This window comes from Glandiceps talaboti, chromosome 23, assembly GCF_964340395.1.
Source record: "Glandiceps talaboti chromosome 23, keGlaTala1.1, whole genome shotgun sequence".
NCBI classification, from domain to species: Eukaryota; Metazoa; Hemichordata; class Enteropneusta; family Spengelidae; genus Glandiceps; species Glandiceps talaboti.
The window spans coordinates 9,157,805-9,229,893 of NC_135571.1; the positions used below are offsets into that span (position 1 = coordinate 9,157,805).

A 72,089-nucleotide genomic window follows, 5' to 3' on the forward strand; every position below is an offset into this window, starting at 1 on the left:
TATTAGAACATGTTTGTTACAAAATTAAACGTGATAGAATTTTCACAATTAAATGTTTGTGTTTTATATATTATATATCATCAGCTTCAAAGGAACGAGAAGAATCAAAGGAACAGCCGGATTTACCAAGGACATTTGACAAGAGTGAGGATCTACTCAAAAGAAAGGTCACAGAAGTTACGGCATATGAGGATTTCGAGAGCATAAAATGAAGCTGCCAGAATATTGGTAAGGATACAGATGTATATGTATCTGATATTGGAAAGGGCTGATTCTTTAAGAAATGTGACAACACATAAACAACTGTCTGTTCCTTAGATGGGAATGATAAAATATTCTGGTGCCAATGTTACTGTCTATACCTTGTCACTTTGATTGACAGACAATTCTTAGGACACCAGTGTTTTTCAGCTGAAAATATTTCAGAAAGTATACAACTATAGGGTGGCCACATCTTTAGTTCAAGTTTGATGTGTACCGAGTAACAGTTGTAGAAACTAACTGTACATACTACACTAACTGGGCAACAATAGAGTTGCCACATGTTAAGTCCGCATTGATGTGTCTCTAGTCAGCCATTGAAACTTGAAGTAGAAACTAACTGTACACTGACTGGTCACTGAAAGGGTAGAAACTAACTGTACACTGACTGGTTAATGATAGGGTTGCCACATCTTAAATTCAAATTGATGTGTCCCTAGTAACAGTTAAGTAAACTTGAAGTAGAAACTAACTGTACACTGACTGGTCAATGATAGGGTTGCCACATCTTAAGTTCAAATTGATATGTCCCAAGTAACAGTTAAGTAAACTTGAAGTAGAAACTAACTGTACACTGACTGGTCATGGATAGGGTTGCCACATCTTAAATTCAAATTGATGTGTCCCTAGTAACAGTTAAGTAAACTTGAAGTAGAAACTAACTGTACAGTAACTGGTCATGGATAGGGTTGCCACATCTTAAATTCAAATTGATGTGTCCCTAGTCACAGTTAAGTAAACTTGAAGTAGAAACTAACTGTACAGTAACTGGTCATGGATAGGGTTGCCACATCTTAAATTCAAATTGATGTGTCCCTAGTCACAGTTAAGTAAACTTGAAGTAGAAACTAACTGTACACAAACTGGTCAATGATAGGGTTGCCATGTCAACAATTCAAATTGGTGTGTCCCTAGTCAGTCATTGAAACTTGAAGTAGAAACTAACTGTACACTCACTGGTCACCGATAGGGTGGCCACACCTTTAGTTAAAGTTTGATGTGTTCTTAGTCAGTCAGTGAAACTTGAAGTAGAAACTAACTCTACACTCACTGGTCACCGATAGGGTGGCCACACCTTTAGTTAAAGTTTGATGTATTCTTAGTCAGTCAGTGAAACTTGAAGTAGAAACTATTGGTAAACTGTACATTGACTGGTCACCAATAGGGTGGCCATACCTTTAGTTCAAGTTTGATGTGTCCGTAGCTAGTCATTGAAACATCATTTAATAATTGGGAAGTGACTGTACACTGGTAAACCCCAGCTTTTAAGGTAACTGGTGTGTGAGGGTGCCCCGTCACAGCATACCTTACAGACTAGGTATATGACTACTTTTTTGGTGTTTAGTTCAAGATATTTTGTCATTTCATACACTGTACAAGATTTTACCCACAACTCTCTCTGATTTGTAGTGTTGGACATCATCTCCTTGAAGTCAGACAAATCTCACCAGTGTATAGGGTTTTGTAAAAACATTTTTTCCATTTGGCAAGCGTAGAATTGCCACGATGAGTTTCTGAATACCCATTTTCATCGGTTCTGGTATCAGTGATTTATTGTAGAAGGAGTATCAATTTTAGGAATTTGTCAGCAGATTTTCTTGAAAGACATGAAGAATATTTTCGACGAAACTAAGGAAAATATATGCACCTGTTATGACTTTGCCAAAGATATAGATTTATTTGAATAGGTATGACAAAAGAAATTTACATACTAAAACTCATCATACACACTGACTACTAAAGTTATTGACACTTTGACAGTGAAAAGTGTTTTATTCACAGCACATGCTTAATTTAGTTGTTAGTTCATTTTTATACAAAATTTAGAACTTTATTTTTTATTCCTAAACGTTCTTTTGCTACATATTAATTAAACTTAATTTCTATGCTTAAAATGTTGAAAAGTATGGATTATTGAAAAAGTTATAAAATAAGGAACCTCCAAGCATACCAATCAGAGAGAGTTGTGGGTAAGATATTGTACAGTGCCATATACTTTAAGGAGAATGTGAATGTGTAATCATTACATAGATATATGTTCAATTCAACCCAGCTGTATAATTCTTGGTACCTGAAATGGTATATTACTGCCTAGGCATGTCATAAATAATGAACATTGGTCAACGCCATAACTTCCACTTCACATGCATTTATGCATAAAATAGAACAAGAACGTTTACTCATTCTGACGTGTGCCTATATTAATTACTATAGTAAACTATAGGTGCACGTCTGAATAAGTTAACCTTCTTGTTCTATTTTGAGACTCTAACATGAGATAAAGTGCTATTGCAGGTACCAAGACTTGGAGACCTTGTAGGACAGTAGAGGTTGCAATGTGGAGGTAATCATACATATTTCCAGAGGATTTCACTTTGCAACCTTAACTCTATCTACCACGTCAGTAATTATACAGCTAGGTTAAATACAACAGGGGCACAATCAGGATTCAAATAGTGTTAAAGGACTCCAGTCTTAAGGTTCAAACCTGCAGATTCCAACCTTACCATTCAATCACCATGACTCCACAACTGCTATAGACTGTATGGACATTGGGGCCTTTACTGTAACTAGTCGTAAGTTGTGTTTATTTTGGGGTATATCAAGGGTTATACATGTAAACCACATAGTATTACATACACACACGCCAGACAAGATAACAATCTTCACTGTATGTCACTCTTTATAAGAAATTAGGCAAAAAATAGAAGCAAGTTTCAGTATTTGAATGTTTATTGTTGCAGAATTGCTGTAAGCTGCCTATCATCTGCTTACATATACATATTTGAACAAACTTGTATTAAAGCCCTTTAAGTGTGCAAATACACACCTAGAGAGGCACCTTAAGTGAGTCAATGGTACCTTAGGTGAATGTACACACACCTTAACTTAGCTGACAAGAACTCCAATGGCACCTTAGGTGATGACTTTTGAAGAGTGTGGAAACCATACATAGGCCTACTGACATTGAAGTGGCCATATGGATGAGGATTGGTATTTATTTTGTTTCTTTAATTTATAAAACAATTTTATCACGGCTTCCTACTTGAAGTGAAATAACATAGACCAAGTCTGTGTTTGTAACTCAACACTTTGCACAAAGCTAAAAGATGTGTAAAAAGTTTGTCACTGTACATACAAGAACAAACATTTTTATACACCATTAATCAATTGCAATGTATTGAGTTACAATCAAGGCCTGGTATATGTTGTTTCACAATGATTTTTCAAGTAGGAAGCCATGATAAAATAGTGTAATAAACTAAAAATCCAAACTAGACACCTTAGGTGAGTGAATACACATCAACCCAGATACCTAGAGTCAACGTCAGTTAACATGCACCTAAAAAGGCACCTTGAGTGAGTGAGATGAAGGTGAAGTTACAATATATTATCTGGTTGGATTGTAGCCGTCTTAGAAATATACATTACAAATGGTTGACATCATCTAGCTTTCCCTGAATCACCCTTTTGTATTTCTGTTTATATGGCTTTCTCTGCAATTTTAAAAAAAGGTAATATTCTTTCAATGGCTTAGTTGTTCACTGTGGTAAAAAAGTGGATGGATGGATTTTTATATACAGGCACTTGATTATTGTAAGTCTCCATTGTTTCTTTAAATTATGTTGTGAAACTAATCTAGGTGGTTTTTTTTTTATCAAAGGGTGCGCAATTTTTAAAAGTACATTCGTCATTGGCAAAAGTGATTAGTTTAGATATGTATTGCTACAAGTCAAGTTAAATAAGAGATCTTAGTTGTTTTTAGCACTAACCTTGTCAAAACTTCATTTGTGTTCATTGAACTTGACTGAAAGATTCATTTGCAGGGAACAAGTAAGGCTGTATCCATGGTAATCAATATCCATGGTAATGTTGTTACACTGGGTAAAATATGTAACATGTTCACATCTTAAACATGTACCAGCTGAACTGGACTGGGTTTTAAAACTGTTTTGTAGAATACTAGATACAATGACTTACTCATAATATCCTATACCGTAAACAATATTGAAATATCAGTTGATAAACATATTTGTGTAGCAGGTCTGTACCCAAAAATCATCACCCCAACAAATCATGATTTCAACTCTAATTGACATATACAATGTCTAATTGTTAGCATTTTAACTATTTTCAGTGAATATTGTTGACTGAAAAATAATACCCAGTTACAGCTAGTGCATGTTTGTATTCTCTGTATTCAGATTTTACCTTGTATCTTCACTTTAGAAATTCAAATTCTCTCTAGAGGGCGCTCTTGAAGTGATGCATCAGGGAAGTGTATCAGCATTATCTTGTTTGGGAAGAATACACCTATTCAAGTATGTGTAACATGTCATATATTCATATCCAGTGTAATAACTTCACATGATTACAACCTATAGGTAGTTTCATAGAAAAGTTTAAATACAAAATTTATGTCTAACATTGCCAAATATTGCACACAGCATGAGTTCTACATCAACTTATTAGAAGGGGTAAAAGTTTGGAACTTGACAGGTTTTCTTAGTTATCCCAGTCGTACATGAAAGAGGCAATGTCAAGCTATTATAAGGTTGCCACTGATTGGAAAACACACAACCAATAGATGCACTTGTTTCCTGAATGTTTTCTAATTCTAACCAATCAGAATGAACCTTATAAAACGCTTCACATCACCTGACATGAATAGCTACTTTTGTTGTTCAACTAAGTGATTCAGTAATGTACCAGAGGAATTAGAAAAATATCAAAATACATTTTGCACTTTAGTGGGGACTAGTTTCATCTAGGACTACTTTTCAAAATACCTTAGTGTTTTCAATTGAAGTATGAATGACAAAGTACTGCAACATATTCATGTAGATTTAGCTATAGTAGTCACAACATTGCCTATTCAAAAAAAAAAAACGTTTTTTGTTGCAAATGAACCGTCTTCTATTGGTAGATATCATCATGTGATGTATTAGTCAACAAACCTTGGATAACTGTAAGTGAGGCAAAATTGTTACTTGTAATGATCAGAACCTACTAAATTCTGTACAAAGACACTTACTTTGGTAATATCTATATGTTGCCGTAGTTCATAATCGGATTGGAAACACTGTCAAGAGTTATTAGGTCATCACTTTCAAAAGCTCATTCACTACAATATACTTTGAGCAAAAGGCTATCATAAGTTTCTAGCTTGCACATCATCTAAAATTGAAACCATGAAAACCTGTTAAGTTCCATGTGACTATTACAACCCTTGATTGGTCAAATTTGAGATTTTAACTTCTGCACCTACAGATTGGTGATCAAAAAAGGAAATCAACTTGTATTGTTTCGGCAAAATTTATCACTTTTTTCATCAAATTTGTGACATCACTTCATTTGAAAGCTACGATTTCACTTCAAAATAAAATTGCATTGAGACAAAAAGTTACACTAAAACTACAACTTTTGTTCAAAACTTTTGGCGGGAAAGTGCTGTTACTGAAGAGAATACGACCAATTATACACCCAAAGAATTACAGTATAAAAATACCAGAATATATATTATACAACGTTTGTGCCCCATAGAATGACCTTTGAAATTTTAAAAGTGATTTTAATTTATGTTTTTTGGTAATTTATGTAAAAAATCTTTTCACTTTTCCTTCCAAAATTTATTTTCAAATTTTCACAGCAATTTCTGCCTGTTTTGACTAAAATTCAGACAAAAGGTCAAAGGTTACTATAGTTAGTGTTTCATTACAAATTAAGGTCAGATGAGATCCAGGTAAATCTGTTCAAATTGAAGCTAGAAATAGCGTCCTCCCTAGCAACTGTGTGTGTTTGATGCAAGTATTGCCAATGTGAAGTAACAAGGCAGCTGGTTGGTGTAAAAGGTAATGTGGAAACACTAATGACTTTAACATCAATAGCCAAGTTCACAGCATTACAAAATAACTTATGTTTGGCACGCCCCAGAGAGATAGGAACAATGTGAAGTCCAAAAAATAACTGCACCTGTTCAATCTTAAGGCATTTATAGCTCTGTTCACATCATCATAAACTGACTTTTACTGTGTACGCAGAACAACTTATTGCTGATGTGTGAACTTGACGGAAGCTCATGTCCTAGTGTTCAAAATTGTATTGTTTCTGTTCCATGCTTTGCCAAAAAAATGTCTAGAGATAGGATTTGTAATGTGAACAAGGCTACTGACTACTGCGATTTGAAAAATGCGGCATTTCAGTCATGAAAACTACATCTATAAATAATCATGACATCAGGTTTTGTTCAATGATTAGCAATAGTTAATGCTGACTGTTTTTTAAGTGTCTTTGCCAAAGCGTTGTTAAAAAATACACAATAAGTAATGCATAAAAAAACCTGACTAAATATGAACACAGTACCCATACTCGTTAGAAAGGGATACAATACCTATCAAATAAAAACAACAAAAAAGGAAAAACCAAATATATCAAACTTGAAAAAAGTACATAATATTTCCATCTATGTGTAAAGTGTTTGTCAAACTCTACCAGTTGTAACAACTGATCTACAATGGTTGTACAAAATTTGATGTCGAATTTTCATGTTTTTATCGTTTAAATTCTACAATTTTCGTCAGCTATTGCTTCCAAAATACACGACTGCTCTGTAGAGAAAATAGATCTGTATGTAGCCGTCCTTGTAATCAGAGACGAGATGATAAGGCATTCTTTGTGTTGGCACATTACTAAATGCTGATTGGTTGAGATCAAGGTGACCTTTCACCTTTTGTTTCCAAAGATTTGATACACTCACTTCCTGTCCCAGAATGCTTTGCACCACTTACTATGATATTAAATGCTAAAGCACCAGACTTTTGAAATTCTTTCAAAACACATGCAATTCCTGAGCCTTTGGATAGACAGTGTTTGTAACAATCTTGTTTATCTTACACAAAATACTTAATACTTTCATCTCACTGACTTCCTATTTTACTACATGTACTTCTAAATTTCATCAAATTTGGAAAGACAGAGTTGTATTATTAGTAGTTACAGACAGGAAGTGAACGGCCAATGGCGCCCCTAACTTAGCCACACTTCTAGTAACTAGGAAAATTTACTGTATTATTAAAGTCGCTTTGCGGCAAATCTAGATTTATCAGTACTCTCAACTTAATCATGATTATATGACAGAAATTTGGCACTCGTTTTACTCATGATCAACATATAAATAACAGAATTGTGTGACAGGAGTATATAATTTTACTTCAGATTACAGTTCAGTGACATGATATATAGGTATCCTTAACTTTATCAATTTCATAAAGTAAGGGAGTCTATTTAGCACACTTAACTTGATGTTTATGTTTAGATCAAATGTGTACTCTGACACGGGATATATCGTCACATCAGTGGAGAAAAGTCTCCTATTCAAATGTATAGGCAGATATGACCTTCCTAAAAAAAACAGCAATGTTTTTTTGGCACTATTGTGGAGAGTGAGATGTGTATCAAATCTTTGAAAACATGGACTTTTAACTAACTTGACAATGTTCTGGTCTACATCGGCGTTTATATTACAAAGTCTTTTATCTACTGTATTAATCTTTCACTAGTCTATAGATGTGGTGTTGAGCCCCGTGTTCACTTGTTGACACTTCAAACACATAGGCTATACATAATAACGTCTCCTGTGTTTCTCTGTTTGTGACGACCTGATAGAGAAAATAAACAACAATAAGTAAGTAGAGAAATGGGTGAATAACATCACACTAACCTGTAGTCATGGTGATGGTGAGAGTCACAATGTGATAACATTTATAGAAAGTCAAACCTCTGGTAAATGTTTAAAGTTGTGTACAAAATGCTAACTAATGTATGAGGTTGCCCCGCCACAGCCTACATGTATGTTTGAAGGAAAATTTCATGACATTCCAAAGAAAAGTGCCTTGCGAGCAATCTATAGGTGTTACTTGAATAAAGTAACCAACCATATTTTTTAAAATGTTAATTGTGGTTTGATAATGTATATTGAGTTTAATTTTTTGTAAATAGAACAGTTGTATAAGGAAATGTGACGAGGGATGTATGAAAGAGAACAAGCTCCAGAGTCTGAAAAAATCTGTTCTTTGTTAGAATTTGTACATATATTGGACGTGTTGAGCTACTGGGACTGATTCTTATTTCTGTATGCTTCTCAGTAATCTATTAGAACTGAGGGACAATTGGTAAATGTCACACAAGCTCAATATATGAACTTCATTTGTTATGCCCAAAACTCCTCCCTCCCCAAAATGAAATCACAAGTGTGGCAATCATACAGTAAAAACCCAGTACTTCTCAGCACCTCAGTAGTAAATACAGAACCTCTTGGTGCTGCACTCATTTATAGCATAAAAATATACTATTTGAATGGGTTTATTTTCAAGCCTAGCATGTGGCCTTTTCTAATGTGGTCAATTAGCAAATGAAACAGTATACTTTTACACACTTGATATGAATGCTATAAATGATTGTAGTACATACACAAAACACTTTACTTTGGTGTTATGGGTTGTAACTTGCCTGTAAAATTGTGAAGTTCTCCAAAACACTGTTCATCATATACTTCTCTGGCAGATGTTTTAACTTGTGTACAAAATTTATCATATATTCACACATGGGTGATCGGTGGATTCGGTAGACAAAACGACCATTCTCAAACCTGGCGTATTCCGTCTGTGAAGGCAAAAATATAACATTAATTTCAATCCAAAATGTGCATGTCTACAGATTTCATGACATTCTAAGGACAAGTGAAGAATATTAGTTACAATATGGGAAATACATTTTTTTAGAAATCAAGTTGAAGATCCTATTTTATATCTATTTTTAAAGATAATTATTAAATATAATAAATTTCTTAAATTGAATGTACAACCTGCTATTGTTTTTACTTCAACTATGTAATGTCATATTAGCCTATGGAAAATAAACTTTTCATGAAATATATTTAAACTATTATCTGGAGTGTTGTTTGTATATTATGATCCTTTGGTGGGAAATGCACTGTAAACCTGAAAATTTTTACTAAACATTTATTTTCACTTTTTTTTTGCTAGAAAACGAGAACGCAAAAATAAGTAGTGAATAAAGTGCTTTCTTTCTTGTACATGAAAACGATGTACCAGTCTGGTAAAATTAAGTAGCAACTAAAATGCATTCTTGAACATGAAAATAATGTACCAGTCTGGTAATTATTAGTAAAATTAAGTCTTTGAGAACCAGCTGCAGACTAAATTATCTAGGTTTAAAGTGTGTTTAGCATTTGAGGACTAATGCCATATTTTCATGCATGGCAACATGAAGTGATAACACAAGCTCCAACTGAATGGCGCCCTCTGGTGTCCATGCTACAATCTCTCCTAGAATGTACTACTTTCATGACCCTCTTACAGTTAAATCCTCAACATCACATTTTTGAAACTAAGTTCTTACTAGTTCGCAACTGGTGAAACGTTTGAAGATGTTCCTGGAATAGCATATCAATTTCATACAGCAAGTTATAGCTAGCACTGAAGCCCACTAAATGGCGCCCTCTAGTGTTCAAAATATTACTATTGGACTGAAGTTATACCTTTTGTGTATAAAATACAATATGGAAGGCCTAAAAAAATGTGTATGGTTCCGATTACATTCAATTTTAGAATAGATGTGGTAGGTTGATTTTTTATTTTAATTTTTAAAAAAATTTTCATGTGCGAGTGTCTAGTTCAGGTAGTTTACGTTTTCCATTGTTTTCCATATGGTCTCTCTGTTAACAGTTTCTTCTCATCAGATGTACAGTCATAGATTGGAAGAAGAGTTTTATATTGTCTTTTTAAGTTGATGTAATTTTTCGCATCCACTCTTTCTGGCGTGAGACTTCACACAATTTTTGTGATTTTATTATTAATGAATACGTACTAAAAATGTTTAGGGCAGTGGGGTCAGGTAACCGGAACCAAACAATTTTTTTAGGTCTTACTCAAAAACACAGGAAAGTGGCTTTCTTACCTCAACTTTTTCTACTACTTGTTTTCCAAATGAACAAACTTTTGTTGAACATGAAATTGTCATGTTCTCTGAACTTTCATACCTACAGAAGACAAAAAGATGGTGTGAGTTGAATAAAACATACTGCTTTGTACCGGAAATATTACTCTTTGTGGTATGTAAGGGGTGCCCTCACAAATCAACAAACCCCTTTTTTCTAGAGCAAGGCCACCAGTGGAGACAGGACATATCTTAAAGTCTACAAAAACATTATAATGAGAGAGGTTCAATAACTCAATGTAGGATAAAACACCTAAATTCTTTTAGTTAGGCTTCAGAATTGAACCGCCCTTTCTAATTTAATTGGCCAAAATTGAAAATTGCATCAAACAGCAGCCAATTTCAAATCAGTATGTAGTAGTACTATGAATACAAAGCCAGTATGTTGTGAGAAAATATAGTTGTTTTGTTGGCACTCTAATGTATTTTCCCACACTGAAAATTCCTCCAAGTTTCAATTTGACTATTCAAAGTAAAATCATTTATGTAAAATGAGAACAAAAATGATTAAATGAAATGCAAAATAACAAATACACACTTTTACAGTACTACTCAATGGTAGTAGTAACCATGGTAACTTACTGACTGTTAACTCCATAAAAGGCACCAGGTTCATCTGAAAGATTTGTGTTTAAGTCAGCCTACAAATAAAAATAATATCAAATTGTCATATCAATTTTACAATTAATATTTGGAAATAAAGACAGTAATATTATTATATTTCATTAGGTGAAAAAAAGGATTGTTTCCGGCCATCGTGTGCATCACTTAAATACCCTCACGTCGGTCTTTTTTTGTGTGTTTGTCCAGCCCATGCAGTCTGCAAAAATAACCCTCCCCACTTCAGTGAAGACAACTGCAGAGCCAATCATGAACAAGCAAATGACATCTGCCCCACATACACACAGAAATAATTCTTTTTTTTTTTGCCTTACATTATAATTTTTAATTTTCTTCTCATGCTTAACTTACCCAAAATTTGACAAGGAAAAAACTATTTTGAGGTCCTTTATCGTAGAGGTCTTTCAAACCGCCTTTCTTTTCTGGAAATTTATCGTAGATTTGTCTGATATCAACTGCTTCTAGGAGTGGGTCTGAAAACGATATGTTGGCACCAATGTGTACAAATAGATGTTTGTTGTTATTGTAGGAATCAGGGTCTCTTTGTTGTTCAAGGTAAGCAGAGAATTCAACCAGTCTCAGTGTAGATGTACCAATAGATCTGCCTTCCCACGCTGCACTAGGACCTCCTGGTGCTGACCCGCCAAACTCTCCGGGTGCTGCTGTGGTAACGGGATATGGTTGGCCTGTTGGGAAAGGTTTGATGCTGGAAGAGAGAAATAAACATTGCAAAATAAGTATTTGATATAACATTTCATTGTGACTACCCGCAGCATTGTATTAGGGTAGTAAGTAGGTAAAAACTACCCAGCGCTCCCTAGTCATTTTACCAGGGTTCTTCCTACCAGTGTTTTTGTTAAGGGTGGTAAGTAGGTAAAATCTACCCAATTAGCAATTATAGAGTTACCATGACAATTTGAGGTGAACAACCCAGGTGAGTTGTTGACGTTGATAATATCCAATAAGTTAATATGTATGTATACTTACTCCTGTGTTGCACCAGGTTGAGCTAGGGCAGTAGGGTTCCAGATCTAGTGGTGAGAAAAATAAACAATATACAACACAGATGTCAAACAATTGACTCATTTCACGCATGGAAGTTACAACAAATTCTTTACCAATACCAATTTTCCATACATATCATTACCATGGTAACTATCTAAATAAAAGTGTATTTATTCAGTTTTTACAACATATTTGACAAGTTAAGTTATTGTACAATCTTCTGCAATAAACATATGTAATATCCTTCAACTTAGACTCTCTCATAATCCTCTGAGCATTGCATCGCTAAAAGGGCTGTGTTGTATGTACCGATATCTACTGCATAATTGTACTGTGGGCCCTCATCGACTGGGCCATCGCAATAACATGGCGCCGTGGTAACATGTCAACAAATCATTAACCCTATGTAGTCGATGAGGGCCCACAGTACAAGGATATTCTGGTACTATTATTCATACAAAACAGCTAGCGATGCACCCAAGGACTGGTGGGAGAGTACCTTCAACAGCATTGTTAAATCTTACATAGATAACTTTCAATTTGGTATAATTCTAACTCCAAGAGACCCTCAAAATGGTAACATTGTAAATTATACCATGCATCAGCCAAAAATATGGAATTTATATCCTATGTCACACCAACATACGTCTACTAGACGTCACTGATTTTGCTATGTTCGAAATAACAGTCAAATCATTCAATTGCCATTACTTTCCCTGATCTGTCTTTGATATTACTGGTGCTGGTATAATTATATTATTCTCCAATATTGTTCTTCATTCAGCCAGAAAGTACTCGTGACCTAAGGGTTTCGTCACGACTCATCGCTGAAGAAAAATATTGGGGAATAACATCTATAAACACACAGCTAACACAACAGTACCATGACACTATTGTACAACTTTTAATATTTGTACAGGTAGACATATATTATAGCTATTATTACAAACTGTCAACATACTGCAAACTATGAGGGTATATTTTCATCTATAATAATGAAAACTGTACAATTTTTCAGTATATTAATACAAGATAAATAATAAAGTAGTTTCTATCGTGTGTATTACTATTATGTCATTTTGATGCCAGTCATAAGTCTGGTTTCATTGATGTGTTGTCTGTGATAACAATGGTTTCAACTGCTGACTGGTTTTCTTCTATGACAGAGCTGAAGGTTGTATTGAATAGTTTTTTTTTGTTACATGACATTGATAGATTGTGAGAAGTAGTGAAATTTTGTATTGTGACAATTTTAAGTCGTGTGAAATTGATATGTATGTATGTATGTATGTATGTATGTATGTATGTATGTATGTATGTATGTATGTATGTATGTATGTATGTATGTATGTATACATATGTGTATATGTATGTGCATGTGCGTATGTATGTATGTATGTATGTGCTTGCGTGCATGCATGCATGTACAGATGTATGTGTGTATTTGTTTGCGGTATATACATTGTGTTAATAATTATTTCAGCTGTGGCGTATTAGTCTTGCTCAAGTCTCAAAAAAAATTTTCACTCTTTATTTGAGAATTTTTTTGTAACACAATGGTATTCTTTTGTGTAAAATAGCGACCTCACATGATTGTTAAGTCACTATGCTTTGGGAGACTACCATTTACTGGGTGAAAAAAATTAACCACATTTCATTTCATAAAATTTGAATTGAGTAACAAATTCAAAACATTTGAAGATTATGAGAAAATATATCTATTTTTTTAAATTTCCCAAGGGACTGTTGCCAGCCAGTCTACCGTGGTAATTATCTGTAGTCTATAAATGAAATGTGTTGTTACACGTTTAACATGGTGTTATGATAAATAACAAAATTTTATATTTTGACAAGAGTGGTGTTGTGTTTGTTTTACTGTACACATGTTGTGTTCATAGTTATTTTAGCTGTGTTGTCAGCTTGTGAATGTAGGTGCCTTTAATTACAATAAGACAACGAAAAAAGTTAAACCTGTTACATTGGTATAATTTAGTTCCAAATTGATTTTAAAAATAAAGAAGTATAAAACCTTGTAGACACATCACTTTAAAGTTTGATTAGTTTGCTATACTTGTCTTGATTAAGTACACTTCCAACATAGGATGGCTGGATTATTATGATGCAAATTAGTGACTCAGATGTGTGGTGTTATACGTTTAAAACTTTCTTATGATGCATATTTTGTATTATCACAATCCAATTGATTTAAACTACACATAGATACCATACTGAACTCAGACCTGTGATTTTAAGCTTCTGACAATTTTTGTTTTAAAGATCTACACTGAATTCAAAGAATACTTTTATTGGAAGACTGTAACTGTGTTTGTGTTACTGTAAATATTTTAGTGTGTATATATATATTATTGTAAGATTGTAACTGTGTTTGTGTTACTGTAATTATTTTAGTGTGTATATGTATTTTATTGGAAGTTTGAAACTGTGTTTGTGTTACTGTAAATATTTTAGTGTGTATATGTATTTTAATGTGCCTTTTATATTTTGGTGAAGCGAAAGGAAAATTTCCGTAAATGGACAATACAGTTATAGTGTTTTATATGTCTTTGTTTTAATGTACATGAAACTAGAAAAAGAAGTTACCAGTGTTATGTAACAGTTTCATTGCCTTTATAGTAGTGCTTTATTGTAATAATTATCTCCTGTATCTTTGGGCAGATGGCTTCTGAATACAGAATAAATAGACCTACTTACCTAATTTTAATGTACATATGTTGTTTTAATAGTTATTTTAGCTGTGGTGATAGTTTGTGATTTAAATGTGTGTTGTTACACCTTTCAATACACTGTTATAATGAACAATATCATTTTGTGTTGAATTAATATAATGGGTTTTGCTTTGATGTACCTATGTTAATGGTTATTTTATCTGTATTCACAATGTATACATGTACTTTGTGAATTGGATGTGTTACATCTCACATTTCATACACTGTTGTGATGAATATTTCAATTCTGTATTTTGATAATACTGGTGTTAAATTAATGTACTGGTATTATATGCCATTGTTTTGATCCACATATGTGAATGTTAGTTTATCTGTGTTGTCAATGTATAGTTTGTTAGTGAATTGAATGTGTTGTGTGACACACACACACACACACTATTCTTCGCCAAAGACAAATATTCACAGTGGTTGAAATGTTTTCTATAGATTAGCACACATCTAGTCAACTGTTACCCTACTTGTATTTAGAACTCCTACACTTACAATAATAAAGAATCATCTTTTTTCTTCATGTAAATTCAGAAATTTTTTGAATTGTTCCCACTGAACAGTGCTCTAGTGCTGAAAAGCACCAGAGTACCCAGAGTACTCCCGCCTGGTTTCGGAAGGGTGAAACTCAAGCATCACCCCTTCTTACATACAGACATGGTTAAATTGTAATCAGACCCAGTCAGCACCGAGTGGGTTCGAACCCAGACTGCAGTGGTCAAGAGGCATACACGCTAACTGCTCGGATACCAACAACCGTACACTTTCCTTTAGATTTACCATGGTAACGGTATGTACGAAAACTTGATCACAGATCTTGATCACGAAAATATCTATGTTCATAGTATATAATAGCAACTCACGGGTGCACCTGGATATGGACCCCTCAATGAGGCACCTGGTAGACCAATTCCTGTAAGTCCAGCAGCGGCAGCTTTGTTGTGTATAGCACTGGCTGAAACTATCTGTGCTGATGACATGGCAGCCATGCTCTGTAGGGCCTTGTCCTTTGTCGCCTGATCCTGAAAGTCATGTAATTCAAAAGCAACATTGAAGTGAATACCTGCTTTTGAAGATCAAAGGCAATATTCAAAGTTAATACGAATTTAGATAGAATATTCCATAGGTAATATTCAATCATTATTGATATTAGAAATGGTCTTCATAACTTGTACAATTCAAGGTAATATAGTTCATATTAGGCCAAGGTTTGATTTCAAGTTACTGGGAGTGCTGACTATTTCACATAATTAATTTGGTCTCGTATTCAAAATCAGATTCATATTCAAAATCAGATTCTGATTGGAGAACAATATGCAAGTAGTCTCTCATTGTGCCTCCGACTTTATGACTGTCGGATTCTGAGACCAACTTTATATACCTAACTATTTCAAAGTATGTGATTCTAAATTGCAAAGTATTGGTCAAGAACTACTAAACTGATGTTACAACTGGCAGCAATAACTCTTGGAATGTCAAAATACTGAAACAGGACTGCTAGATTTATTTCAAAGAAGCCACTGTGCCCAACTAGCTGATTTTGATATCAGACTTTGAAAGACAAGGTCAAATATAATGACACCAGCAAATAGATCATATTTGATAGTATAGAGGTCATGACATGTTATTCTAAGTCTTCACATGTTATTCAATATTATTCTTGAACTCTTGTACAAATAGTTCACTTTGCAAAAAATATGGCTGCCATTCTTTCAGTTTTTACGAAGTAGGAATTATTATGTATTAAATAAAACAGTACACTTTTACACTTGATATGGATGCTGTAAATGACTGTGGTACATACAGAAAAGCTTTACTTTGGTGTTATGGGTTGTAAAGCATGTGCATGTGCACTGAATGGGCATATCACCTTTGTACCAAGTTTGAATGCATTTGGCATGTCAGACATACAGATGGATGTATGTACAGATACAAGGGTGAATGGAACACAAAGTACTATCTTCTTCAGGCTTTCTAAAGTTTTTATCATGATAAACAAAGTGAGATACAAACATATGCAAGTAATGATTCTAAATCTGCTATGAAATGCTAGCAATGGACAGTCATACTGCACTGGTGGGAGATTACTGATCAAAAGCACGCAATGGAGTCAGCCTGTCAGCACATGGTCACTGTAAAGGGGAATGCAACTCCACACATTTTTGAACACTTTTGGTTCCGTAGAATCATGTCATGATTTTACATCACCTACGATTATTTGCAATTTCAAAGAAACATCAAGTTGATCTTGTGCCTTTATATGGTATTTTTGCAGTGAGCCATTGAATAATGGAAGTCCGCGGAAATAATATATTCATGGTTGAGTAATGAATATTAAATATTAATGACTCCCCTAAGTGCTTTTTCAGTTTAAACCTTTCTCACTGATATACAACCAAGTTACCTTTTTTTCGTGTCTATGTTTAGGCAACATGACTGCTACCTTCCTCAGAACAATTTATGATTACTGATCACCACACTGCCCTCTAGTGGTGAACAATCCTCATCAGTTTGTTCCAAGGAAAGTAGCTGTCAGGTTGTCGAAATGTAGACATGAAAATAAAGTACAGCTAAAATGATGTTGCCTTGGTGTTTCACTCTTGTAACATGATATTTTGTACACATACTCAGATAACTTCTAATGCAAAAGAAACAATTACATAGGTGGCATGCACAGCGGGGATGTAGAAGTAGTCAAGTTGATATGTTGATTATCAGTTAGAAAATAAACAATTCAAAATCATCAAGTCCATGTGTAATTAGAAGCCTGTTTTTACTGCACTGTGAATGAATAGCAATGCTTATCAGTGTTCAATGTGATTGGGCAAAAGATACTGCTTGAGTTTGTTGTGTCTCTGTTATTGTTAGTCTAGAGTTGAAATATATCTATCTTTGTGTCAAAAACGTAATGTCCCATGAGTGAAACACCAAGCCTTCATCATTTTAGCTGTAATGTCCCATGAGTGAAACACCAAGCCTACATCATTCTAGCTGTAATGTCCCATGAGTGAAACACCAAGCCTACATCATTTTAGCTGTAATGTTCCATGAGTGAAACACCAAGCCTACATCATTTTAGCTGTAATGTCCCATGAGTGAAACACCAAGCCTACAAAAATGTACATCATTTTAGCTGTAATGTCCCATGAGTGAAACACCAAGCCTACATCATTTCAGCTGTAACTTGGTTGTGTACAATGAAGTCTACTTTGCACTATATGTCTCTACTGCACACATCATAGATATGGGATCTGTCCGTGGATGTTTACATCATATCACATAATAAGCGCAATTTGAGTGAATCCATTTCTAACCACAGTTAATCAGGTTTGCTCTACCCCTGTCTCTTCTGATTAAATTTACATGTCTGAGACAATATTTCAAATTCTAGGGCTTCTATCCTGACATGACAATGGTTGGCAATGCTATGTGCACACTCTAGTTACTTTCAACATAATCTCTGAGAAAGATTTCTTTTGCATTTAATTTCTAAGATTTTGCAACAGGTAATCACGATATGACATGTAATGGTTGGAAATGCTGTATGCATACTGTGGTTACTTTCAGCATCTTGACATTTCCAATCTGAAAACCAAAACCAGTACACGAAACAATATTTTGTATTGTCATTGAGTTTTCAGTTAAAAGAAAGACCGGAAACATGAAACAGAATCTACTGTGAAATGATAGGATTTCACAGTACATATATTTCATAGATCTAATACACAACACATACAGCAAGTTTATCATATCAATAAAATACATAAATTATATTAGAAAACTGATCACAAGACATTACTAATGTAATGGTAAATGTCATAATACTGCTATGATTGACAAATATGCATGTAAATATAATTATAGATTTATATAATGTATATATGGTTTCCATGGTAATAGGCATGCATTACAGGCTGCTATGCTAATTCTACAAGTACAAAACTTGTTGGACTATATTAAAGTTTACCTGAAATGACTTACTAGTTTCTGCATGGCAGTGAAAGTTGCATGACATTACAGCCTGCATGACAGTATGGATAGAATGAAGACTGCACATGACACGCCTGCCTGCATTACACAACTGATCCAGCATGACTGCTTACCCTGCTGCATTACAGCATAGTTTCTATTTGACATTTTAGCCTACGATGTACTGATGTGACAAGCATGACAACCTGCATGACATTAGCCCTACACAACACAATATTAGGCTTGCATGACAGCTAGGCCAAGGTGAAATCTTGCCCTGCATGACAGCTAGCTTATCCTGCATGACACTACAGGCCTATATATATATAATATAACTAGTACTAACTAAGCTTGCATGACAGCTAGGCCATGGTGGAATCTTATCCTGCATGACAGCTAGCTTATCCTGCATGACACTACAGGCCTATATATATAATATAACTAGTACTTAGCTTGCATGACAGCTAAGCCATGGTGGAATCTTATCCCGCATGACAGCTGTGCAAAGGTGAAATTTAGCCTTCATGATAGTGTGGCCATTATAAGTTACAACTGGACTTGTATGACAATTAAAATTGCATGACAGGGTAGCAAAATAATAATTTAGTTTGCATGACAGTTTGCAATGTATGAGAACTAAGATTGCATTTGTTTAACCAGCATAACAGTTTGAACTGAATGACATCAAAGTCCGCATAACAATTTGAACTACATGACAGCTATGACTGCATGACAGTTAAAGTCTGCATAACAGTTTAGCCAGTATGAACTGCATGACATCAGTCTGCATAACAATTTGAACTGCATGACAGCTATGACTGCACGACAGTTAAAGTCTGCATAACAGTTTAGCCAACATGACAGTTTGAACTGCATGACATCGAAGTCTGCATAACAGTTTGAACTGCATGACATCGAAGTCTGCATAACAGTTCATACTGCATGACAGTTAAGACAACATGACATTTTATCACACTACCATAAATTGCCTACATAGCGGTGAATGGATGAAGGTACCCCTTTTTGATCAACCACTTGTTTGGTCTACACTGTATGTATAGCCACTGCCCAACCATCATATATATGTATATATAGTCAATGCCTACCCATCATAATATATGTATATAGCCACTGCCTACCACACACACATAGCCAATACCTGCCTAACATATTTATAGCTACTGCCTACCCATCACATATACAGACACTACCTACCACTCACACATACCAACCACCGCCTACCCATCTTAACCCTTTCACCACCAATTCCCGCTATTGCGGGAACGCTCTAGGGCGCCCACCAATTCCCGCTATTGCGGGAACGCCAAAGTTCATTCACCTACCTCGCCGTTATGCCGTTTAACGGCAGCTATTGCTGCAAAAATTGCTGCCATAACTAGTTCCACACATGCGTATTAGCCTTGTTTATCTACACTGCCATTTTGAAAGCATGACAGTGAACGGTATCTCGAGTACGATCCAAATGACGAGCGATCGTAATTTTTTGTGCGTTTTTCGCTCACGAAATCGAATTTCAACATGGCGGAAGTAATTAACGGCTCTCATAACATGGCCTACGATATAAATTATGTCACTATCTTTGGATATTTCGACAGAATTTGACTTGAAATACATCGTTGAATACAAGTGTTTAGCTATGGGAACACATTGTACTTGTATGTAAGCATCAAATTCCCGCTAAGGCCGTGTGAGCTGCCGACGGCAGTTTACGGTTGAATTTTTGAATGTCGTTCAAATTTACGCAATCTTGTGACCGTGCCGACGCCCATGCTAACGTTCTGGGGGTAATTTTGGGCTATATAGTGGATTATTTTGGTTTTATTTCTTTTTGTTACGGCTCAATAATGACTTGTATTTGTATTAGCTCAGTGTGTAGAGGTCAGTGGAGGGAAACTTACTCGTGATATGGGCGATTTTCCGATCGGATTTTTTACGCGAGTTTTTCAATGTAAAATTCAAATTTCAACATCGCTGAGGCAAAATCTGTCTCCCCTAACATCGTTTGCAATGTAAATAAAGGTGCTGTTCGTAGAAATTTCCACTCAATTTTGACTATGAATACGATGTTTTATACAAAGAGATGGCTGCGTGAACTCGATGCAGTATATGGAAGCATCAGATTATCGCAACGTAACTTCAAAGTCCCGACTGCAGATTTGCTTTTGTGGGTAAACATGTCGGCGAAAAGCGTCACGTTGGCGTCCCGATTCGGACTCGTAAACTACCAACTTGGGGGCATTTTTTACTGATTTTGAGGATAAATTTGGTGATAATTTTTTGTTGTTCTGTCAAATAATGATATATAATTACACAAACTGATTTTTCAGAAGGTATTGGGGCGACGACTTCAGATATTTTTGTCCCTTTGATTGCCGGTGTGGGGCTGACTATTGCGTCGTAATCGGATTAGTGAGCCGTTAATTATTTTCGTTCAAATTTATTACGACTAATAATAACATTTTCTGACAAATTTTCGCCGATTTTGACCATTTAACCAGTATACAGAAGTTTTGTAGGAACATAAATGTTGGTAATTTGAATTTTGTTTGTAATATAAATATTTTGTTTATTTGTGATATGTCAATAAATAAACAACCTATGCTTGTTTTATTAATATTTTATTACATTAATCCATATTTCGGTTATGTGTGTGATATTTGAATTTATGTATTTGCTACTATGATGTAGAAAATTTATTTTCCATTCAAATGATACCTTATTTTTAAAAAATAAGCAACTCTAAGTATTTTTATATCAGTTTGATTACACCACACTCACTCTCACATTATGTTAGTGAGGGGGCTGGTGGACAACACACAATCCCATGAGGCCATTGGTGGTGAAAGGGTTAAGTATAGCCACTGCCTAACAATTATACCAATATCTTATTAACTATAACAGCCATAACTTACTTGAAGACAAAATTTCTGTATAAACTGCATAGTGTGTTTTTGCTAAGGTCTGGGAACCCTGGTAACGGGTGTTAAAAGTTGCATACATTTCTATACCCTGAACTACATATTTTATGGAAACTCTGTAAAATACCTGAGGAGCTCATAAAGATTTTATGTATATGTACTGTCCTTCAAGTTAAACATACAATGGGAGTATACAAAGGGCCTTATGGGTAATCTATACAAAGGGCATTGTGGGTAATCTACACAAATATAGGAAATTCAACCTGCCATGCACGGCATTATCACATGGGTCTTCTTTTCACCCTAACTTCTTTGTTTTTTGTACGAACTGTGTTTGAACACTTAAAGACTGCAAATTTATATTTTAAAAAACTTTGACATTAACCGTATTATTAGTGTTACAGGTAATAAGAACTATTGAAACAGAACTTAAACCTAAAGTTGACCATTTTCTGTTCTGGATGACTCTGTTACAGCTTTCAACACTGTAGCAAAAATACATATTTAAGTACTTGGCAATATTTCAGGTTACGCTCATAAACATACCAGGCTGAATTTCAATCATTACTAATAATGTCTCAATTTTACTAATAGATTATCAATATTACTATTTGTACATACAGTGGTATGCCGACTACATTCCACAGTAGACTGACCTACATTAAATTGGATTATATTATTATTACTCATACAATATTCATAACTAGTACATTATAAAGTAATATTTTTACAATATTATTACTATTTTATGGTCAATATTGAAGTACTAGTTTCCTGTTTTGAAGAAAAGTCAACACTTAGAAAGTGGATGTACGACAAAATTTGTCATGGGGTCTCAATAAGTCTCTACAATTTATATGTGTGTTACCCCTTTTGAAGTTTTGCTACAGCAGGAAGAGGAATACATGAATCAGACAACTACCCTAGTGTTTGGCTATGGGGTAGCTAATGGGGGGAGGGGGAGGGGTATCTATAGGAGGGGGTGGCTATGAAATAAAACGACTTTTCATATTGAGTGTTTCATTCTTTGAAGTGATAATTTACTGCATTTTTGTAACATGGATACTGAAAAGGAATTTTATACTTAACAATCCTGTAGTTTTATTGATATTTTTCGGTGGCAGACCAAAACAAGTTTTTATGTGTATAGGGAAGTTTTGATACTGCTAACTGTACACATGGTATATTATTTGTGGCAGATTTACTACATTATCATGTGGCTGTCTTGAATAAAGGTACACATGATTTACTACATTATCATGTGGCTGTCTTGAATAAAGGTACACATGATTTACTACATTATCATATGGTTGACTAGAACAAAGGTTCACATTGAACAATTTGTTGCAGGTTTTTTTTTATATTGTTTGTGGTTGACCAAAATAAGGGTACATTTTGAACAAAGTGTTTCAACTTTATATTTTCAATGGATACATATTGCCCTATTTGTTGTAGCTTTATGTAGCTAGTCACAATAGAGTACATATTGAACAATTCATTATAAATATATAATACTCATAATATAACAACCTTATGTGTGTGGTTGATCAAAACAGGCCAGTATTGACCAATTATTGCAGGTTTGAAATTTTCATGTCGCTAACAAATTGGAAGACACTGAATCATTTCATGAGTTTATAGAATTCAGAGTGGCTGAAAAATGGATATATATATATGTTAGTTGAACAATCCTGTCGCAAATTTATTGTTTTTAATGTGGCTGACCCAAAATACGATACATATGAATCTATTTGTCACAAATTTATTGATTTTTCATGTGGCTGACTGAAAATACGATACATATGAATCTATTTGTCACAAATTTTTTGATCTTTATGTGGCTGACCAAAAATATGATACATATTAATGTATTTGTCACAAAGATTCATTGATTTTTAATGTGGCTGACTGAAAATATGGTACATATGAATCTCCTTGTTGCAAATTTATTGATTTTTATGTGGCTGACCAAATATAGGGTACACATGAAATCTATTTGTTGCAAAGTTATTGATTTTTAATGTGGCTGATCAAAAATATGGGTACATATTGATCTATTTGTTGCAGGTTTATTGATTTTTTCAGTCCATCAGGTAGTAAACCTACCTTAATCTTACCGGCTAAGTCACGTGTCTTACGTTTGGCCAAAACCTGAATATGGCTGGATACCTGCAGTAACATAAGAAATTAAACTATGATAACAGTGAAGTGTTAGGTGTAGCATGCCTACCTTGCATTTTGACTGAATTTCACGTGCTTTTCTCCTGGCTAGAACCTGAATATGACTGGAGACCTGTGGTAAAATTGACAAAATTATACAGCGTATATTATGGCCCAGGTATTCCCACCGACAGACACCAAAAAGACACATTTACCACATCAAGTTTTAGTTTGGGTTGTAAGTCATATTCACCACACCAGTTTTTTTTGGGTTTTTTTAATGGAATCCACAAAGTAAGACAAAGAAACTGTTAGCAGAAAGACAAAAAAACACCACAAATACAACCAACAAGTACATTCAATGAAATCGTGTCAAATGCTCCTCAAGGCTACCGTTACCGATAATACAAAAATGCTGAATTTTCCACCAGAAATTTCTGAAAAAATCCACAATCAACTTAGAAAATAAGTTTTCACCAAATTCACTTTAGATGGTCACATTTTGGTAATTTTGAGAAAAGTGCAAGTTCTTTATTTTCATGTAAATAACAGAACCAGGTAGGGATTGCGGAGAATTGTTCAGGTATCTTAACACATTGTTGCCGTAAGTACAAATACACCAACCAACATAAATCATAAACTACAATTAGTACGACAACACACTATACAGAGAGAATAGAACACAGCCATTTAGTCAAATTACGTTTTAGAAGGAAAAGAAAAATATCTACCAATAGTTGTTGACAAAACACTAAACAGACACGGACAAAGACTCCATTATGAAATACCATTCCAGTGTTCTCCCATGGATTTGATCCTAAAAGTGATTACGGAATGCTGTCCGAACTTTAATGTTCACTAGTTTTTGAAGGTGAAGGAGAGTGGCTCCTCTCGTAGATGGACCTTTTGTTGTACAGGTACAAAATTGAGCTAAAAATGGTGTCTGATGACACTTTTGACACCATTCTGACATAATGATTTGAATGAAGTGCTTAAAAATTACAAGAATGATCAACGCCCACCATTCCGTAGCTCTGGGAGAACAACGAATAAAAGTAAAGTATTTGGGAAGACAATAACTTTACCTTGTGCAACCTAAGTTGCTGAAATGTGAAAGTGCTTGGACATTCTGAAGCACAATTCCAGCTTCACAAAAGTGATGAAATATATGTGTTTTCTTCACTCCTTCAGCACGAGGCACATGTCATGGTATTTAGACTTTTCTTTAAAATTGTGTAAACAGGACTAATTTTTTTAACCAAAATTTTGACTTCAATGTATTCATGAAGATTGTCCCTATGGTTCCCGTCTAAAATAAAATCAAGATACACTAAAAAATCCAGAAAAACAAGAATTTTTGTTGAAATAATTTTAGTGGGAAAGTGACACAATTTTAGCATCAATTTACAAATAAGCTTCATGTCTATGGATCTGGTCCAAAATAAAATCGAAACGTTTCAAAAAATTAAAATGCTTATAATTTTTTGAAACATTTCAATTTTTTTTTCGAATTTGTAAAATGATTTTGGTAGGATTTGATAGTTGTTCATATTTTGTTTCATAACTTAAATATTGACCCAAAATTTTGATGTCTGGCCATACGTGACCATTCTCACTATAACTACAGTCCAAAATGAAGTGATAAAAATTTATGGAAATACAAGATTTATTAATAACACAAGTTTGGTCCGACAGTGCTTCATACTGAAGAGGTGAATGCACAACACATTTCATGCAACTTAGGACTTTCTGTTTGAAAGCACCAACTTGGCTAAAGCATGTGATTCAAGTACCTTTGCAGAGCCAATACAATCCTGATATGACTCTGTCAATTACCTGTTTCCTTGTTCTTGTTTTGCCTGTACGTAGTTTTATGTATCTTGCTATCAATTCATTCCTACCTGTTGAAAAATTCAAACAAAAAACAATCAAATCAATTCACCATATTGTAGTACCTTTGTCCAAAATTACAAAATAAATTAAAACATTCACCATTCCACCTAATCTATCTAATTAATTTATATAGTGCCAAATATCCACAGAAAAAAAATGTTCAGTGGCGCTTAGAGTTAGAAAGAAGATGAAAATACTCTCTGAAATATCTGAGTTGTTAAGCATCTTTTGAAAATTAATGGCAACATGTCACAATATGCATACACATACTCATAACTGTGATTCAACATTGCCAAGGTGACACTCAAAATAAGGTACACTGCAAATTCTAAATGACCACCTTTTGTAATCATAGATTTTGACAATTCCATGGTGTTATGTAACATTTCTATGAATTACTGTATCCATGTAAAACCCTCTTTATTCATCGTTATCAGTCGTACTTGAAAAGGGTTAAAACTGCACTAGCTATAACTGCAGCATAATTTTTTCGCTCCGACAAACAACAATATATTCATTGAAAATTGATAAAATATAATAATTAGATATCGTACATGTTGAATTGAGGTCTATTTTTTATCAATATGTAGTACAGTAACAGGCTGAAATTGTGATCACGTTGAGGGCGCTGTTTTTAAGGTATGGACCAAAAATCAATTTGATTGCATTTATTGTACTGTATTATGTGTACAGTTATATGTTTACCTATACATGATATCAATACTATTCAGGATGTACAATATTAAGACTCAAATACTTTCTAACAGAGCAGTTACAAAAAAAATATCCCATTTGCAGCCAGGAGAGCTTTAAGCCCTTGCAGAAAAGACAAAAATTTCACGTAGATGAACATCAGCTTTGTACTATAAAGGGATAACTTTAGTTTTGTAACTGTACTTGCCATACGGCCTAAACAAAATAATTGTTTGGTTCTAGTTACTCGACCCCCACCTAGTTTTTCCTTGCCGACCCTAAACTTTTTTTTACATATTCGAGAAAAAAAAATTATGAAGTCTCACAAGAAATGGTGAAAGCGCAAACTGACATCAACTTAAAAAGACAATATAAAACTGTTCTTCCAATCTGTAATGACTGTACATCTGATGGGAAACCAAGAACAACACAGAGACCATATGGAAAACAACGGAAAACATAGCTACCTGAACTAGACACTCACACATGAATTTTTTTTTAATGATTCATAATAAAATATCCTACCCCATCTATTCTAAAATTGAATGTAATCGGAACCACACAATTTTTTATTTGGCCTAATGGTTGTAATATGACACTAACTATGGCAGTTATATGCCACATGGATACAATGTAACAGTAACACTAAACCATTATGTAACAATTTATGCATAATAGCCTGCCTAACTAGCTAACAGTTTGCTAGGACTCTCTAGGCTAATGTATATTTAGAGCACGGTATTTTGAAAGCAATGTGAACTCAAGGCCAATGCCAGTAAAGGGGCAAGGTATGATAAAGACAATAAGATGAATGCAAGGAAAGAGGCAAGATATTATGAAGACAATGCCAACCCCAGGCCAATGCCGATAAACAGGCAAGGGTATTGTGAAATTGTGAAGGCAATGCCAAGTCAAGGCCTGTGCTCATAAAGAGGCAAGGTACTGCAAAGAAATTGCCAATTCAAGGCCAATGTCAGTACACAGGTAAGGTATTGCGAAGACAATACCAAATCAATGTCAAGATCACTACAGACTTGCCGTGTTGTGAAAGCAATACCAAATCAATGTCAAGATCACTACAGACTTGCTGTGTTGTGAAAGCAATACCAAATCAATGTCAAGATCACTACAGACTTGCTGTGTTGTGAAAGCAATACCAAATCAATGTCAAGATCACTACAGACTTGCCATGTTGTGAAAGCAATACCAAATCAATGTCAAGATCAGTACAGACTTGCTGTGTTGTGAAAGCAATGTCAAATCAAGACCAATGCCAGTAATGAGACATGACATACGCCATACCGTACACAATAAATAAAATCATTGTGTATATTTCAGAGTTCATTACAGTGAGGCTTGAGTGTATATAAGTGATTGTCTACATAGTTGTGTGTGCAAGGCAAAGGGCACTTTATTACAAAGGCCTCAAGTACCTCTATGGTTGACTGCATAGTGCTTTGTAAAGGCATAACATGTATAGGAGGAAACCACACCTGTTTTTATACTATCAATACATGCTACAGTATTTCTAAGTAGCTGTATACTTGTGTATGCTTGGCAACACACAGTCTGGGTGTCTTTGTTTTTCACACCATCATGACACATTTAGATTTTGACAGGATGGCGTGGACACCAGGCCATCATTGACTAAGGGTTCGCATGTATTAAACTGTTCTACTACATACAGGTCATTCATGGATGCTTTTGTCTTCTATTAAAATGCAAATGCTAGTTTGGTTGTATAGTACCATGTACATTGTATTAGCTTGTTTACAGACATGATAGCAGGTAATACATAGGTAAAATCTAACACAGTTCAACAGGTTTTTTCACCAGGGTCTGCCTCCTAACCCCCCCCCCCCCCCCCCCTAAAAAAAAATGGTATAAAGTGTGAACTTTACACTGCCTCCCAACATCCAACTTGCCACCTCCAACCTCCCACCCCAGCAGTATCATGTTTGCGAGGTTTTTCCTCTTCAATTACAGGCATCTCCAACTCTGAGCACAAGCACACAGTTCTAGATTTGCCATTCTACATACCTAGTCTGGACGCTAACATGGTATCTAATCATCTCTAACCCAGTAAAGAAAGATCTTAAGATTCTATGAAAGATAGCACTACTACATACCCTACACTAGTACAGAATGAAAAGTATGTACAAGTGCTAAGTCAGGCTAATGCATGAATCTAGTGTACATTAATCTTTTCAAAAATCCCTTTGTTACAATACACAAGATCTGTACACAACAGTTTATCATGACTATATTTGACATCAAGACCTTGCATTTTACAAGCAAAGAAATCCTGTTGACTACACATTTGTAATAAAATTTTCAGTTAATGGAACCCCTAGTGAGTTAGCTACAGCACATGGACGCAATCTCCTGACAAAAGTCCATGCAATATACATCTATAAATGTTGCAAAGGAAGCTAATCTCTCCAGAGGGGAAATATGGAACAAAACTCTGCAGTGACATTCCCTGCTGAGTTTACAAAGAAGGAAAGAAGAAATCCTACTGTTACCTAGAAGCCGCCAGGAATGATAAATTATATACACAGCCTTTGTGCTATATGATACACAACCCTGTATGCATATCATGCAATTAGATATATGTGTGCAGGTATCACAAAGTGTCTTGCTGTGTATAAATAGAACCTAACTTGCAGATTGCCATGGCAATGGCTAAGCTATTGCCATGGCAACTAGTCTACTCTGATTGAATCAAAAAACGGAAATTGTGATAAGTTGAGCTGAAACAATAACTGTCAGTTTTTGCTTTGGACTCTTGTAATCAACCAAAAACAGATGCAAGAATTATTTAGCCTTACAATATAGTTAGGATTGTTAGCAGGAAATCATCGCTTGGATTTTTTTATTAAATATGTGTCACACATAGTGTATGTTGAAGTAGTGTGATAGCTGATTGCATAGTTGTTACATAGAGACTTTGTAACCTGTTGCACCTATCTCCCTGAAATTAGCACAGTTGATAGACTGTTGCCAAGGCAACCTCTCTGACCCTCACACTCCATGAACAAGTATAGTTGTGTTATTTATGCAAACGATCTCGGCCTCTAAAACGGCCAGTACAGTTGCAGTGTGCTGTCCCACTATAAAGAAAGCATGGTGCTTACAAGTTGCATCCTTCTTACCATTTATACGGCCATTATCTCCTATGCTTCAAAAGTGTTCTACCATGACAATTTTACTATAATATGTTCACATCAAGAGAAATAGGTGATCCTAATATCCATGTCTACACTATGTGTTCAATATGAATATGATCAGTGTATGTTTCAATGTTGAAGACAAACATATCATAGGTTGATCATTATGCAAATAATTATGTAAACAATTTTGCAAATTATTCACCACCTTGTAATCTATTCTGGGAGAACACTACATTTGGCGACTTCTAGCCACTAAAACCAGCCTAGAAACTCTTCTAAAATAATCACTTTGAAAGTCTCTGCTAAAACCAGTTTAGTTGATCACCTGTTGCCTATGCAACCAGTCTGATCATTTGCCATGATGCAAAGCATATCTCAGCTCCCAGAATGAAAAGGCGAGAGAGAGAAATAAGCCACCACCACCACCCCCCGCCACCACCACCCCCCACTACCACCACCCCCCACTACCACCACCACCAGCAGCAGCCCTACACCAATGAGATGCCACAGACACACAGCTATGTAGTATCTCACAAGAACACCTAATCTTTCTCACACGGACCCACACAAAACAATGGTGTCTTTAATCAGATGGCATACTGAACTCTACATCTCTTCCAACAACCAGCACAGATGATAACCTGTTGATACATGCAACAAGCTAATCTTCAACACAATCAGTTTTAGCTGCAGTGTATAGTACACAAAAGTCTGTGTTTGTCTCTCTTTCTGTGTCTGTGGTTGTGTCTCTCATAGTGTGTATATGTGTGTGTGTATGTGTGTATGTATGTATGTATGTATGTATGTATGTATGTATGTATGTATGTATGTATATGTATGTATATGTATGTATATGTATGTTTGCATGTATGTATGTATGTATGTATGTATGTATGTATGTATGTATGTATGTATGTATGTATGTATGCATGCATGCATGCATCCTCCCTGTCTGTCTGTCTGTCTGTCTGTCTGTCTGTCTGTCTGTCTGTCTGTCTTAAGAACTCCTACAATATATGTCAACACCCTTTGGATATTAACTCCATTATCAATCTTCTTTTTACTATTTTTTATTCTCCAGGTACTAGGTGTTACCTAGACACCAGGGAGTATAAAAAGTATGATTTATTATGGCATAATAAAATATTTATCTATGGTATATAGAATTTTAATTGTGTCATAGAATCACATTAACTGGATAACAAAGAAGACAGAGCTGGCTGATTATGACCACAGATAGAAGAATTAATAATAGATGATTTCAGATTTATATCTAAGGAAGTTATAACAATAACCAGCCTCAGGTTACGTATATATGTATAGATGGCTCATTTTTTATGATGTGATGAACAAATACACTATTATTAATGTCTGGATAAACCACCTTACAGGGGTTGTACTTTTATGTGCTAGCTACAACCACACAGGTCCTAATGCATATTTTAGATACACATGCATTGTCAGTTTGAAGGCACATGTACTAAATCTGAACAAAATAGGGAACTTGTAATACAGACTGAGCATGCTCAGATGCAAAGGACTGTGGGATTATCTGTAGTTATAATCTGGAGCTAATGAGTTATAAATGTTTAAAATCTTAGTTATTGTATGTACAATAACAAAGTTTTTACACATTGTTTAGCTTTTTGCAATGTATTGAGTTACAAACAATTACTTGGTCAAAGTTGTCTCACATTGATTTTTCAAGTAGGAAGCCATGATAAAAATCCAAAATAAATACCAAATCCTCATCCATATGACCACGTTAACAATTCTTACATGTATCTAATGCTGTGTTATCTTGATATTTAGGTTTGTGAGCAGAACTACAGGTGAACACCAGTTCTTGTATACAGAAACAGGGCTTGAAGGAAATATGGTGAAAGAATTGATTTGGAACATTTTGACTATTTTGAGCACCACAAAACCAGTGATGTAAAATGACCAGGGTATATAAATTATAATCCATATTTTCTGTTCAAAGACAACTTGGCTTGAGTACGGTATATATCTAATTAGACCTAAAAGAGAATTATTTGGTGCTGGTTATCCGACCCCACTTAGTTTTTTACTGCCTACCTACCCTCAACTTTCCTTAACATATTCAAGAGAAAAATAATAAAATTGCAAAAATTGTGAAGTCTCATGAGAAATAGTTGATGCGGAAACTGACATCAACTTATAAAGACAAAATAAAACTGTTCTTCCAATATGTAATGGCTGTACATCAAATAGGAAAAAATAAATAACACAGATCATTTGGAAAACAATGGAAAACCTGAAACAGACACTCACACAGAAAAAAAATATACGATAAAATAAAGAATCTACCTACCCCACCTATTCTAAAATTGAGCGTAATCGAAACCACACAATTTTTTTTTATTAGACCTTACCAATATATGACAATAATAAATAATGGATTATAAAACTCCATATTTTCCTTAAGAACGCAATTATGAAAAGAACTAAGTACATTGATGCATTAACAATATTTAGAAAGATTACGATGACAATCCGTCAAACCATAGAGGTAATATTATCATCTCTATTATAGTTGTGATCAATAATACATCACATATTAGTGACTTTAGTGTCATTTACTCAAATATTAATGAATAAACTTGTTGAATTTGACAGTGCTTACCAAAATACAAATCCTATAATAAGTTCTACATTATCTACATGTATTGACATTGCGGCTTATTATATTCAGTCAGTCATTCATTCAAATTTTAATGATTTAACATGTTAGAATTGTCGGTACTTATAAATATGAATAATGACAATATACAATGACCTGTTTAGTTTCATTTAAATACAATGTTGTATCTAGATGTCAATGAATAGTAAATGTACGGTTAAAATTGATGTCATTCATCACACATCACACCCCAACCCTTCCAACAAATATATATACCTCTCCACATGAATGTGTATATATTATGTAAGAACAAATGTACACACATACACAAACACATGCCTACATATGTTACATACATACATACATACATACATACATACGCACACACACACACACACACACATATACATTACATACATACATACATACATACATACATACATACATACATACATACATACATACATACATACATACATACATACATACATACATACATACATACATACATACATACATACATACATACATACATACATACATACATACATACATACATACATACATACATACATACATGTACGCATATATACACAATTTAGTTTCATCCCACCCAACCCTCACCCCTCCCTTTGACCAGGAATCAACCCTACCCACAACCCATCTAGTTCCTATACCTGTTTGCATCTAGGAAGTCGACAGGTATAGAATGTAGATTACCACAACCTAAACCTGTCATGAACAGTGTGATAATGATAGCCAAATTTTGTTGTTCTGGGTCAAAATGATAAAACTGTCATTTCTTGTGAGTCACCACATAGTAAGAGATAGGGGAACACTAAATTTTGGGGCGTCACTAGAAATTGTGTGTGTCAGTGGTATGTCAAATTGGCTTAGAGGGCATACTGGTCACCACATAGTAAGAGATAGGGGAACACCAAATTTTGTGCGTCACTAGAAATTGTGTGTGTCAGTGTTATGTCAAATTGGCTTAGAGGGCATACTGGTCACCACATAGTAAGAGACAGGGAAACACCAAGTGTCGGTGCATCACTAGAAATTGTGTGTGTCAGTGGCATGTCAAATTGGCTTAGAGGGCATACTGGTCACCACATAGTAAGAGACAGGGAAACACCAAGTGTCGGTGCATCACTAGAAATTGTGTGCGTCAGTGGCATGCCAAATTGGCTTAGAGGGCACTGTTAATGAAGAAGACATTTAGGAAGGGTAGCCCACCAACTATCTGACAAGATTACAAGTGCATAACAATCATACAAGTAGAATCAAGTTGCTAATGAGACCAATGTTTGTTTTTATGTTTTTTTATCTCTGATGTGTTAACAGTGATAATGAACAAAGCTTGGAACAGTTCCAAAGAATATAATTCCAAACACAAACATTTACCATCATGTCTATCCCTGTCTGTCTGTCTGTACAGCTAAATGTAATCTGTGAGCAATACCCACATCTTGTTTTAACATGTCTATCAATTTATTCATCCTGAATGAAAGAGGGCATCTCATTGGAGGAAGCTGTTTATATGAATGTAGTGGCCAATCAGAACAAGTGGTACAAATATGTAAATTGTTCCAATGCGTCATGGACAGCAACCTTAAAACTTAAAGGGAGATATTTTGGCTAATATTCAAGTTTGATAAGATTGACAATTTAAAGTATACACTGTGTACTTTCCCACCACCACCACTACAAATTCAAAACCTGCAATCTGTACCGTCTTGTCTGTAGGGATTTGAAATTCCTTGTCATTTGGTGATTGGTTTATGCTTTACTTTTTAATGCCAATGGACGAAATAAATGTCACTATATTCACAATCAATTTTCTCCTTGTTTTGACATTTTTTAAAGATATTTGAAAATATTTTGTGTTGTATTGCACTGTACTGCACTGTGTTGTATAATGCTATGTTGTGCTGTATTGTACTATACTATACTGTTTTGTGTACTGTACCCTACTGCACTGCACTGTATATCTACTGTATTGTACTGCACTGTACTCTACACTACTGTACTATAATATATTGTACTGTACTATTTTGTACTGCACTGTACATCTACTGTTGTGTTGTGTTGTGTTGTGTTGTGTTGTACTGTACTGCACTGTAATGTAATGTACAACACTACTGTACCATGCTCTACTGTACTGCACTGTACATCTACTGTTGTGTTGTGTTGTGTTGTGTTGTGTTGTGTTGTGTTGTACTGTACTGCACTGTAATGTAATGTACAACACTACTGTACCATGCTCTACTGTATTGCACTGTACTGTACATCTGCACTGTACTGCAAATGTACTTTACTGTACTGTACTGTACTGTACTGGACTGTTGTGCTGTGCTGTGCTGTACTGTATTGTACTGCAATATACAACACTACTCTATTGTGCTGTACATCTACTGTAATGTACTACTTATCTGAAATTTCTTCAGGCTTCAAAGTAACAAGGGGCAATGCATTATGGGAGTAGTGTGGCATCAACTGCATTTCTACTAAATTACATCACATATATTAGTAGGAATCATTATGTTGGAATGTATTTTGAAAATCAACCACTTTATTTACGATAACTATTCTACCATTCCTTTTCCTCATTGTTTATACAAAGTTAGTTCTACAAAACTATACCAACTGTGTTTTCAAAAACTTTCCTGTTATCCGACATTTTAAATACTTTAAAGAGAGAATAGTTTTAAATAAACAGAACTTGATTTTCAACACAACTTAACATTTTTAGTGACTAACTTGTAAAACATGTAAACAACTACAAATGCCAATTTTTTTAAAGGTTTTATGACAGTGTCATATTCACCAAGGTTTTCTAAAATATTTTTACTATAATTATTTCTGTAACTCCTTTTTAAAACAAAGATATATGACAAACCTAACATTGAAATGAAGTGAGAGAGAGAGAGAGAGAGAGAGAGAGAGAGAGAGAGAGAGAGAGAGAGAGAGAGAGAAAGGGAGAAAGAAAAAGGGAAAGAGGGAGGAGAGAGGGGAAAGAGAGGGGAGAGAGAGAGCACAGCAATTTGGCTATTATGATCCAGAATGACATTGTCATTTTACAGCAAACTATATTTACACTTTCGTATAAACCTTACTTTGTTATTTTTTGTTAACTATTATTACTCTAGTTGATATATTTACTAGTTTGTTTTAGCACCAAACACTTATTGCAGAAAATCCAATGAAGAAATGTAGTTTTCTTGATGGAGGCAATAAAGATTCTATTCTATTCTATTCTATTCTATTCTATTCTATTCTATTCTATTCTATTCTATTCTATTCTATCTAGGACAGGTCACCATGGATTCTAGATTTAAGTGGTTCACAGTAATGTATACACACACACACAGTGAGACAGTTTAGTTTTGTTTATGAACTAAATCCATGCACACTCAGATATTTCAGTTTCAATGGGGGAGTAAATCCTTCATATTTTCCCATGTTGGAAGTGAAAGCTGATATGCGAGGTTAATATGTCACTGAGTTAGAGTACATTCTTCAAATAGCCTCTAGGTACCTGTTCCCCCTCTGTCTACATTTCATACAGGATGGTATGTCTGGAATGTAGCATTTGTCTTCTATCACACATTCCTGCCGCATAGCAGGCATAGTCGTCAAACTATCACGTTATAGTGTCGGAGGCCCCTACAATCGGACAAAGGATGTACAACTATAGTGTGCTGTGATGACATTCATACTTAGTTTTCAAGAACATTTGATGACATCCCGATCTGAAGGATTCGAGACAAAACATCGAAGCAACCATTTTGGAACAAAAAAAAATACTTTGATAGAACTTAACGAACTTCACAAAAGTATTTTAAGTTGATACAGAAAAAGTAAAAAGTACTTTATCACTTGTGTGCATGGTAAACATAGTTTTAACTATTTGTATACAGGTATTGACATATTGTATTGTACTATAAAATCACAGCACTTTTACTGCTAAATCTACCACTTGCAAAAATCAAACAACTTTGTAGGAACCGGACAACAATCACTAAAGGAACAAACAATACAAAAAGGACCACCGACGATACCAGTAACCACTTTACAGAACTGACAGGCTCTGTGATGTACAGATGTTGGACATGTAAAATTATGGTATCTATGCTACATACGCTACAGTAATAACAAATAACAGAATCGACCAAAATAAGAATCTGAGGTCTACCAGTCAAATATAATTATAAATTTCAAGTTATCTTTTTGTCAAATTTGGAGCCTGGAAGGCAAATAAAATTACAAATGTCAATTTTGGATGTGTAATGACACTGTGTCGTGTTACAAGTCCACCCTGGTCACAGAGGGGTACCTCAATGCAATCAAGCCAAGTCATATGAAAACATTCCAGCATTCTGTGGACTATCCTTGAAGTATACTAATGTAAGTCAACCAGTGTGACCCTTCCCTGATCTTAAACAATACAGTATGATCCATCTCATAGTATCCCATTTCTACTGACCTCAACAGACTTCTACATCCATCAAACTTTTAACAGGTGCAAAGCAAGCAAGGAAATAGGAAACAGCTGTTTACAAATCATATTTAAATGTACAATTCAGTTGTGACCCAATGTAACAAGCTTCTAGCCTGGACACTGACCCGCGCTATCCCCAAGTACTTTATTTAGCAATTACAGTATTAGTATTAACCAAGTAGTCTGCGTTCCCAAATCTGGTGCCCACTGACACTCACTATCTAAAGTTCCTAATCTAGCGGTTAACCCAGTATCCAAGGTTCCTAAATCTGGCTATTAACCCAGTATCAAAGGTTCCTAAATCTGGCTATTAACCCAGTATCAAAGGTTTCTAAATCTGGCTTGTAAGCCAGCATCAAAGGCTCCTACATCTGGCTTGTAACCCAGTGTCCCCGGCTCCTAAACCTGGTTGTTAACAAGGTATCTGTAGTTACTAAACCTGGTTTTTAACCTAGTAATAGTATCCTGGTTTCCTAAATCTGAATGTTGACCCAATATCATGGGTTCCTAAACCAGAGATTCCATCCATTATTTTGGATTCCGAATTTTGCGTGTTACACATTTTCAAGGTTTTGTAAACTTAAGTGTTGTCTTGGAACTTTAAGTTTCTAAACCTGTCTACCGATATCCATGGTTGTATCACTGTCACCTTACCTCGCTTCCAATCAAAGTATAAACGACAAACTATTGCAACATACTGATACATTACCAAAATGGGTCTGTGTCTTTATACAGAATTTAGTAGGGTCAGATCAAAATGTGCCACAATTGTGTGCATCATTACTGATAACTTCAATCATAAGAATTTCAAATTTAGCACCTCTAAGTTAGTTACCGAGGTTTGTTGTCTAATACATCACTCTGTACATCTAGCCATGATGATATCTCTACCAACAGACGGAGATTTATTTGCAACAATTAAAATTGCATACCCATTCGGTGGCGTTACCAAAATAAACTGTTATTCAACTTTGCCGATGAGTAGGCAACGTTGTGATTACTGTAGCTAACTCTACATCAATGCGTCAGGGCAAGTTCAGTAATGTATTAATATATGGCAGTGCTTCATCATTCATACTTTGATTGGAAGCACTGTAAAAATCTTGAACGTCTGTAGATCAGAGGTATGAAACTAATCAAAGACTTCAGTTATCCTTGTACTCATCATTTACATCATACATCTGAGTTGTATTCAACTTACCATACATTTTTCCTTCATCTGACAGAATAATTTTCCGCCTTCCACAAGGTGGATATATTGCCAACGCTTCCTGGAAACTTTGTTCGATATCTGGACTCCAAACACCCTCGGCATCATTTGATAAGTCATCACTATCTTGTCCTGCAGAGTTGTGGTTCTCGGAGTTCTGATCTGTGGAGGGGTTCCAAGTCTGTGACATCTTTCACAGTCTTAAGTACAGCTACAGATCAAATGAAGAGAACAGACAGTGAATTAACAGCAAATAACAGTTGCCATGGTAATTGATGTTTTAGTGAGTGAGTTCTGATCTGTGGTGGGCTTCCACTTAAACCAACATGTAGTTGTTTTGTGTACAGACAAATACTTCCTGGTAGAAAGAATAAGTGACTTTTTATACTGAGTTACGCATGCCTATAAAAATCAAACCACAATAGTGAACTATCCATGACTACCATGGTCATCAATGAAGTGTTCTGGCCTGAGTGAGGATGAAGTCTGTGACATATTTCATACATTCTCTCACAATACTACACGTTTCATTAGTGTTTTTTAGCCATGGGTGGTAAGTACATGTAGGTAAAATTTACGGGATTAAATCGACTATTGGAAAACACCGTCATTTTTACCCCTTTCTGTTACCAGAGAAACCTTAGCAAAAACACCGTCATGCAGAACAGCCAGTAAGTAAAACAACAAACGGTCAATGGGAAACTGGTAGGATGAGGTGGTTATGGACTCGAAGGGCAGCAAGAAGTGTACAATCCCAAGGAAGTTGACAGAGTAAACCATTGGCATAATATAACTACAAATACAAGCCAGGGCTATAATAATTATTATACAAAATGCTTTGTGTACAACCTTGTGGTGTAAAGGTACAGATATAACATGCATTATTAAGCTGGCATTATTACTCATATTTCAAGCAATTCTGCAGAAACGAACAAAAGACTTTGCAGTAACATCTCTTGATCACTATGGCAACACATACATTGTTACAACTCTATTACTATGGCAATTACAGTTGTAATTGAGGTCAAAACAAAACAAAACGATATATATAAAGCTTCACATCTTAACAAATAGAAATATGTATAGATTTTGATCTATTTACACAAAACATAAATATTAACAATTTGAGTTCTACACATGGTCACCATGACAACTTGTGTACTCAGTCACCATGCCAACACATATCCTGTTAGAGTTTACAACTTGTGTTCTATTTATAGTTACCATGGCGATAGATCTGCAATGGTCTGGTACTGAGAACACTGCTGTTAATTCTCTAATTGTGAGGACTTCTTTATTTTGACGCAGCTCTCAAGTAAACTTTCTACGACTGATGGTTATTGAACACTAGCAAATATACAGACATGGGGACAACAACTAACTGTATGGGATGGTTTACAATTCAAATAGGTTGGCAAAGCTGAAGAGTAAAGAACACATACTTGCTAAAAGAAACTGCAACATAAACATCTATGTGTACACAAACATCAACTCAAACAATACAGTATTCTATGTTGTACTAAGGACAGTATACCAGGTAAAACCTATGCACGTCTCCCTTATGTTTTCCTTACAGATTCCCACCAGTTACAGCATATGGAAATCTATACAAGTTTTACTGGAGGTTCGATCTCTGTAACTGGGTTTCTTAAAATTCAAATCTTAGGAAACAATGATATAACAAAAACAATGTGATAATCATTGTGTACATAGTCTAGTGCTATCCTTCATAGAATTTAAGATCTCTCTCTTTTGGGTTATGTTAGATACCACATTGGTATACACACTATTGTGTGGATTACAGTCATTATCTGAAAACAACTTGTTTTTATTCAGGGCAGGTAAAATCTACCTGAGTTTACGATATAATTTACAATGGTTTGACCACAAAATTTAGGTATGAAATCTTATCTATTCAAGTGTTGTTATCTATACAAGTATTACTGTTACCTGGTTCTCACACCTTGACAAGAGCCATGAAACAACATGAACATCACTGTGTACATAACAGTCGACAACCACAAACAACACTAAGATCACTGTGTACATAACACCATTGTAGATAAACATATGCTGTAGGTATTAGCCAAGAGACTTAATTCTCTCATTGTCAGACCATTTGGCCCTATCAAATCCAATTAAAGTGAGTCATTAATGGTATATATCAACACTCCTAGGACTTGTAAACAAGGTGCACTTTCAGCCATTTCTAACAATTTATGTACATGATTGTACTACCCTGGGATCACTCAGGGTCAACTGTAGACTTGCTCAGTGTTTTTGTTAAGGGTGGTAAGTAGGTAAAATCTGCACCCTCGTCATTTTACCCTGCTTCCCTTGTTTTTTTGTAGTAATCCTAACAAAAGTTTGTGTGGTTCCGATTACGCCTTATTTTAGAATAGGTAGGGTGGGTAGATTTTTTATTTTATTATTTCATGTTGTGTACGAGTGTCTGTCTAGTTCAGGTAGTTATGATGTTTTCCATATGGTCTCTGTGTTGTTTATTTCTTCCTATCAGATGTACAGCCATTACTGATTGAAAAACAGTCTTTTTACGTTGATCTAAATTTGTTGGTCTAACTTTGCTAAATAATTGAAACAAACTTAACCTATGGGAGGGGTGGGAAGCTGGAGTTGTTGGTCCACAAAACTTGAATAATGTTTATCGATCATTTTTTTTTCTCATTTATTCTGGTTCAAAAACAACATTCCAGTAAGTGGTTGGAGTACATTTCAATCGTCTCACAAACACTAATTAGGTCGTGTTTCCATCTTTCCTTTACAAAACACATTCTGCCTCTCAGACAGACCCAATTTTTGGTACTTGAGGAGAATCCTATTGTTTGTTTTCAGACATACACAAACATTGAGATCCCTATCAGGATTAATTCACTTGGGTGTACTTTTGATATCAAGGTGTCAATTGAGGGTCCCATACACAGATCTGATTGGGTTTGGGTTTTTGAGTGTCTAGTACTGATAGGTAGTGTGACCACTGCTGACTAACGCTTGGCAAACAATTTGTAGAAAGAGAAAGTAAGAAAGACAAGAGTAAGCCAAACAGACAGAGAGAGACACAGTGTGTGTCTGTGTGTGTGTGTGAGAGAGAGAGAGAGAGAGAGAGAGAGAGAGAGAGCACGCGCGAGAGCGAGACAGTGTGTGTGTATGTGAGAGAGAGAGAGATTGTATGTGTGTGAGAGAGAGATTGTATGTGTGTGTGTGTGTGTGTGTGTGAGAGAGAGAGAGAGAGATTGTATGTGTGTGTGTGAGAGAGAGAGAGAGAGAGAGAGAGTTGGAGACAGAAATTTAAACAGAGAGACAATACATATCGAATATATATTGAGTATCTCTTCTGACCTGTCAGAGTTGCAGTGTCAACCTAATATTTCCTTGAAAACGATAGAATATATAATAGGCATACAACAATACATATTGTTTCTAATGTAAATTCCTCATAACTCATTATCCTCCCTGTTATCAGTTGTTGGTTTATCAATTATATAGTTTAGATTTACACTATAGCATTGTCATACTATAAATACACCGTTTATCTCAATCAATGCTATTTCATCTCACTCTTTCTAAATTACTGAGGATGACCTCTGACCTTTCAGAAGTACACTATTATACTAGTGTTACCATAAACAATAACAAATTATGCTGATGACATCAGAATGATTTAGAGAACGAAAGCTACATGGCCGCTTCAAAAACTTGATTCCAATAAGGTAACTTCACTATTACTAATAACAAATAGGCTGTCCATGAATCTTTGAAGTTTCAGTTGATTTATACATGTATGACAGACCTAGTTCAGGTTTGAGAAAACATCACTTTAAGCAGAAAGAACACCTGGATCTTTCAGGATATCATTATTATTACTAAACTTTATTGCAGGATACACTCCCATACAAAAAAACAAACAGATATGGTACAACAAAACAGACATTAAAAACACATTAAAAGATAGAAAATATTGACTTTTCAAAAATACATTAAATTCCTATACATTAAAATCATATTCGAGTGTAAAAAAGAGTCGTCAGAGAATTTATTAAAATTAATATATGAAATTAATATATTAGAAATATTCTCACTATCAAAAAAAGTAAATAACAGTTTTGGTCTGAGAGCTTCAAATGTTAGAAAAGTATTTGAAACAAACAGAGCTAGCATTGCAGTCATGTGTATAGCCAGCCAATAAGGATGTGAAAAGCATTGCTATAAGCTATATCAAACCTTCCCTTAAACTACTTACACACTAACATCCCTACAACAATCAATGCACTCCATTCAAATGAATGAAAATGATTTACAACGTTAATAGTTACTATTATTTTATAATCCAAAATAAATCATTGACAGATTAATTTGCTATATTAACACAATTTCACTTTAATTAGATTGTAAATCATACTTGCAGTAAGCACTACATTCATTAGGTATAAAATTTAGTTCAAATCAAAATTGCACTTGAAAATAAACTATTTGCAGTTTAATTTCCTCTTTCAACACCACTTTACGATAATTACATTGTAAATCATTCTTACATTTAGCACTATATTCATAGTGTATAAAATTTTGTTCACATTAAAGTGTACTCAAAAATATATTATTTGTACCTTCATTTCCTATATTAACACATTTTATCTTAATTAAATTACAAATCACACTTAGTTATAAAATTTTGTTCAATTGAAAGTTTACTTGAAAATAAACTAATTGCAGATTAATTTCCTACATTGATACCATTTTACCCTAATTAGATAGTCTAGGTTTAAGAGCTCAGTTGGATCATACAATAGTCCCTTCATTCATAGGTGTAAAGTTATTACTTATAAGTTATTCCTACAACAAAGTAAAAAGTTTTGACCTTGTCTATTTTGTCACCAAACTGATATTACATCGTTCTCCATTCCTAAATATTTATTGATGTGAAATTTGACATTAAAATGTGACCCTGACCAGTGTGCCCTCTAAGCCAATTTGACACACACTTGTGACGCACAGCAGCAAACTTTGGTGTTCTTTGTCTCTTACTATGTGGTGACCAGTGTGTCATCACAGCTAACTTGACGCATCCTGACGCACAATTTCTTGTGACGCACCAAACTTTCGTCTTCCCCTATCTCTTACTATACTATGTAGTGATTCACAAGAAATCAGTTTTTCTGATTTTGACTCGCAACAAAATTTGGCTATCATTAGAGGGCACACTCCCCCTGACCCCTGTTTTTTCTCTCTCTTGATTTTAATTCCTTTTTTCTTGATTTTAACTAAGACTGGTCGGAGTTTTCTTGGACAATGTACTACTAAAAAGCTGAAGATTTTGACTTGCGAGGCACATAGCCATACTACATATAATGAAATGTAGTGACACTGGGGATATAACCTTTATTATCTTGCACCTTCCCCCAAGTCAGGAAGGCAAACAGCATGGCTATCAGACTATGCAAATCAAGTGTACATTGTTACCATAGTTACAGTCTCTCTACAAATGTAACCATGCAGTTCCCATGGCAACCTAATTAATTTGGCAGCCTGTCTCATCTTTCATCAATGTCTTAATTTTTATTCTTCCATTACTGTCACTGTCATTCACCGTTACTATGGTATTTTGGTACTTCTCTCGTTATGTATTGTTGAGGTATGTTCAACATATCTGTACCATCTATGATTTACACAAACAGCCCAATCAAATCATCATAATGAATTTCAGAAATTTCATAATATAAATATCTAAATACACAAAAAGAATATGTTATCATTTCAATACTTTTAAATCCTACAAATAGTGCTTTCTAAAAGCAGAAAAAAATGTCTTTTGTTTTGTTGTGCAACTGTACTAATGAAAAATTTATCGTTTTCAACAATTTATATCAGATAGCATTTTTAATGATAGTACATTTCAGATTTTTTTCTTCTATAGTGTAGAGCGATTTGTTAATATATTCCAGTGATCGTTTTGTTTCTACGATACATTCTAGATAAAGATTTTTTTCATATCTTACAGACTTTTTGTCTATATTCCAGATAACGTTTTTTTCCTATGATATATTGTAGATAACACTTTTTGCTATGATATATTTGAGATAGCGTATTGCAGATTAGTCTATATTCACCACCACCCCCCCCCACCCCCAGTTAATCTGCAACTACAACAGTATGTTTAGTGTACAATATACAAATATATCATCAATTTTTCACTTCTGAAGCATATCAACAGGTGTCTCAATTTTATTCAGACTACTGGACAAGAAACAGGTTCTACGTAGCGATTTCTAGTAATAGTACACAATTGTAACTACATACTGTAACCCTAGATATGAATATTTTCATCACTAGAAAATTTAGCGTTTCTGTAGTCTTCATCTAGTTCTTAGACTAATTTTTACTAATTACCAGACTGGTACGTTGTGTTCTTCTACAAAAAAGGCAGTTTAGTCACTTCTTATTTTTGTGTTTTCGATGAATTGACAATCCCTTTTTTCCCAAAGAGTTAACACAATATTGTTGTTGGCTTAATTTTGGTAACATTTAAACCTCTTATTCAAAAATTTGTGCGATGATCTTAATAACCGAGAATGATAGGAGTAGTACAGTAGTAACAGCAAGAGTTTAAACACTTTATTTCCATGGTGTATTTCATGTTAAACCAATACCCATTCAAAAGCGTCAATCAACAATACTTTTAGTTGCTATATACCTGATTTAGCCGAAACCTTGAGTGCCGTTGTTGTATTTAGGCCAATAAAGATACAGGCCTGTCAGACAAATGAACTACCATGTCAAGTCAGTCTTTTGATATTTTCACTACGTTGAGACAACATTAACAAGATCACATTATTAACGAAACCTTGAGTGCCGTTGTTGTATATGGGCCAATAAAGATACAGGCCTGTCAGACAAATGATCTCGCATGTCAAGCCAGTCTTTTGATATTTTCACTACGTTGAGAAAACATTAACAAAATCACGTTATTACTTGATAGCCTCCAGCTACCACCAAATGATAAAATTGATATCAACCAAGCAAGATGGAAATCGGGATAATTCCTTCCATTACTCATCTCGTAAATTTTTGATAGCTGATGGCAGAATTGAGATCAATTTTTGATAGATGTTGCCAGAATTGAGATCAATTTTTGATAGAATTTGAGGGTATACAATGGATTAGCTCATTTCATGTTCCTTTAAATATTAGTAATGTTCACTAATCACCCTATTACTGACTGCCCTACATTCTGTCTGTATTTTCAAGGGACCTAATATACCCAGCGTTGACCTCGTTAAATCAAACATTTTTCTTTTCAAATTTATTGACTGAAAATGCTGAATATCCCATAATTATGTCACCTACTTTGTGGTTTTATTTTGAATATGAAATTAAATTGTTTGTACAAAAATTAGTGGCACAGAAAAACATCAAATTTAGCAGGATACAAGTACTTTCACTACATGTTATGTACGTCATGTACTTTAATTTTGTAAACTAAATATTGTCCAAAACCTGATCTAAAAATGGCCTCATTAATGAAAACATTCTAGGCAAATGCAATGATCCACGAATTTCACCTCCAACGCCACAACCCCCTCCCCCTCCCCCCCCAACCCCATCAGTCCCTTTTAATTTTGTTATCTATAAGGACCTTTGCTTATCATTACAAATTTAATTAAACTTAATTATACTCCACATGTATGAATAACGTTAGCTTTTTGTCTAAGTTACGACCACACTACAAATAAAAGACTTTGAACATATATAGGGACTGTAAATAAACAGCTATACTCAGTCAGTAACAATATGCTATCAATGTATTAGAGTTCAATGTTCACAGCACTGTATATGGTTGAGGTCAGAGGTCAGAGGTCAGGTCAAACACTAAAATGTCAAATCAAGGTGCTAAGTTCCAGCTAAACCATGTCTGCCTTGTGGCACAGACAATAGTATAATGTCACTTGTCTACAGGGGAAGATTCAAGCTGATAAATAGATAAGACTTGCTCAATCAATAACTCAATAAAACAACACATTTACTGTTAATCCAGTGACCATACAGGTTATGCTTTTATAGACAAACTATTCTATAGTACAATGGAAGTAATCTCACAGTGACACACAGAAGGTATTCTAATTTGAGCATACATATATGGAATTCAAAATCATAATGGGATATTTAAGATGTGCAATTAAATTTTAAATGAGTGAGGTACAAAAATGTATATGTATGTATGTATGTATGTATGTATGTATGTGTATGTATGTATGTATGTATGTATGTATGTATGTATGTATGTGTGTATGTGTGTGTGTGTGTGATTAGTGTGCGTGTAGTGTGTATGTATGTACATATGTACATACGTGTATGCATGCATTTGTTTGTGTGTGTGTGTGTGTGAGGGAGGGGTGTGTGTGTGTGTGTGTGTGTGTGTGTGTGTGTGTGTGTGTGTGTGTGTGTGTGTGTGTGTGTATGCGTGTACTTTTCTGAAAAGCAGACAGCAATTGTCATACTTTTCAAACTTTAATTGATAGACCATTACTTATTATGACTGTAAATGGATGCTGACCAGTATACAACTATCATGGATGTATAATTCCCTTGGTCCATTAACCGACAGATGGTCTAGAATTCATACATATACTTATAAGCTCCTCTATTGTGAATAGTCTTATAGGGTTGCCCATTGAGAGCACACTAATCAAGGAGTAAGCTGTACTAATTGTTAACCTAGTAATCTAAGCTATGAATTTAACAGAATTTCCCCAATGCATGGCACTGATTGGTAGTTTATGTTCTTACAGAACTAGTTTTCATGACAAGTACCAAGTCTTACTTTGCAGTCATGAAAACCACTGACACAAATAACAAGTACCTGTTTGTAACAGGTTCTGTTCTTCCACGGTCTGATATCAGCACCTGTATATTGTTATATCAATTAGTTGTTCTGGAATTCCAATGACTTGGACAGACAGTTGGACAAATCTGACAACTAAACTAGTAAAATTTCATCATCAAAATTTAGGTTTGTATGTAAATTGTTAGGCCAAAACCTTGCATATATAATAAATAGACTTTGTGTTACTATCTCAAAAAGCTCTCTACTGAACACGGGAGAGTGCTTCTTGAAATATAAGCACAAGTTTCTAGGCTAGAAAATACAATTGTAAACCTAAAAATTTTCACTTAAGACTTATTTTTGCTTATTGCACTGGAAAACAAAAACGTGAAAATAAGTAGTGACTAAAATACCTTCTTATACATAAACACAATGTACCAGTCTGGTAATTAGTAGAATTAAGTAGTGACTAAAATGTCGTCTTATACATGAACACAGTGTACTACCAGTCAGGACAGTGGTCATTTAGTCTTTGAGAATTAGTTGCAGACTGTAAAATTGAAAAATTTTCTAGTGTTGAAAATATTTAGGTTTACAGTATGTGACTGGTGTGTAACTGTAATAGACCAGTTTTATTTATACAGACAGTAAGCAGGTAAAATCTACTGGGGTTCCCTAGTAATTTTACCACAGTTCCCAAACAAAATTATTCTAGAATGCATGGGAAACTATGTAACTTTTACCCTTGCTGTTACCGGGGTTACGAAAACTTTGCAAAAACACTGTAGACGATATGAGAGACAATGTCAATATGACATTGCTGGCTCAGTAGACTCCTGGAAAACAGCCACTCTGAGAGAGCACACAAAAAGGAACGGTGGATATTGTTTAGCACGGAGAAACAAACCCTCATTTAGCTGCCCACTCCCATTGGGACTTTACTAATGGTTGTACGGAAACTAAAGAGACACCGGACCAAACTAATTAGTATATGTGAACATTACGTGCTAGACAGGCCAGAATCCTGCTACCCTTTCCACTGGGACCTAACTAATGGATGTAGTGGATATTTGGTGACTGTTATTCCAGACATGCTTCAATACGGCAGTACTTTCTACTCTTGGCAAACCAGTACCGGACCCCAGTCCACCTGGAGGGGGCCTTTGTGTTGCGATCCTAGGGGCAGTTGACAATATTTAGCTCGAAAAATATGATTTTCCAGTGCTTTCTCCATTTCTCTTTGGAGCTTGAAGTAACAATAGCACAAATGCAACAATTCCCTGTTGATACTTATTTTAATTGTTTGTTGCCCATTCTCCTCCCTCAGGAGCAAAGGTCATACATGAATGTGATGGGAGGGGGTAGGGGAGGGAGTTAGTGGACACTTTTAGCCAGTGACAACTGTGTGAACACAGCTTGACAAGCCACGATCTATCCAAAACCAATAAACAGGGTTGTGGGAAGGTTATGTTGACACAGAATAAAACTATATTCAGAGAACCAAACCAGCAGTCAGAGACTGGTACTAACATGTAAACCAGTTGACGGACAATACTGAATGGCAGGCGACTAAGTGAACAGAAAAGACTATATTGACACTGTTTTAGTTGGATGAACACTTTCAAACTACTGAATAAACATACCCTGTACTTTGCACAGGTCACAAACACACACGTAAACTATACCAGTGTACAGACATCTATTTTCAATTCAACCAATGTAAACATAAATCAAAGTGATCTTGTATGTACTCTAATTAAACCTATTCTGTTTATTTTTTAATCGCTTTCAATGTGGGGTTCTAAACATGGACGACAAGATGGCATAACCAGACCACAATGTACACAAAGTACTAACACTGATCAGGCCTTGAAATTAGCAGTAGTCCAGAGTACAGACTGCTAAACATCATATGTACATGCACTACCACAGTTAAGGGTACATAGACTACTACAATGAAATTCACATGACCAGCACGAAAGGAACAGACACAACTGTGATTTTAAAGATAAACCCTTATAAGTTATATATAAACAATTACACTATTTGGAAAGTCTAATTCATACAATCAACGCCAAGTGTGGTATCTGCAAAGTCTAATTCATACAATCAACGCCAAGTGTGGTATCTGCAAACAATTACACTATTTGGAAAGTCTAATTCATACAATCAACGCCAAGTGTGGTATCTGACAACAGGTCATAAAAAATAGATGTCTTGTGTTCAATAATTTGTTTCTCTTCATTACCATTTATTTATTGTTATGCTAATTAGCTTATGAATATTAATATTGTCTTGGACTCCAGTTACAGTTTGGGAGGTCCCTGCTGCCAATATTTTATCACATACAGAATGATAAAATTCTATTGTGGACATCAATTTATGAGTCACGCACTTAGTCATTTGAGGTTAAGTAAACTTAGCTATATACACATTACACAGGAAATCAACCCTTTCATCACAAACACTAGGTTCTCCTCAAGCCTAACTTACAATAATGGGCAGCTCCCCCTTATGATTTGTTGAAAACAATAGGAAGCAATTAGCATAACAATATATCACTTTGTTATGCAAATTCCATATAACCATGACAAAATCCCCTACACAATGTGAAGTGAAATTTGGCTCTATTAAACTTACTACAGCGACATTAGTTATTTTGGACTGGTAAATTAGAAACAGACGCGACATTTTGATTCGTCTGCTATCTACCACGGACCTTGATCACGCAATGATTTAGCATTAATGTCTCTGAAACTGGTAGGATCAAGGGCTGTAATAGACAGATTGAAATGTCGCATTCGTTCCAAGCATCTATTTTACTGTCCTATTCTGGGCTCTAAATTATCTTTTTTCTTTGGTAGTCCTGAGTTTCAGAAATTGGTAGCCCAAAGATTGTGACCAACAGTCCCATATTCCTGAACTGAAAACAGATTTCCTCTATTGGAAATCTGTGTGTTATTAAAATACTTTCATGTCCATTCTCATCTTCCATTCTCATCACGTAATCAGTGGTAGCCTGAGTGGGCTACCAGCTGCAAATTATGGTAGTCCCATGACAAGAATTGGGACTACTGTTAATTTCGAGTTCCGTACCACAAGTGGTTTTTTAAAAGAAGTCTGACGAGAATATATTAACTCACACAACTGATGTGGCTCTACTCTAAGTAAAACGTAATCAAAAATTGTTTCTGCTCCAAAAAAAGAGGAAAATGTGAAAAACATTTTTTTTTCTGATAAAAAGTTCATATACAAAAAAAATACATTCATATTAGTTTGAATGAAAATCTCTACTCACAGTCAAAATATTTCTTGGCAGCAAATCCTAACTTGTTGCTGATGTTTCGTCAGCATCATTGGGAGTGTAGTGCAACGGGCTATTGACAATAATGTACTACACACCTGACAATACTTGTGAAACACCAGCAAAAATTTGAGATTTGCTTCCAAGAAATTGTTGGACTCTACGAGAAGAAATTTTCATTACCAAGTATGAACCCAGAGACCATGAACATTCATTCTCGCAAATACATTCATATTTCTAGGCCATATTAGACTTAAGTTATATAATACATTATAATATACCTAGTGATAATGCTGTGCCATGATTCGCTAGAATCAGTCACGTGATAGGAAAATAGAATGACTACTTCCCTTGGGGAAATAGTCCCATCAATTTTTACATGGTCACGTGACCACCGCGCGTTCACAGCAGGTCAAAATGGGAGCTTCTGACGATGTCGTCTGCCACCGCGAGTTCACAGCATGAGGTATATTATAAAACACATATTGCCTGGCCTATATTCGGGCTATAGCACCCGTTCATTACCCCCTCGTGACTGTGAGTTACCAGAATCACATGCTATTTCCCTCGGCCTTTGGCCTCGGGAAATAGCATGTGATTCTGGTAACTCACAGTCCCTCGGGTGTAATAAACGGGTGCTATAGCCCTCATGGCCAGGCAATATGTGTTCACTATAGACTTTTGTCTAATGCCTATGGCCTGAAACAGAAATATATGCTTAGACGTAAATTGGAATTTTGTAAGTCTATCACCAATCTGTCTAAGTGTTTGTCTTTTCATGTCAAATTTACTCAGACTTCCCCCAAGGCATTTTTATCTAGAGTTCTCAACATTTGGTAGGATTGAATGTTAAAGCAAATTTAGAATTCTTCTTTGGCTATTAATGCTGCCACTGAGGTACTATGACAGAGTAAAAATTGCAGTACTTGAGTCATAAACCAAGTATACTCACTCACCCACTCACTCACTCACTCACTCACTCACTCACTCACTCACTCACTCACTCACTCACTGTGTGGTGTGAATGTATGTATCCTATTACAACGGTGCACACCATGTTGTGGTCTCATGGAGTAGTGACTCTTATTACTTCTATAAACAATGTCATAACATGGTCAATGGATGTAGATCAAGTTCAGTGTTCTCCCTACTCTTGGAGAATACACTGATGCTAGCACTGTCCTTGCCACTCAGGCTAACTTAGTAACTACCATGCTTGGTACATTTCTGCAGTGTTCTCCCTCACTACTCTTGGAGAACACACTGATGCTAGCACTGTCCTTGCCACTCAGGCTAACTATCATGCTTGGTACATTTCTGCAGTGTTTCAAAGGTATACTATCATTCGTAGAATAATATGCTTCAAAGCTAAACAAAATATATGCAAATCATTATGCAAACTACCTGCTGTTCTAGCAACTTATCCTGTGGAGAATGCTTAATAATATGTTGCTAATACACTGGAGGGGGAGGGATGCCTTGTTTTACATTTGCAAATGCTGGGATGCTTTCTTAAAAGAAAGTGTCTTGATTTTTATGTAAACTAAAGAACTTTCCTGCACTGTTTTGATTCTCAAACAAAATTACTTTTTTAGTTTCATTTTCTTTAATTTAACTTCACAGAATATGACATCAAAGTAAATCTAACCACTTTGGGTTTTTGGTTAAAATGAAACGCCTTTTAAATAAAACTTGAGATCGCATGCGTTTGTAAAATACTGAACTAGTTTACTCATAACATGGAGAAAATAAACATGTGTCTTTCCTTTTCTGCATGGTCACCTCCATGAGCAATCCAGAAACTATTTCTAAGTCTGGTGTTTGCCTTGAAATATCCAAGTTTTCAATGACTTACTAGATGAGTCAATCTAACATGTATTATACAGTGCAATAACATTATAGTTATGTCTAATGTTGACATCTCACTTACACAACAACCTTACATGTTTGTCCTCCCTGACCTATGTATTCAAATTACTATGATCTCAGCTTGGAACAGTTGTTCATTTCCTATCAAGACCAAGAAGCATACATCCCAAACTTACTGACAGACAGACACAAATACATATATTGTATATACATACATACATGTACGTACATCCCACACAGTGTGCCCTCTAATCCAATTTGACACACCACTGATGAACACAAATTCTAGTGATGCACCAAAATTTGGTGTTCCCCTATCTCTTGTCTTACTATATATGGTGACCAGTGTGCCCTTTTAAACCAATTTGACGTGCCACTGACAAACACAATTTCTAGTGATGCACCAAATTTGGTGTTCCCCTATCTCTTACTATATGGTGACCAGTGTGCCCTCCAAGCCAATTTGACATGCCACTGACGAACACAAATTCTAGTGATGCACCAAAATTTGGTTTTCTCCTATCTCTTACTATGTGGTGATACACAAGAAATCCAAGTTTTAATCATTTTGACTCACAAAAATAAAATTTGGCTATCCTCAGAGGACACAATGATCCCACACCATTGTGCCCCTGAAACCAATTTGACAATGTCACTTAGGCACAGCAGTTTCTTGTGAATCAACAACTTTCTATGTTTCCCTAACCCTTGCCAAATTTACTAATAGACAAGTGAATGTACAATACATCCCACACCAACATACTCTCGCTAACCTAATTCGATGTCACTGACGCATGCAACGATTAATGTTCTCATATTCCTTACACACTATATGTGGTGACTCATGAGAAAACCAAGTTTTTATCACTTTGACCAACTACAGTAAGTTTAAAAGTTATGATTAGAAGGACTACTGCACACGTGACATCTACTGAAACACCAGGGCATCTCCTGTATATATCTACTTCATTTCAATACCCGACTTGTAATTTGCATGCTTTTCCTTTGTACATGTACATAATCTTTCCCTCTATAGAAATTTTACTATTCTCTTGCATTTGAATCAATTCCTTGAAAACCCAACCAAGTTATGAAACTAATCAAACCAAAAGTCGTTTTACCCCCGTTTACTACACATTATTTTCTAACCTACATACAACTTACCACAATGTAAGTAGAGCAGTTAACAGGGTCCTGAAGTCATTTTTTTTAAAAAGATCTGTGTATGTATTTACCAAAAAAGAGATGTCCAGTAAACAATTACGCATCTCGGCAGTATATTAGGTAAATTAGTAAAAATGGACAGCACTCGCCACTAGCACAGGCAGAAGTCTTATGGATGGATATATTTAGGTTCACCATTGTATCCTATTAGGTGAATAAACTTGGCTAAAGAGTTCACAAATGCATCTCTATAATCACCTTGTCACTTTGTGTGTTCTGTTACATACAGGTAATTTCTGGACAACATTGTGTTTCTACAAAGGAACACATTACTACAATTGTGTCTTGCTACTTGTACATTTAAGGAACACACTGCTGCAATTAGGTGTGTTGTTACATGAACAAGTAAAGGAACACACTGCTGCTATAAGTACATGTAAGGAAAACACTTACAATCGTGCGTGTTGCTAAGTGTACATGTAAGGAGAACACCGCTGCAATCATGTGTGTGACGTGTGTGTGACAATGTGTGTTGCTAAATGTCCCATGCAAGGAACACACTGCTGCAATGTGTTGTGAACTTGTGATGTGTGTGTGTGTGTGTGTTGTGATGTGTGTGTGTGTGTGTGTGTGTGTGTGTGTGTGTGTGTGTGTGTGTGTGTGTGTGTGTGTGTGTGTCTGATAGTGCTTATTGTTATCAAAAAGGAGCAAAAAATGTACATGGTATATTTGACAGTGGCTCAAAAAGCAACCATTTTTTGGATTATGTTGTCCATTTTCACATATGTGAAAGTTCAACAAATTTTGGACAAACATTACTACAACTTAGTACATGCTACAATCAAACAAGTGAACTGCAATGATTTCCTTGTCATTTTACCAATGTCTCTTAACAAAATTATCAAACAATTCAAATTGTAAACAAAGACAAAATACTGTATTTCCCAATCTTTGGCAAACCCCTGACCAACTTCACATTGTAAAAGTTATAAGTTGAAGCTGAAAACTTTTCTGTCACTACATATTAGCTAGTAGCTACTTGATGTATGTAAACATACATGTATGCCAAATGCACATGTTTACATGGATACTTCTACCAAAAACAGTGAACACAAGACACACTTCTAAGTTCTAGGTATAAATATACTGTTAAGAAAAAACACTTCTTTTTGTATCTGCACCTCATATTACATGTACTTCATTAAAACTGCCACACAACACAACAGCACACCACACCACACAACACAACACAATACAACATAACACAACACAATACCAAACTACACAATACAACACAACACACAACACCACACAACACAAATAGTGGAAAGTGTCACCATAGAATGTTCAACCACTGTACACAAAAAGCATATTAATAATCAGTATTATGAGTTCATATGTCACAACAACATTGTTGGATGGAAAGATTAATTCTCTTTAATAATTTACATCATAGAATGTAATATATTACAAAGTGTTTATGCAAAGTTTCTAGGGAGGTGTGGAGTTACATGTAGTTGAGAGTATTCACAGGAAACTATTGCTATAAAACATAATACATAAAGGAGGTATTACTAAAGCTCAACTAGCAATCATCAGTATTTTTGCTAAGTGTGGTCTGGTGGGAGGGGAGGGGAGGGGGTGGTCCATGGTCCAGTGTCCTTTACCAAATCATAACTGTCATGCAGCTACATCGTATCAAGTATCATTACACAAATTCACATTTTTAGTCTTTCATTAACCCTTGTTTATCAATACACACATTTCATGAACTTTGACTTAGCAGGGCTATTAATTTTAAATAAAGTGACTTGACACTCGTTTTGGTATCACCATCACAAGAAGCTCTCTCTTTACACCTTAAGGGGTAAGTTTTCAAATTAAACTGACTTGCACTACATAGCCTTGAGGCTATCTATAGCTTTGAATCTGAAGACATTGTGGTGTGAAGGATATATCTTGACATCGAAAACCACAGATAGCCACTAGAATACACACTACAGGGATAAATACAGTTCTGGTTTCTAAAGAGGAACACTTGTTATCCCAATTTTTCCATTCTTAGAGAAGGATGAAAATCTTAATCATAAATCATCCCAACATTATAATGCTTCTGACAGTGAAAATGTAATCAATGCCAAACGTTCACACCAGATTTTATTATGATCCATCTCAGCACAAATTAAATTTGGCTGTGCTTGGCTGTTACATGTACAAGTCAAGTGAACCACATGTATCTCGGCTACACTTTTCTAATAATTGGTCTAACAGACTACCACCTAATAACTTTATTTACATATGTTTAGTGGTCTGTGTCCTGGACTACTGCTAATTTGGTAGTCTAGATACAATGTTTAGTAGTCTATGTGCCCTGGACTACTGCTAATTTGGTAGTCTAGATACAATGTTTAGTAGTCTATGTGTTCTGGACTACTGCTAATTTGGTAGTCTAGATACAATGTTTAGTAGTCTATGTGTCCTGACTACTGCTAATTTGGTAGTCTAGATACAATGTTTAGTAGTCTATGTGTCCTGAACTACTGCTAATTTGGTAGTCTAGATATGTTTAGTGGTCTATGTGGGCTGAAATACTGCTAATTTCAAGCCCTGTACATGTGATCAAATTGATATCCAAGATCCCAAATTAGTCCAAGACAATGAATCATGTGGCTAGTATGATTTTGTATGCTGTGCTCAGCTCAATATTGACAAATCATTAGCAAACAGAATTTACGACATCATTCAATTTTTTGAACCCAAAATATACTATGTGAACAAATCAGGGTACTGACTATATGTTTCTAGACAGAGCTGATTGTTTATTTGATGCACAGAGTTCTACAGATCTGGATACCCTGTAGCTGCAATAATTGTAGCGTTTGCTGTGATTTTCTGATTTTCTGCTGTTTTAGTGCTTTTTGTCATCCCGATGTTGAACTGGAAGCAAACGCTACAATTCCAGTAATGTAAATGCAAATAGACGAGATCACACTGAAAACGTGAACGAGATGTCAGCATACTTGCCCATTTCAAAATGCTGCACACATTGCTACTTTTGCCGATTTTGATGGGATTGGGGTACCCCTGAACATTTCTTTGGTTTTGAAGGCACCATAATTAAGTTGGAGTTAGGAAATGTCCAATTTTTTGGCATGAAGGCATAATTTAGAAGAAAAATTTTACCCAACTTTGCGATTCAGATGTGAACCATCTCCGTCTATTTGCATTTAGGTTACAGGAATTGTAGCGTTTGCTTCAAATTAACATTGGAACGACAAACAGCAGAAAAACTCCTCAAAATCACAGCAAACGCTACAATTATTACAGCTAGATACTGCGTTCAACATGTGTTCTTGTGTAAAGGCTAGACGTTAACACTAATTATATATAAAAAATATGCCCTTGGAACTCAATCCTCAAAAATAGGTCACGTTTTGATATCCATCTAATATGTCAACAAATACTTCACAGTATCAAATATGTATTAAAAGACAAAATCAACCTCTGACAAAAGATTCTAAGCAAAAAGTTAAAAATTGACAACAAGTGTAGTCTCTTTAATCACCCATTGCATCCACAAAGACCGCCATTGTGTTTGAGTTCTGTCATTTGAAATGTTTGTGTACATTTCACAGTACATCAAACACACCTGGCCATAATGATTGTGTACACCAATCAATGTGATTATCTGATATTTGATCCAGGTGTGTGTGTGTGCAGTGAATACATAAAAAGTTAAAATGTGGATAGTTGTTATTTCTTCTTAGTATAAATTCTCAACAGAAAACTCAAAATTACTGGATAGCAAAATTGTGTGTTGACCTAAGCACAGACTGTATGTTCAATATGCCAAATTTAACGAGATCAGATGAAAAATGTTGGGACTACGACAAAATTCAAAGTTGTGATTGCCGATATGAGGAGGACTCCTTCTGAGTCAATTGTAGCGTGAACACTGGCTAAAAACTCTTCAGGAAATATTCAAGGGGACCAGCCTAGGTCCATATTTGAAATCAACCCTCAGAAAAAATGACACAAGACAAAGCCACAATGCAAACTTACATCACAATGTGCCATGAAAGGACAAAGTAACCTCTGTATGGCTTCACATAAACAAATCATTCACACACATGTAAATTTTTATGTAAATTATCAGATTACTGTTGATATTCAAATAATTGAGTAACTATCATAATTACTACTATGATTATAACGATTCCAGCGCTAAGAGATGATAGATATCCGAGTTAATTTACATTTGGATCATGACTCAACTGTTGAATAATAACACACATTGACAGCATCTGATGACATGTGGCCATTGACAAGTTTTGACACAAGAACACTTCATTGTGACTGTCAAACAAATCATAATATTGAACTTCAAACAGATCAAAATAATGAAAGTCAAAAAAATGGTATGACATAATTTTACATAACATTAACAAGCAAAAAAAATCAGACAATGTTAAAAATCAAATCAGATGTTGATACTCTGCTCATGGCAAAATTTAACAATAACTATTCAGGATAAAAAATGCTTTCAAGAAATTTCAACAACAACAAATGTTTTGAAATGCACATAGTTGATTGAACTAAATAAATCTGATACAAAAGAATTTGAAAGAAACTAGAGTAACAAAACAAATGGAGGAAGTGTCACAAGAACGGTATGATTTAGTACGTTTTCACCTGTTGCATTTGACTAGTTCTGCAGGTTCACAAAGATAGACAGAATAAACACACGAACGAGACAACGATTTGAGCATTATTGAAAAGGACTGGACACTTTCACCCATGTTTTCAGACATGCACTGATGCAGCTGTACATTATACAATAGTAATATGCAAAACACTACAAAAATAGAAGCCAATGTGCTAGCAGCGCCCCATAATAGAGGTAGTGAAACGTTGCAAAACAAAGAGACTTCGAAAAACGTGCAAGGTTCGCAAGCCGACCCACAATTTCTACCGTGCGCTAAATTTAAAACATCATCAAAAGCTTGTCAATACAAATTTTGTAATTTGGGTAGTAAACTCTTCAAAGGTTCAAGTTATATGAGATTGCTCGTGGCTTTGGTCCAACAAAGCGGTTGAGTGTCATCCGTAAGAATTAACGTTACAACAAGTTGTTGGGGAGAACAGAGAACAAAACCTAACTTTGGGGAACAATAGCAACTACCCGCACACGTTTCGCTCATTTGTACTTCTGTGGTACACACCGTCTAATTTTTCGACTTTTGACTGCGCATGTGATAAAACTTAAACCGATAAACAGTGGTTGACGGGTCGGCTAGGTCATAAAACACGGGATATTACTGGGCGCGGTGCCGCGTGTTGTGTTGACGTTCTCTGTATGCTGGAATCAAAATGTCACATTGCTTTCTGCGCGATACCTTCCAACGTTTGTCAACATTTTCAGGGCCTGTCTGTACATTTTGTGGAAAACGAGTGTTTCTATGTACTACCCACGTTGGTAATGTATTGTAACAATTAGAATTACTCACCTTTGATATTAGTTTTTGTGAACTGTCGTCAGTTGTGATATCGACCTCAAATGTCGAACCCACAACTTACCACTGCACTGATTAACCTCTCCAACCAATTGTTGAAAATTTCTCGATTTCGGCGAAAATTTTTGTCGAACATACTGAAATTGAGCAAGATTAGACAGTCTGTGACTTTCAATATAAGTTTATATATAGCATAGTATGTCTAAATACAAGTTTTGATTAAATTCTAACACAGGACACAAAGTTGAAAGTCTGGCCCGGAAGTTCTGCCTAGAAAAATGACAAAAATTTCAAAGATGTGAGAATTTCTACACGGACTTACGTTCATTCCAACATGTAAAAGTCACATTCAATCACAATTTTAGCTCAACTTACCACGGTTACATATAGGTGAATAACCAAGGCACTATATGGTGACGGCAGACAGCAGTTTTTCGCGGTAAAATCAGCTTTTAGCGAAGTTTTGTCGAGTTCCTCACTGCTTTCTGTGTGGTATGCAAGGAATGATAAAAGGTATGTCAGCCGACGAATGGTTCAGCCACTACATATTAACCAATCAATGGGCGGAGCTACAACTCGACAATAACATTAAGGAGAATTTATATTCTCATCAGTCACTATGGTAATAATAACCACCCTATGATACATGCGCAACAAATATTATACACCTTTAAATGTATTTTGGCGCCTTTTTATTTCTAAGATCACAGTGAATTCAAAAATCACCTAAAATTTGCATTGAATATTCAATTATTTACTTGGCTTTGATTGCCACGTTGTTACTTCTCTCCTGCTGGTATAAACAATTTTGCAGAATATGTAATTTACATTGTTCTCGTCGGCAAACAGACAAAAATGAAAATCACAGGTGTTGAGTGGCCGTTCTAAAGAACAATTTGTGAAATTGAACTATTCACTAAAATGATACGAGTTAAAATATTGTGAGAAATGGCAGAAATGTGTCAATGATTGGATTTCATTTTCTTGTTGTCAAGTGCCAAACAAGTCGCGGCAGACTGACAACCCCAAGGAAGGCCATTGGAATATTCCATTCTCGATAGGTAGGAAGAGGAAATTACACATCTATCATTTCTCCACGACAGCTTTTCACTGCACTACAAACTTTTAAAAGAATAATCAATACGTTAGTAAAATAATGTTCTTTATGTTGAAAGATGAAAGCCATATATTAAAATATCCAAACAGGTATGAATGATTACCCCACACCCCTTGCAAAGTTGGTTGGCCTAATTGATGATAGCACAGTAAAGTGACATTAACTGCGCTCATTGGTTGGCCACTTGTGTCAACGGTTTACCGCACCCAGCTTACAGAGCGCCAAATTTTCCCCTAGGAGAAGTTTCGAGTACCGTTTGTTGTGAATGTCCAACGCAGACATCTGAGGATAACGACCCAAGTCATATATTTACGTTTGTTTATGTACCAACGAACAGGCCTGTCGGACTTCACTCACGTTAGTTCTCCACGTGTGTATCAGTGACATACGTACACATGAGTCACAAAACCCGCATGGGATAAAGGATGGATGGAGAACTTTCACAGTGATGACGTCATGTGACTAGACGAACGTGTTTTGTTCGTAGCTCGTGCATGTAAGTGTTTTGGGCAAGAAAAGTGTAACCATGACAACAATTGGAGTCTTATAGAACTCAAAAGAACAAGAAAAACAATTTGGTGGGCCAAAACACTGGTAATAATTATAAAGTGACACTGTTTTTAATTGGACACAAAATAAAAAAGTTTTTTAATTGATTTTTTTTCTGCTATTCCTGGAATGCATAACTACATAAGTTGAGAAATTCTTCCAAATCTATCATTATGTGAATTTCAAGTAAATAAAGAAAATGAAAAAAAACAGACATAAGTGTGTTGCTAGGCTCAGCTGTGATAATTATTGGCATGGTTGCTAAGCAACTATGAAAAGGTTGAATGGAATCTATTGTCCTGTATCTCTCATCTAATAAAAACTTGACTAATATAAATATCCCATAATACCCACAATTTAAATATCCCATAATACTCACAATTTTCAACACTATATCACAAGATCATATCCAATCAAACTGAAATCTAAACTGTATCTTGATTTTAATAAAAACTCAGCAGCTTCAATAATTGTATATTTCATATATTGCTTTTAAAAATATTTTGCGTTGTATATAAACTTGATATGCATCATTGGATCTTCACATTCTGTTGTTTTGCATTGACCCTTGCGTATTGTTATGGTTACCCCCTCCCCACCCCACCCCCTACCCTCCCCCACATACATTCACAATTACACACACCCTAATTCAAAGCTTACCTCTATCATAACAGTGCCAGTTAAAACTTACAAAGCTAAACCATTGAGTCATATTGGTTGAATGGTAAGAGTGGTCAGTGTGGAATATGCTGGTTGCACTTTTAAAGTCCTGGGTAAGATTTTAACTATGTTTGTGTCCCAGTCATAACTGGGGACCTGGTAGGATTGCGGTTACACTGTGAATACTTTAATCCTATGCACTTATAAAGGCTGCAATGAATTGTAGACTCCCCAGGAAGTTGAAGTATAAAGGGCTATTGTGCCACTATAGGTACATGTCAGGGGAAATGAAGACAATCATGTGATTCAGAAGTAGGCAAACACAATATGCACACTGTACTGTTATTGGCTTTATCTAAAATATTTGTTTGGTGACCACTCTTTTTCTCCTTGATTGAAATAGAGTTGAGAATGGATTTCAATCGTCTTGAACAAAGTAACATATAAAGTTCAAATATATAGGTCTAAACTTTCATCTTTTTAAAAACTGGTAATGGCCTATAAAAACTGGGGTATTGATTTATGGTCAAAGTGGGTCTAAAATGGGGTCTGGGGTTTCCAGCACTGGCCATACACCCTTACCAGAGCTGGCCACTTGTACTGCCCACGGGGTCCGGTGATGGGGTTCCCATGTCATTTTACCTGGGTTTGGATTTTATTTATAAGACAATTATACTATGGCTTGTAACTTGAAAAATCAATGTGAAACAATATATGCCAAGTCCTTGTAACTCAATAAATTGCGAAAGATTAATAAATATGTAAAATATTTGTTATTGTACATACAATAATAAACAATTTTACACATTTAGTAGCTTTTTGCATTGTATCAAGTTACAAACACAGATATGGTCAATGTTGTTTCACATTTTTGATTTTTAAAGATAAAACTATTTTTGTATAAATTAAAAATCCAAACTAAATTCCCAATCCTTATCCATGTGGTCACTTTAAACAGTCTTTGGGAAATTAGACTATTGACAAATTACTCAATACATGCTTATTTTTCACCAAGTACGGAAAATACAGTGTCATAGGCTAGGTTTCAACAAGTGAAGGTTAGGCCTAGTCTGAAAGAACAGTTGCCACTCACACTTTTCAGATATTTGTAATTTAAATATTGCCTTTTTTATTAACAAGGTCACTCCCTCTTGATTTTAATTGTCTACAAAAGCTATCCGTTGGGTTTGAATCTGAAGATATCTTAGAATTTAAAAGTCAAGTCCAAGTCTGAACATGTTGTATGTAGCATATAATGCCAAAGAGATTTTAGAATTTTACAAATTCTATAAAATTCTCCACTATCCGTTGTGAAGATCTGAAGATATCCTAGATTTTTAAAATCAAGTCCAAGTCTGACCAAGTTGTGTGTAGCATATTCATTCCAAAGAGATTTTAGAATTTTCTAAATTCTAAATTCTAAATTCTCCACATTTTTGCAATTCAAAGTTTTCGTGCTTTCCTTTTCAAAACGACAAAACAGGACTTGATGACTGCAGAGAATACAGAATCGGAAAAGATGAGTTTTTCATACAAAAGTAAACTGCATCGTAATATACTTGTGCGACATGTGTTGTTATCTGATGACACTCCAAATGTAAAGCTATAAATCCAGGGGTAATACACAATATGCAGACAGTTAGCCTCTATTGATAGCTGACATACAGATTACTTGATCATGATATATTCTGATTTATTGCACTTTTATTAAAGACCACACAGCTGAGAACAGCGTTGTCATGGTAACAGTAGAATGGCGATGAGTCTTTTCAAAAGAAGACAATTTGACTGACAGCTGATGAAGGCATGCTATTGGAGTTTATTATTGATTCTGGTTGCTGTGGCTTGGTTGCTAGGGTACCACAGTCACAAACGTTGGAATGTTAGTGATTTCCTGGACGGAAAATGAGGCAATGAGAATTGTAGTTGTAAGGTTTCTGACTAGACAAAGATTACGGTGGATTTGTTGAATGTACACAGAATGATGAGTCTGGGCTGTATCAACTCTTCACTATTCATGTTTTTTGCCAGGCATTGCTCTCCCAGGCATTGCTACAATAGTTGTGGTGCTCACAAGCATTGCTCCCCCTGATTTGCTACAATTTACAGTTTTGTGTGTAAGCATTGCTTTCCCAGGCCTTGCTACAACAGTTGTGTGCCATGCTGGCAAGCATTGCTTTCCCAGGCCTTGCTACAACAGTTGTGTGCCATGCTGGAAAGCATTGCTCTCTCAGGCCTTTTGCTAGAACAGTCACAGTGCTCGTAGGCAGTACTTGCTCTAGTAGGCATGTAAGCATGGCTTTACTGGACTCTGTAAAACCAGCCCTAGTGTTCCTCAGCATTGCTTTCCCAGGCCTTTAACAGTTGTACTGTGATCGTAAGTGGTGCAAGACATGGTACAGCCCTCCTAATTACTTTCCCTGACCCTGTAATATCAGGCCCCACCTGCCATGGTATTACTAAGCATTGCTCTCCTAGGACTTGCTAGAAGTTGTTCTGCTCATGTATAGCATTGCTTTCCGTGACTCTGCAACACAAATCCTGGCACTCCTAAGCATTGCTTTCCTAAACTTGCCAACAGCTGTGATGTTCCTAAGTGGTGCTCCCCAGCATAACTGTCCAAGACTTGCTAGTAGTCGTTATGTTCCTATTAACTAAACCTGAATAGTTTCCTCAGGCATTAAACTAGTTATTGCTTCTAAAGCTATTATTTTACTAGGCTTTGCTTTCCAAACCACAACTTTCAAAGCTATCACTAATAGGGAACTTGTAAACCCGCCATGTTGAATGTTGCATCATGGGAAATATAATAATAAATACTAACCAATAAGTATTGTAAACAATATTGTTATATTATATTTATAACAACCAATAATCAATTCATATTTATCCTGACAATTGTGGGAGGTTTATTTTATCGGTAGCTCAAGATAAATTATGATAACCACAGATAATCCCATAATTCTTTGCATCTGAACATGCTCAGTCTGGATTGCATGTTCACTAATTCCCCATTTCCACAACTTCAAATCATACAGTCTACTTCAACAGCCTGCTATCATTGATTTTCTTAGTCTAGTTCCTATACAGTATCGTTACAATTTATACCTTCATTCACAGTCTACTGAAGGCCCTGACAATGGGTGTAAATTATAGTTCAACCCCATAGTGAGTAAAGCACGAACAGTGCATGTCACTAGTAATAACGGGCTGCCATCGCCGCTCATTAAATATTCATTTGGTACAGCTGATTTCACAATGTCCAATGTCTAACCAGGACTCCACCACCAGTCCGTTTACACTAAATGATGTGGGGAAACAACAACATAATCATGTTTATATGAACACTGTAGGAGGGAACACAGGAACGTGTGCTGATTGAGGGACTTTGACCAGACTGTGGTTAGGGTTAGAAACCACAGTCTGGTCATCCATACTATGATTTTCTTAGCCGTACATTCCCTACTACCCATTCCCATTATGTATCACATCGCATCAGATCAGATTACATCACACCACACCACATCACATCACATCACAACACACCGCACCACACCACATCACACCACATCATAACACACCACACCACACCACACATCACATTGCATCACATCACAGCACATTACATTGCATTACATAAAATTACACTACATTACTAGATACTGCATCGGATCAGATCAGATTACATCACATCACGCCACACCACATCACAACACACCACACATCACATTGCATCACATCACAGCAATATTACATTACATTGTATCGGATCATAACAGATCAGATCACATCAGATTACATCACATCACACCACCACACCACACCACACCACACCACACCACACATCAGATCAGACCACATCACACCACACATCAGATCAGACCACATCACACCACACATCAGATCAGACCACATCACATTACATCAGAATGACAGTTCTTAATATGATAAATACCTAGAATACCTACTACTGTAGTCTAGATGAAGCTAATCAAACTATTTACTATTTTATATTTGACAAAAGAAATAAGGATTCAATAAACTACTATGCTACAAATTGAAATACTCAAAATCTTGTCCAGGGTTGTAAAAAGGTACGTCAAAAACAGACACAGCAACCAACCTACGCTTGACCAGAAACACAGACCAGGTTTAAATCTGCACTTGCTGTAACTTGAGTATTATTTTGTCACTCAGACAATCAACAATTTATTTACTGAAAATTGTTAAAATACCAATAATTAGACATTGTACTAACATGTTAATTAGAGATTGATTGTATCGATATATAGTACAGTATTAGGTTGAAATCATGATTGCATTTGGGAGCTGATTTTTGGGTGCGGACCCAAAAATCAATTTGATTAGATTTATCAATTTCATCATACTGTGTGTACGAATACACAAAAACATTTACTCACTGGTTATTGTATACTGTTGAGGGTGTACAATTTTATGAGTAAGTCATTAGATCTAACAAACAGTTTTAAAAATATGTTCGAGTTGCAACTAGAGCAGTTTTAAACCCACACAATAAACACCACACTCAAAACAATCCACACTCAAAACAATATGTTCTATGAATAGTTCTATAAATAGCATTTACTGCATTAATTTTCAATAATTATAAAAATGACATTTTCAATTGTAACATTTTAGCAATGAGATCAGTAATAGTATTATAGATATCAGTAGTTATTGTAATCTCAACTGGAGTTACTACATTAGCAACCGTAGTTTCGGCTTATTACAGGAGATTTCATCTTAGCATGCGAACGAAGACGGTATCAAAATCAGCGAGACTGATCACAAGGTTTCATGTTGTGCTGTATCTATGAATAATATTAAAAAGTTGTATCATTTCCAAAAGCTACTCATTTGGAATGTCCACCAGGCATTTTTGATATTAGAATAGTATTATACATCACTGGTGAAAATATTGTTTGGTTATCTCTCTTTTTGGTACCAATCACCCTATCTGGCTCATGGACTAATATACACACAAATATCACTAACAGAGACTGCTCAGTATTTCCTTAATGATAGAGAACCACAGTCCCTCTATCATATCTATGATAGAGGGACTGTGAGATAACAAACAATATACAAATGTAGCAAAATACAGAGCAGACACTGTGTAAGAGGTGGTTGCGTGTTACCTTCATTGTCTACAGAGCAGACACTGTGGAAGTGATGTCTGCATGTTATCTTTATTGTGTCTACAGAGCAGACACTGTGTAAGGGGCGTCTGTGTGTTATCTTTATTGTGTCTACAGAGCAGACACTGTAAGGGATGTCTGTGTGTTATCTTTATTGTGTCTACAGAGCAGACACTGTGTAAGGGATGTCTGTGTGTTATCTTTATTGTGTCTACAGTGAAGACAGTGTGTAAGTGATGTATGTGTGTTATCTTTATTGTGTCTACAGAGCAGACACTGTGTAAGGGATGTGTGTGTGTGTGTTATCTCTATTGTGTCTACAGAGCAGACACTGTGTAAGTAATGTCCGTGTGTTATCTTTATTGTGTCTACAGAGCAGACACTGTGTAAGGGATGTTTATGTGTTATCTTCATTGTGTCTACAGAGCAGACACTGTGTAAGTGATGTCTGTGTGTTATCTTTATTGTGTCTACAGAGCAGACACTGTGTAAGGGATGTGTGTGTGTGTGTTATCTCTATTGTGTCTACAGAGCAGACACTGTGTAAGTAATGTCCGTGTGTTATCTTTATTGTGTCTACAGAGCAGACACTGTGTAAGGGATGTTTATGTGTTATCTTCATTGTGTCTACAGAGCAGACACTGTGTAAGTGATGTTTATGTGTTATCTTTATTGTGTCTACAGAGCAGACACTGTGTAAGTGATGTCTGTGTGTTATCTTTATTGTGTCTACAGAGCAGACACTGTGTAAGGGATGTTTGTGTGTTATCTTTATTGTGTCTATAGAGGCACTGTGTATATGTAAGAGATGTTTGTGTGCTATCTTTATTGTGTCTATCTTGACAAGAAATCATTTGATCAGTCTCACTGATCTTGATACACTGTCTAATAGCATTCCCAAGCTAAGACAAAATCTCATGGAAGACAGACACAAACTAAAACTATTGTTGTTCAATGTCACTACATAGTGGGTGATAGCAGTGCCTTTGTTGTGAAGATATTAGCACCCTGTAATCAAGATAGTGTTAACATTGGAAGTCCCAAAAAATGTACACTGCAAGAAGTCCGGCATCAGAAACACCATCCAACTGTAAGTATAATTAAACCAATGTTCATTCCAAATTTAGCTGTAATCAACTCGTTGTAAACAGTATAACTTTACTTTTAGTTTATGTGTATCTTTAAAATGGATATACGGATGACAAACGGGTATTTAATTTTTGGATTTTATATTCTTAAGACAACTCCTCTATGTTTTTATACTTTAAAAGACAATGCGAAACAGCAGACCAAATCCTCGTTTGTAACTCAATAATTACAAAAAGCTGAAAACTATGTAAAAAGTTGGTTGTACAATAATACATATTATTTTAAAAATTTGTCAATGTTTCAAATTTATTGAGTTACAAACCAGGATTTAGTACATGTTGTTTGACACTGTTTTTTAAAGTATAAAAATATAGTAGATTTGTCTTAAAAATTAAAAATCAAAACTGAATACCCATTTGTCATCCATATGTCCACTTAAATGGCAAGTCAAATCCTTGATTGCTCTTACTGTGATATCTTATCCAATCACATTTGTTTAAAACTTTCTTTGGAGTACAAAATACTGTCATGTAATCTACAAAACATGTGTTATCCACATGTATATATTACATTTGTAAAGTGAATATTTCACACATGCATATATCACCATAATCTCATTACTACTACTACTACTACTACTACTACTACAGAAATTAAAGTTATTATATCTATTATACCAGACATTACTTGCACTGGTGTGCATGCATACTAGTGGTATTTTCACTGCAGTGCTATACCAAAACCATTATTGCATACCTGCATGCAAATTATATGCAAATCATATGCAAATTGGGTGTAACTGTTCGCGACACATGAATTCATATTGTATGATTTTTATGGAAATTTGGTGTTTCAGATACTATGTAATAATAACAGAACACCATGCCACGTAAGTTCCAGTGCTAATCGGGGTATTTACAAAAGTGCTTGCAGTGTTTTCTGCTGCACTTTCACTCACTTACGGGTGCAGAGAACACTGCAAGCACTCGTACAAATACCCCGAGTTTGCCATACTTGGACTTGCGTGTCATGGGGTTCTGTTATATCATACAATACATTAAAATTGTCACATCATGATGTTGATAATTTCTTAGTGTAATTTTGTACAACAAGTCATTGTTCTGCTGGGATGACAAATTGTGCGTCATACTGACACTGTTGCCCCAAAATGACACATTTGTTGTACGACTGTTGCGAAACACATGCTCAACCAGCATCGTAAAGAGACCTTCAGCTTACAATAACAAGCTATAGTCAAATATAAATGAAATATAATCTGAACTCAAACTGATTTTGTCGTTCTCGTGACTAAGAACTTTAGTATTATCTTTCAACGGAGGATGTACTGTATCTTTCCACTAAACAGACCTGGGTTGTTTCATCGTTCCGTACAATGCATGTATTGTACAATATCTTCCCACATAGCTGAGCCTTACAAGTGTCTCCAAGCACCAGTGACATTTTAATATACACTGTATCCTGTGTCAATAACATCGTTTAGCAACTAAATCAACCATTGCTATTAATCCAACAGTTACTATACAGTACAAAAATAAATATTTACTTTCTAGTTAGATACAAAAAAATTGAAAAGGTTGAAATTAATTTGGCACTTTCTGAAAAGGTTATCGACAAAATGACCGCAATTCACCACTCTCGTGATCTCTGTGTGACCTACATCTGGGCATTCCTGGAGGCATGCCAAAACGTTATTCAATAATTTCATCTCTTCAATATCCTAGCTTGCTATGAGAGTAAATAAAATTAAATCTTTGTTGTTGGAGGAGTTATTGTAACAATTAGGAACACTACAGCTGGATGGCATGTTTACAATTTTATGTAAATTTATACAAAAATGTCACCTGACTTACTAGTCCAAGGTCACACAAAGGTCACTAAAGTCGAACATCGTATAGAATGACTATCACTTAAGACAACATATATAATATCATAAATTGTCTTGATATGAGTATTACAAGGTTTGATTTTTATGTACTACTTAGAGCCGATCGTATAATATCACACAAGCTCAATAAGCGAACTTCATTCGTTGTTGTACCCCCCCCCCCCCCACTCCCCTCAACAAAATGTAGAAGTCAAACCACTGTGATCGATACAATGCAAAAACATTACGGTAAACACATTAAAATACTACTGGAAACCCAGAACTATATATCACATTACAAGTAAACTTTAATGACTTTATCAACATGTCAGTGGTAAATACAGAAAATGTTATCACTGAAGGCGTGAAAGTTTTTGATATTTGGTTAGAAGTGCGAAAGTGAAGTTCAGTAATCGCATTGACACCAACCCCCTCCCATAATGAACAAAGTTCATTTATTGTGCTTGTGTGACATCGTACGATCTTCCCTTAAAAAACGTTGTGAAACAGTTGGCTAATACTACTAGTAACTACCAAGGGAAAAGAGATATAACAAATTACAGCTATTGCAATTAGAGTTGTAGAAACAGTGAGTGTGATTTTTCCATGACTTATCCAGAACTTTATTTGGGAAGAGTTTGAATTACTCAGGCCTGGAAATATGATATTCCATGATAATGATTTTTCCATGACTTATCCAGAACTTATTTGGGAAGAGTTTGAATTACTCAGACCTGGAAATATGATATTCCCTGATATACATATGTTGCCCATATTACTACATCTGGGAATACTTTACCCAAAATGATCTGGAAATCTTTGCGTCATTTCTGAAAAATGTAATATTTTGATAGATATCTGCAGAGCTAGAGATTAATTCACACTATGATATTATGCAATATTTTATTATTTATTTATTTGTTTATTTATGATGAATATTCATTTGTATTTAAATCATGTAATAATTTTGAAGTACATTTAAGGCAGTGACATGTCCTTATATGGCAACAAAACCAGGTGTCTCAATCTATTTATGTTGATACAGAGATCATGATTGGTTGATGATCCGTCGATGACAAGTCCTTATATGGCAACAAAACCAAGGTGTGTCAATCTTTTTATGGTTATACTATTATCACTGATTGGTTGATGATTAGCAGGTGACATGTCCTTATATGGTAATTGAAAACAAGTGTCTCTAAATCTACATGTTAATGGAGTGTTCACTGATTGGTTGATGATTCTGGTGTGACATCTGGTAAAGATGTTGTTGCCCTAAATCTATGTTGCATATAAAACTTACTTAAAATTATCATTGCAAAGGTAAAATGTAAGTACAAAAGCATTTATATATTTTAAAACTATCCCTACCATATAAATATATGTTTAACCTATCAAAGTTTACAATGTATCATCAAATGTTATGGTTCATGACCTTACCCTACTCAATAGGTTGCAAGATCTCAGCCAATAATACATGGTGTTACATCATAGGGCAAGATCTCAGCCAATACTACATGGTGTTACATCATAGGGCATGATCTCAGCCAATAATACATGGTGTTACATCATAGGGCAAGATCTCAGCCAATAATACATGGTGTTACATCATACGGCAAGATCTCAGCCAATAATACATGGTGTTACATCATAGGGCACGATCTCAACCAATACTACATGATGTTACATCATATGGTACCATCTCAGCCAATAATACATGGTGTTACATCATATGGCACGATCTCAGCCAATAATACATGATGTTACATCATAGGGCAAGATCTTAGCCAATGATACATGATGTTACGTCATAGGGCAAGATCTCAGCCAATGATACATGATGTTACATCATAGGAAGATCTCTGTCACTAACATATGTTACATCATAAAATACCATCTATGCTGACACATTGCAATGTAACAATACAAAGTATGATCTCAGCCAATAACATACCATGTAACATCAGAAAACATATCAGCCAATAGCATAGCATGTTACACCATAGGATGAACACTCTAATAATACATGTTACATCATAAAGTATGATCTCAGCCAATAACCTACAAAGTAACATCACAAAGTATAATTTCTACCAATAACATACAGTGTATTAACAGAGCATGATCTCAACCAATAACATACCATGTAACATTGCAAAGCATAATCTCAGCCAATAGCACACACTGTAACAAAATAACACTAAACCCCTACTCATATCATACATATATAATACATACTACAAACTTTTCATTACTATCCTAAATGTTTATATTTTGTGAAAAGATTATATAGAACTCTAAGCGTTGATTTCAAGTCCAAGTTGACAACATCTGCAACGAAAGAAAAAAAATTAAATTAGACAGTTGTTGAAGTGAGTGTTAGGTGTGATGAAGTGTTCAATATGGTTAATAGAACATGGACTAGTATTAGATTATGGGACAGCCAATTCCATCTAATCTTGCCCAAACCATGTACGTGCTACAAAATGTAGTTTTCTTGGTTCTTGCAACACATCGATAGATAATGTCAACATTTCAGACAAGCAAGCGACTCTTCATAAATGAAAAAAAAATACAAACAGTTGTAATGCACAGTTAAAATTAAAGTCACTGAGGTGGGTGGGGGGGGGCAGTGTGTCGTCTAAGCCAATTTGACACGCCACTGATGCACAAAATTTCTAGTCACGCACCAAAATTTGGTGTTCCCCTATCTCTTACTATATGGTGATCAGTGTACCCTCTAAGCCAATTTGACATGCCACTGATGCACACAATTTCTAGTGATGCACAAAATTTGGTGTTCCCCTATCTCTTACTATGTGGTGACTCACAAGAAATCCCAGTTTTTCTCATTTTGACTCTCAACAACAAAATTTGGCTATCATTAGAGGGCACACAGGGGGGTGTGGGGGTGTGAAGACATGTTACACTTTATTACAATGGGTAGGTTGTAACACTGTATCATAATTACTTGCCTTTTGTTTTCATTTCTAAAAAAGAGTCAGTGTATCTGATTTATTGTCTTTATCTACTCCTGATTGTTAGATGAACCAAAGTAATACATTCATGACACATACTAGTTTTGGTGAGGTTAGGTGAAATTAAAATAAGTTTGGACAATAT

General features: G+C 35.3%; 2 protein-coding genes across 6 annotated transcripts in view; both read right to left on the reverse strand.

Annotated features, from left to right (window-relative positions):
• Positions 1 to 2,984: 2,984 nt before the first annotated feature.
• LOC144453077 (transcriptional enhancer factor TEF-1-like) lies at positions 2,985 to 59,020 on the reverse strand. 4 transcript variants are annotated; one of them, XM_078144353.1, is made up of 12 exons: positions 58,883 to 59,020; positions 58,502 to 58,644; positions 37,813 to 38,032; positions 25,544 to 25,608; positions 23,654 to 23,716; positions 15,503 to 15,661; positions 11,887 to 11,930; positions 11,251 to 11,605; positions 10,861 to 10,919; positions 10,240 to 10,321; positions 8,770 to 8,922; positions 2,985 to 7,919 (listed from the first exon to the last, which is right to left on the reverse strand). In XM_078144353.1, the coding sequence occupies exons 3-12, from the start codon at positions 38,009 to 38,011 to the stop codon at positions 7,806 to 7,808; spliced, it is 1,293 nt and encodes a 430-aa protein (XP_078000479.1). In that variant the 5' UTR covers positions 38,012 to 38,032; positions 58,502 to 58,644; positions 58,883 to 59,020; the 3' UTR covers positions 2,985 to 7,805. The 4 variants fall into 4 exon arrangements, with proteins under 4 accessions (XP_078000479.1, XP_078000476.1, XP_078000478.1 ...); XM_078144350.1 differs by having other exon boundaries at positions 15,503 to 15,669; positions 23,653 to 23,716; XM_078144352.1 differs by lacking the exon at positions 23,654 to 23,716 and adding an exon at positions 23,778 to 23,840.
• Positions 59,021 to 69,185: 10,165 nt separating this feature from the next.
• Positions 69,186 to 72,089, reverse strand: part of LOC144452578 (beta-parvin-like) — a 17,764-nt gene continuing 14,860 nt past the window's right edge. For both annotated transcript variants that reach the window (XM_078143692.1, XM_078143693.1), the window contains one exon: positions 69,186 to 71,297. In XM_078143692.1, the coding sequence (XP_077999818.1) occupies positions 71,221 to 71,297 (77 nt within the window). In that variant the 3' untranslated portion in view covers positions 69,186 to 71,220. The remainder of the gene's footprint in view (positions 71,298 to 72,089) is intronic.

Bases quoted from the DNA above. Each gene is read 5' to 3' on its own strand.
- LOC144453077 (XM_078144350.1), bottom strand. From the start codon at position 38,011: ATGTCACAGACTTGGAACCCCTCCACAGATCAGAACTCCGAGAACCAC. The intron at 23,717-25,543 runs GTAATTGACAGA...ATGTTACTGCAG, and splicing joins AAACAAGAACAAGGAAACAG to GTATCCAGCCATATTCAGGT. The intron at 11,606-11,886 runs GTAAGTATACAT...TCTCTCTTCCAG, and splicing joins CAACCTGGTGCAACACAGGA to CATCAAACCTTTCCCAACAG.